This window comes from Taudactylus pleione, unplaced genomic scaffold (assembly GCF_031769625.1).
Source record: "Taudactylus pleione unplaced genomic scaffold, aTauple2 ptg000760l, whole genome shotgun sequence".
NCBI classification, from domain to species: domain Eukaryota; kingdom Metazoa; phylum Chordata; class Amphibia; order Anura; family Myobatrachidae; genus Taudactylus; species Taudactylus pleione.
Window position 1 is genome coordinate 11,580,732 of NW_028285162.1, and position 72,089 is coordinate 11,652,820.

Below are 72,089 nucleotides of genomic sequence, written 5' to 3' on the forward strand. Positions count from 1 at the left end.
TAATCTGTGAAATTTTGAGCTGTCTGTGTTTGCTACAAGAGGAGATATCACAAAGTATGCGCTTTTGTTATTTACATTGGTTTCAATGCATTTTGGCGTAAAATGAGCCTTTGCTGTTTTCTCTTAAATGCAACATGGGAGTAAAACCATTTCACATCACATTTGTGGGTCTTGGTCTTCAACACAATCTGTGAAATTTTGAGATGTCTGTGTTTGCTACAAGAGGAGATATCACAAAGTATGCGCTTTTATTGTTTCCATTGGTTTCAATGCATTTTGGCCTAAAATGAGCATTTGCTGTTTTCTCTTAAATGCAACATGGGAGTAAAACCATTTCACATCACATTTGTGGGTGTTGGTCTTCAACACTATCAGTGAAATTTTGAGCTGTCTGTGTTTGCTACAAGAGGAGATATCACAAAGTATGCGCTTTTGTTGTTTCCATTGGTTTCAATGCATTTTGGCCTAAAATGAGCATTTACTGTTTTCTCTTAAACGCAATATGGGAGTAAAACCATTTCACATCACATTTGTGGGTCTTGGTCTTCAACACAATCTGTGAAATTTTGAACTGTCTGTGTTTGGTACAAGAGAAGATATCACAAAGTATGCACTTTTGTTGTTTCCATTGCATTCAATGCATTTTGTCATAAAACGAGCATTTGCTGTTTTCTCTTAAATGCAACATGGGAGAAAAATATTTCACATCACATTTCTGGGTCTTGGTCTTCAACACAATCTGTGAAATTTTGAGCTGTCTGTGTTAGCTACAAGAGGAGATATCACAAAGTATGCACTTTTGTTGTTTCCATTGGTTTCAATGCATTTTGGCCTATAACGAGCATTTGCTGTTTTCTCTTAAACGCAACACGGGAGAAAAACCATTTCACATCACATTTGTGGGTCTTGATCTTCAACACAATCTGTGGAATTTTGAGCTGTCTGTGTTTGCTACAAGAGGAGATATCACAAAGTATGTGTTTTTCTTATTTACATTGGTTTCTATGCATTTTGGCCTAAAATGAGCCTTTGCTGTTTTCTCTTAAACGCAACGTGGGAGAAATACCATTTCAAATCACATTTGTGGGTCTTGGTCTTCAACACAATCTGTGAAATTTTGAGCTGTCTGTGTTTGCTACAAGAGGAGATATCACAAAGTATGCGCTTTTGTTGTTTCCATTGGTTTCAATGCATTTTGGCTTTAAACGAGCATTTGCTATTTTCTCTTAAATGCAACATGGGAGAAAAAACATGTCACATCACATTTGTGGGTTTTGGTCTTCAAAACAATCTGTGAAATTTTGAGCTGTCTGTGTTTGCTACAAGAGGAGATATCACAAAGTATGCGCTTTTGTTGTTTCCATTGGTTTCAATGCATTTTGGCCTTAAACTAGCATTTGCTGTTTTCTCTTAAAATGCAACATGGGAGTAAAACCATTTCACATCACATTTGTGGGTCTTGGTCTTCAACACAATCTGTGAAATTTTGAGCTGTCTGTGTTTGCTACAAGAGGAGATATCACAAAGTATGCGCTTTTGTTGTTTCAATTGGTTTCAATGCATTGTGGCCTAAAACAAGCATTTACTGTTTTCTCTTAAACGCAATATGGGAGAAAAACCATTTCACATCACATTTGTGGGTCTTGGTCTTCAACACAATCTGTGAAATTTTGAGCTGTCTGTGTTTGTTAGAAGAGGAGATATCACAAAGTATGCACTTTTGTTGTTTCCATTGGTTTCAATGCATTTTGTCCTAAAACGAGCATTTGCTGTTGTCTCTTAAATGCAACATGGGAGAAAAATATTTCACATCACATTTGTGGGTCTTGGTCTTCAACATAATCTGTAAAATTTTGAGCTGTCTGTGTTTGCTACAAGAGGAGATATCACAAAGTATGCGCTTTTGTTGTTTCCATTGGTTTCAATGCATTTTGGCCTAAAATGAGCATTTGCTGTTTTCTCTAAAACGCAACATGGGAGAAAAACCATTTCACATCACATTTGTGGGTGTTGGTCTTCAACACAATCTGTGAAATTTTGAGCTGTCTGTGTTTGCTACAAGAGGAGATATCACAAAGTATGCGCTTTTGTTGTTTCCATTGGTTTCAATGCATTTTGGCCTAAAACGAGCATTTGCTGTTTTCTCTTAAACGCAATATGGGAGAAAAACCATTTCACATCACATTTGTGGGTCTTGGTCTACAACACAATCTGTGAAATTTTGAGCTGTCTGTGTTTGCTACAAGAGGAGATATCACAAAGTATGCGCTTTTGTTGTTTCCATTGGTTTCAATGCATTTTGGCCTAAAACAAGCATTTGCTGTTTTCTCTTAAACGCAACTCGGGAGAAAAACCATTTCACATCACATTTGTGGGTCTTTGTCTTCAGCACAATCTGTGGAATTTTGAGCTGTCTGTGTTTGCTACAAGAGGAGATATCACAAAGTATGTGTTTTTCTTATTTACATTGGTTTCAATGCATTTTGGCGTAAAATGAGCCTTTGCTGTTTTCTCTTAAACGCAACATGGGAGTAAAACCATTTCACATCACATTTGTGGGTCTTGGTCTTCAACACAATCTGTGAAATTTTGAGATGTCTGTGTTTGCTACAAGAGGAGATATCACAAAGTATGCGCTTTTGTTGTTTCCATTGGTTTCAATGCATTTTGGCCTAAAATGAGCATTTGCTGTTTTCTCTTACATGCAACATGGGAGTAAACCATTTCACATCACATTTGTGGGTGTTGGTCTTCAACACTATCAGTGAAATTTTGAGCTGTCTGTGTTTGCTACAAGAGGAGATATCACAAAGTATGCGCTTTTGTTGTTTCCATTGGTTTCAATGCATTTTGACCTAAAATGAGCATTTACTGTTTTCTCTTATACGCAATATGGGAGAAAAACCATTTCACATCACATTTGTGGGTCTTGGTCTTCAACACAATCTGTGAAATTTTGAGCTGTCTGTGTTTGTTACAAGAGGAGATATCACAAAGTATGCACTTTTGTTGTTTCCATTGCATTCAATGCATTTTGTCATAAAACGAGCATTTGCTGTTTTCTCTTAAATGCAACATGGGAGAAAAATATTTCACATCACATTTCTGGGTCTTGGTCTTCAACACAATCTGTGAAATTTTGAGCTGTCTGTGTTTGCTACAAGAGGAGATATCACAAAGTATGCACTTTTGTTGTTTCCACTGGTGTCAATGCATTTTGGCCTAAAACGAGCATTTGCTGTTTTCTCTTAAAACAACACGGGAGAAAAACCGTTTCACGTCACATTTGTGGGTCTTGATCTTCAACACTATCTGTGAAATTTTGAGCTGTCTGTGTTTGCTACAAGAGGAGATATCACAAAGTATGCACTTTTGTTGTTTCCATTGGTTTCAATGCATTTTGGCCTATAACGAGCATTTGCTGTTTTCTCTTAAACGCAACGTGGGAGAAAAACCATTTCACATCACATTTGTGGGTCTTGGTCTTCAACACAATCAGTGAATTTTTGAGCTGTCTGTGTTTGCTACAAGAGGAGATATCACAAAGAATGCACTTTTGTTGTTTCCATTGGTTTCAATGCATTTTGGCCTAAAATGAGCATTTGCTGTTTTCTCTTAAACGCAACACGGGAGAAAAACCATTTCACATCACATTTGTGGGTCTTGATCTTCAACACAATCTGTGGAATTTTGAGCTGTCTGTGTTTGCTACAAGAGGAGATATCACAAAGTATGTGTTTTTCTTATTTACATTGGTTTCTATGCATTTTGGCCTAAAATGAGCCTTTGCTGTTTTCTCTTAAACGCAACGTGGGAGAAAAACCATTTCAAATCACATTTGTGGGTCTTGGTCTTCAACACAATCTGTGAAATTTTGAGCTGTCTGTGTTTGCTACAAGAGGAGATATCACAAAGTATGCGCTTTTGTTGTTTCCATTGGTTTCAATGCATTTTGGCCTAAAACGAGCATTTGCTGTTTTCTCTTAAACGCAATATGGGAGAAAAACCATTTCACATCACATTTGTGGGTGTTGGTCTACAACACAATCTGTGAAATTTTGAGCTGTCTGTGTTTGCTACAAGAGGAGATATCACAAAGTATGCGCTTTTGTTGTTTCTATTGGTTTCAATGCATTTTGGCCTAAAATGAGCATTTGCTGTTTTCTCTTAAACGCAACATGGGAGAAAAACCATTTCACATCACATTTGTGGGTCTTGGTCTTCAACATAATCTGTGAAATTTTGAGCTGTCTGTGTTTGCTACAAGAGGAGATATCACAAAGTATGCGCTTTTGTTGTTTCCATTGGTTTCAATGCATTTTGGCCTAAATTGAGCATTTGCTGTTTTCTCTAAAACGCAACATGGGAGAAAAACCATTTCACATCACATTTGTGGGTGTTGGTCTTCAACACAATCTGTGAAATTTTGAGCTGTCTGTGTTTGCTACAAGAGGAGATATCACAAAGTATGCGCTTTTGTTGTTTCCATTGGTTTCAATGCATTTTGGCCTAAAATGAGCATTTGCTGTTTTCTATTAAACGCAACATGGGAGAAAAACCATTTCACATCACATTTGTGGGTCTTTGTCTTCAACATAATCTGTGAAATTTTGAGCTGTCTGTGTTTGCTACAAGAGGAGATATCACAAATTATGCGCTTTTGTTGTTTCCATTGGTTTCAATGCATTTTGGCCTAAAATGAGCATTTGCTGTTTTCTCTAAAACGCAACATGGGAGAAAAACCTTTTCACATCACATTTGTGGGTGTTGGTCTTCAACACAATCTGTGAAATTTTGAGCTGTCTGTGTTTGCTACAAGAGGAGATATCACAAACTATGCGCTTTTGTTGTTTCCATTGGTTTCAATGCATTTTGGCCTAAAACAAGCATTTGCTGTTTTCTCTTAAACGCAACTCGGGAGAAAAACCATTTCACATCACATTTGTGGGTCTTGGTCTTCAACACAATCTGTTGAATTTTGAGCTGTCTGTGTTTGCTACAAGAGGAGATATCACAAAGTATGTGTTTTTCTTATTTACATTGGTTTCAATGCATTTTGGCGTAAAATGAGCCTTTGCTGTTTTCTCTTAAACGCAACATGGGAGTAAAACCATTTCACATCACATTTGTGGGTCTTGGTCTTCAACACAATCTGTGAAATTTTGAGATGTCGGTGTTTGCTACAAGAGGAGATATCACAAAGTATGCACTTTTGTTGTTTCCATTGGATTCAATGCATTTTGGCCTAAAACGAGCATTTGCTGTTTTCTCTTAAATGCCACGTGGGAGAAAAACCATTTCACATCACATTTGTGGGTCTTGGTCTTCAACACAATCTGTGGAATTTTGAGCTGTCTGTGTTTGCTACAAGAGGAGATATCACAAAGTATGCGCTTTTGTTGTTTCCATTGGTTTCAATGCATTTTGGCCTTAAACGAGCATTTGCTGTTTTCTCTTAAACGCAACATGGGAGAAAAACCATTTCACATCACATTTGTGGGTCTTGGTCTTCAACACAATCTGTGAAATTTTGAGCTGTCTGTGTTTGCTACAAGAGGAGATATCACAAAGTATGCGCTTTTGTTGTTTCCATTGGTTTCAATGCATTTTGGCCTAAAATGAGCATTTGCTGTTTTCTCTTAAACGCAACATGGGAGAAAAATCATTTCACATCACATTTGTGGGTCTTGGTCTTCAACATAATCTGTGAAATTTTGAGCTGTCTGTGTTTGCTACAAGAGGAGATATCACAAAGTATGCGCTTTTGTTATTTACATTGGTTTCAATGCATTTTGGCGTAAAATGAGCCTTTGCTGTTTTCTCTTAAACGCAACATGGGAGTAAAACCATTTCACATCACATTTGTGGGTCTTGGTCTTCAACACAATCTGTGAAATTTTGAGATGTCTGTGTTTGCTACAAGAGGAGATATCACAAAGTATGCGCTTTTGTTGTTTCCATTGGTTTCAATGCATTTTGGCCTAAAATGAGCATTTACTGTTTTCTCTTAAACGCAATATGGGAGTAAAACCATTTCACATCACATTTGTGGGTCTTGGTCTTCAACACAATCTGTGAAATTTTGAACTGTCTGTGTTTGGTACAAGAGAAGATATCACAAAGTATGCACTTTTGTTGTTTCCATTGCATTCAATGCATTTTGTCATAAAACGAGCATTTGCTGTTTTCTCTTAAATGCAACATGGGAGAAAAATATTTCACATCACATTTCTGGGTCTTGGTCTTCAACACAATCTGTGAAATTTTGAGCTGTCTGTGTTTGCTACAAGAGGAGATATCACAAAGTATGCACTTTTGTTGTTTCCATTGGTTTCAATGCATTTTGGCCTATAACGAGCATTTGCTGTTTTCTCTTAAACGCAACACGGGAGAAAAACCATTTCACATCACATTTGTGGGTCTTGATCTTCAACACAATCTGTGGAATTTTGAGCTGTCTGTGTTTGCTACAAGAGGAGATATCACAAAGTATGTGTTTTTCTTATTTACATTGGTTTCTATGCATTTTGGCCTAAAATGAGCCTTTGCTGTTTTCTCTTAAACGCAACGTGGGAGAAATACCATTTCAAATCACATTTGTGGGTCTTGGTCTTCAACACAATCTGTGAAATTTTGAGCTGTCTGTGTTTGCTACAAGAGGAGATATCACAAAGTATGCGCTTTTGTTGTTTCCATTGGTTTCAATGCATTTTGGCTTTAAACGAGCATTTGCTATTTTCTCTTAAATGCAACATGGGAGAAAAAACATGTCACGTCACATTTGTGGGTTTTGGTCTTCAAAACAATCTGTGAAATTTTGAGCTGTCTGTGTTTGCTACAAGAGGAGATATCACAAAGTATGCGCTTTTGTTGTTTCCATTGGTTTCAATGCATTTTGGCCTTAAACTAGCATTTGCTGTTTTCTCTTAAAATGCAACATGGGAGTAAAACCATTTCACATCACATTTGTGGGTCTTGGTCTTCAACACAATCTGTGAAATTTTGAGCTGTCTGTGTTTGCTACAAGAGGAGATATCACAAAGTATGCGCTTTTGTTGTTTCAATTGGTTTCAATGCATTGTGGCCTAAAACAAGCATTTACTGTTTTCTCTTAAACGCAATATGGGAGAAAAACCATTTCACATCACATTTGTGGGTCTTGGTCTTCAACACAATCTGTGAAATTTTGAGCTGTCTGTGTTTGCTACAAGAGGAGATATCACAAAGTATGCGCTTTTGTTGTTTCCATTGGTTTCAATGCATTTTGGCCTAAAATGAGCATTTGCTGTTTTCTCTTAAATGCAACATGGGAGAAAAACCATTTCACATCACATTTGTGGGTCTTGGTCTTCAACATAATCTGTGAAATTTTGAGCTGTCTGTGTTTGCTACAAGAGGAGATATCACAAAGTATGCGCTTTTGTTGTTTCCATTGGTTTCAATGCATTTTGGCCTAAAATGAGCATTTGCTGTTTTCTCTAAAACGCAACATGGGAGAAAAACCATTTCACATCACATTTGTGGGTGTTGGTCTTCAACACAATCTGTGAAATTTTGAGCTGTCTGTGTTTGCTACAAGAGGAGATATCACAAAGTATGCGCTTTTGTTGTTTCCATTGGTTTCAATGCATTTTGGCCTAAAACGAGCATTTGCTGTTTTCTCTTAAACGCAATATGGGAGAAAAACCATTTCACATCACATTTGTGGGTCTTGGTCTATAACACAATCTGTGAAATTTTAAGCTGTCTGTGTTTGCTACAAGAGGAGATATCACAAAGTATGCGCTTTTGTTGTTTCCATTGGTTTCAATGCATTTTGGCCTAAAACAAGCATTTGCTGTTTTCTCTTAAACGCAACTCGGGAGAAAAACCATTTCACATCACATTTGTGGGTCTTTGTCTTCAGCACAATCTGTGGAATTTTGAGCTGTCTGTGTTTGCTACAAGAGGAGATATCACAAAGTATGTGTTTTTCTTATTTACATTGGTTTCAATGCATTTTGGCGTAAAATGAGCCTTTGCTGTTTTCTCTTAAACGCAACATGGGAGTAAAACCATTTCACATCACATTTGTGGGTCTTGGTCTTCAACACAATCTGTGAAATTTTGAGATGTCTGTGTTTGCTACAAGAGGAGATATCACAAAGTATGCGCTTTTGTTGTTTCCATTGGTTTCAATGCATTTTGGCCTAAAATGAGCATTTGCTGTTTTCTCTTAAATGCAACATGGGAGTAAACCATTTCACATCACATTTGTGGGTGTTGGTCTTCAACACTATCAGTGAAATTTTGAGCTGTCTGTGTTTGCTACAAGAGGAGATATCACAAAGTATGCGCTTTTGTTGTTTCCATTGGTTTCAATGCATTTTGACCTAAAATGAGCATTTACTGTTTTCTCTTAAACGCAATATGGGAGTAAAACCATTTCACATCACATTTGTGGGTCTTGGTCTTCAACACAATCTGTGAAATTTTGAACTGTCTGTGTTTGGTACAAGAGAAGATATCACAAAGTATGCACTTTTGTTGTTTCCATTGCATTCAATGCATTTTGTCATAAAACGAGCATTTGCTGTTTTCTCTTAAATGCAACATGGGAGAAAAATATTTCACATCACATTTCTGGGTCTTGGTCTTCAACACAATCTGTGAAATTTTGAGCTGTCTGTGTTTGCTACAAGAGGAGATATCACAAAGTATGCACTTTTGTTGTTTCCATTGGTTTCAATGCATTTTGGCCTATAACGAGCATTTGCTGTTTTCTCTTAAACGCAACACGGGAGAAAAACCATTTCACATCACATTTGTGGGTCTTGATCTTCAACACAATCTGTGGAATTTTGAGCTGTCTGTGTTTGCTACAAGAGGAGATATCACAAAGTATGTGTTTTTCTTATTTACATTGGTTTCTATGCATTTTGGCCTAAAATGAGCCTTTGCTGTTTTCTCTTAAACGCAACGTGGGAGAAATACCATTTCAAATCACATTTGTGGGTCTTGGTCTTCAACACAATCTGTGAAATTTTGAGCTGTCTGTGTTTGCTACAAGAGGAGATATCACAAAGTATGCGCTTTTGTTGTTTCCATTGGTTTCAATGCATTTTGGCTTTAAACGAGCATTTGCTATTTTCTCTTAAATGCAACATGGGAGAAAAAACATGTCACGTCACATTTGTGGGTTTTGGTCTTCAAAACAATCTGTGAAATTTTGAGCTGTCTGTGTTTGCTACAAGAGGAGATATCACAAAGTATGCGCTTTTGTTGTTTCCATTGGTTTCAATGCATTTTGGCCTTAAACTAGCATTTGCTGTTTTCTCTTAAAATGCAACATGGGAGTAAAACCATTTCACATCACATTTGTGGGTCTTGGTCTTCAACACAATCTGTGAAATTTTGAGCTGTCTGTGTTTGCTACAAGAGGAGATATCACAAAGTATGCGCTTTTGTTGTTTCAATTGGTTTCAATGCATTGTGGCCTAAAACAAGCATTTACTGTTTTCTCTTAAACGCAATATGGGAGAAAAACCATTTCACATCACATTTGTGGGTCTTGGTCTTCAACACAATACGTGAAATTTTGAGCTGTCTGTGTTTGTTAGAAGAGGAGATATCACAAAGTATGCACTTTTGTTGTTTCCATTGGTTTCAATGCATTTTGTCCTAAAACGAGCATTTGCTGTTGTCTCTTAAATGCAACATGGGAGAAAAATATTTCACATCACATTTGTGGGTCTTGGTCTTCAACACAATCTGTGAAATTTTGAGCTGTCTGTGTTTGCTACAAGAGGAGATATCACAAAGTATGCGCTTTTGTTGTTTCCATTGGTTTCAATGCATTTTGGCCTAAAATGAGCATTTGCTGTTTTCTCTTAAATGCAACATGGGAGAAAAACCATTTCACATCACATTTGTGGGTCTTGGTCTTCAACATAATCTGTGAAATTTTGAGCTGTCTGTGTTTGCTACAAGAGGAGATATCACAAAGTATGCGCTTTTGTTGTTTCCATTGGTTTCAATGCATTTTGGCCTAAAATGAGCATTTGCTGTTTTCTCTAAAACGCAACATGGGAGAAAAACCATTTCACATCACATTTGTGGGTGTTGGTCTTCAACACAATCTGTGAAATTTTGAGCTGTCTGTGTTTGCTACAAGAGGAGATATCACAAAGTATGCGCTTTTGTTGTTTCCATTGGTTTCAATGCATTTTGGCCTAAAACGAGCATTTGCTGTTTTCTCTTAAACGCAATATGGGAGAAAAACCATTTCACATCACATTTGTGGGTCTTGGTCTACAACACAATCTGTGAAATTTTGAGCTGTCTGTGTTTGCTACAAGAGGAGATATCACAAAGTATGCGCTTTTGTTGTTTCCATTGGTTTCAATGCATTTTGGCCTAAAACAAGCATTTGCTGTTTTCTCTTAAACGCAACTCGGGAGAAAAACCATTTCACATCACATTTGTGGGTCTTTGTCTTCAGCACAATCTGTGGAATTTTGAGCTGTCTGTGTTTGCTACAAGAGGAGATATCACAAAGTATGTGTTTTTCTTATTTACATTGGTTTCAATGCATTTTGGCGTAAAATGAGCCTTTGCTGTTTTCTCTTAAACGCAACATGGGAGTAAAACCATTTCACATCACATTTGTGGGTCTTGGTCTTCAACACAATCTGTGAAATTTTGAGATGTCTGTGTTTGCTACAAGAGGAGATATCACAAAGTATGCGCTTTTGTTGTTTCCATTGGTTTCAATGCATTTTGGCCTAAAATGAGCATTTGCTGTTTTCTCTTAAATGCAACATGGGAGTAAACCATTTCACATCACATTTGTGGGTGTTGGTCTTCAACACTATCAGTGAAATTTTGAGCTGTCTGTGTTTGCTACAAGAGGAGATATCACAAAGTATGCGCTTTTGTTGTTTCCATTGGTTTCAATGCATTTTGACCTAAAATGAGCATTTACTGTTTTCTCTTATACGCAATATGGGAGAAAAACCATTTCACATCACATTTGTGGGTCTTGGTCTTCAACACAATCTGTGAAATTTTGAGCTGTCTGTGTTTGTTACAAGAGGAGATATCACAAAGTATGCACTTTTGTTGTTTCCATTGCATTCAATGCATTTTGTCATAAAACGAGCATTTGCTGTTTTCTCTTAAATGCAACATGGGAGAAAAATATTTCACATCACATTTCTGGGTCTTGGTCTTCAACACAATCTGTTGAATTTTGAGCTGTCTGTGTTTGCTACAAGAGGAGATATCACAAAGTATGCACTTTTGTTGTTTCCACTGGTGTCAATGCATTTTGGCCTAAAACGAGCATTTGCTGTTTTCTCTTAAAACAACACGGGAGAAAAACCGTTTCACATCACATTTGTGGGTCTTGATCTTCAACACTATCTGTGAAATTTTGAGCTGTCTGTGTTTGCTACAAGAGGAGATATCACAAAGTATGCACTTTTGTTGTTTCCATTGGTTTCAATGCATTTTGGCCTATAACGAGCATTTGCTGTTTTCTCTTAAACGCAACGTGGGAGAAAAACCATTTCACATCACATTTGTGGGTCTTGGTCTTCAACACAATCAGTGAATTTTTGAGCTGTCTGTGTTTGCTACAAGAGGAGATATCACAAAGAATGCACTTTTGTTGTTTCCATTGGTTTCAATGCATTTTGGCCTAAAATGAGCATTTGCTGTTTTCTCTTAAACGCAACACGGGAGAAAAACCATTTCACATCACATTTGTGGGTCTTGATCTTCAACACAATCTGTGGAATTTTGAGCTGTCTGTGTTTGCTACAAGAGGAGATATCACAAAGTATGTGTTTTTCTTATTTACATTGGTTTCTATGCATTTTGGCCTAAAATGAGCCTTTGCTGTTTTCTCTTAAACGCAACGTGGGAGTAAAACCATTTCAAATCACATTTGTGGGTCTTGGTCTTCAACACAATCTGTGAAATTTTGAGCTGTCTGTGTTTGCTACAAGAGGAGATATCACAAAGTATGCGCTTTTGTTGTTTCCATTGGTTTCAATGCATTTTGGCCTAAAACGAGCATTTGCTGTTTTCTCTTAAACGCAATATGGGAGAAAAACCATTTCACATCACATTTGTGGGTGTTGGTCTACAACACAATCTGTGAAATTTTGAGCTGTCTGTGTTTGCTACAAGAGGAGATATCACAAAGTATGCGCTTTTGTTGTTTCTATTGGTTTCAATGCATTTTGGCCTAAAATGAGCATTTGCTGTTTTCTCTTAAACGCAACATGGGAGAAAAACCATTTCACATCACATTTGTGGGTCTTGGTCTTCAACATAATCTGTGAAATTTTGAGCTGTCTGTGTTTGCTACAAGAGGAGATATCACAAAGTATGCGCTTTTGTTGTTTCCATTGGTTTCAATGCATTTTGGCCTAAATTGAGCATTTGCTGTTTTCTCTAAAACGCAACATGGGAGAAAAACCATTTCACATCACATTTGTGGGTGTTGGTCTTCAACACAATCTGTGAAATTTTGAGCTGTCTGTGTTTGCTACAAGAGGAGATATCACAAAGTATGCGCTTTTGTTGTTTCCATTGGTTTCAATGCATTTTGGCCTAAAACGAGCATTTGCTGTTTTCTCTTAAACTCAATATGGGAGAAAAACCATTTCACATCACATTTGTGGGTCTTGGTCTACAACACAATCTGTGAAATTTTGAGCTGTCTGTGTTTGCTACAAGAGGAGATATCACAAAGTATGCGCTTTTGTTGTTTCCTTTGGTTTCAATGCATTTTGGCCTAAAACAAGCATTTGCTGTTTTCTCTTAAACGCAACTCGGGAGAAAAATCATTTCACATCACATTTGTGGGTCTTGGTCTTCAAAACAATCTGTGGAATTTTGAGCTGTCTGTGTTTGCTACAAGAGGAGATATCACAAAGTATGTGTTTTTCTTATTTACATTGGTTTCAATGCATTTTGGCGTAAAATGAGCCTTTGCTGTTTTCTCTTAAACGCAATATGGGAGAAAAACCATTTCACATCACATTTGTGGGTCTTGGTCTTCAACACAATCTGTGAAATTTTGAGATGTCTGTGTTTGCTACAAGAGGAGATATCACAAAGTATGCGCTTTTGTTGTTTCCATTGGTTTCAATGCATTTTGGCCTAAAATGAGCATTTGCTGTTTTCTCTTAAATGCAACATGGGAGTAAAACCATTTCACATCACATTTGTGGGTGTTGGTCTTCAACACTATCAGTGAAATTTTGAGCTGTCTGTGTTTGCTACAAGAGGAGATATCACAAAGTATGCGCTTTTGTTGTTTCCATTGGTTTCAATGCATTTTGGCCTTAAACGAGCATTTGCTGTTTTCTCTTAAAATGCAACAAGGGAGTAAAACCATTTCACATCACATTTGTGGGTCTTGGTCGTCAACACAATCTGTGAAATTTTGAGCTGTCTGTGTTTGCTACAAGAGGAGATATCTCAAAGTATGCACTTTTGTTGTTTCCGTTGGTTCAATGCATTTTGGCCTAAAATGAGCATTTGCTGTTTTTTCTCTTAAATGCAAAGTGGGAGAAAAACCATTTCACATCACATTTGTGGGTCTTGGTCTTCAACACAATCTGTGGAATTTTGAGCTGTCTGTGTTTGCTACAAGAGGAGATATCACAACGAATGCACTTTTGTTGTTTCCATTGGTTTCAATGCATTTTGGCCTAAAACGAGCATTTGCTGTTTTCTCTTAAATGCAGCTTGGGAGAAAAACCATTTCACATCACATTTGTGGGTCTTGGTCTTCAACACAATCTGTGGAATTTGAGCTGTCTGTGTTTGCTACAAGAGGAGATATCACAAAGTATGCGCTTTTGTTGTTTCCATTGGTTTCAATGCATTTTGGCCTTAAACGAGCATTTGCCGTTTTCTCTTAAACGCAACATGGGAGAAAAAACATTTCACATCACATTTCTGGGTCTTGGTCTTCAACACAATCTGTGAAATTTTGAGCTGTCTGTGTTTGCTACAAGAGGAGATATCGCAAAGTATGCACTTTTGTTGTTTCCATTGGTGTCAATGCATTTTGGCCTAAAACAAGCATTTGCTGTTTTCTCTTAAAACAACACGGGAGAAAAACCGTTTCACATCACATTTGTGGGTCTTGGTCTTCAACACAATCTGTGAAATTTTGAGCTGTCTGTGTTTGCTACAAGAGGAGATATCACAAAGTATGCGCTTTTGTTGTTTCCATTGGTTTCAATGCATTTTGGCTTTAAACGAGCATTTACTATTTTCTCTTAAATGCAACATGGGAGAATAAACATGTCACATCACATTTGTGGGTTTTGGTCTTCAAAACAATCTGTGAAATTTTGAGCTGTCTGTGTTTGCTACAAGAGGAGATATCACAAAGTATGCACTTTTGTTGTTTCCATTGGTTTCAATGCATTTTGGCCTAAAACGAGCATTTGCTGTTGTCTCTTAAATGCAACATGGGAGAAAAATATTTCACATCACATTTCTGGCTCTTGGTCTTCAACACAATCTGTGAAATTTTGAGCTGTCTGTGTTTGCTACAAGAGGAGATATCACAAAGTATGCGCTTTTGTTGTTTCCATTGGTTTCAATGCATTTTGGCCTTAAACGAGCATTTGCTGTTTTCTCTTAAATGCAACATGGGAGAAAAATATTTCACATCACATTTCTGGGTCTTGGTCTTCAACACAATCTGTGAAATTTTGAGCTGTCTGTGTTTGCTACAAGAGGAGATATCACAAAGTATGCACTTTTGTTGTTTCCATTGGTTTCAATGCATTTTGGCCTAAAACGAGCATTTGCTGTTTTCTCTTAAACGCAACACGGGAGAAAAACCGTTTCACATCACATTTGTTGGTCTTGATCTTCAACACAATCTGTGGAATTTTGAGCTGTCTGTGTTTGCTACAAGAGGAGATATCACAAAGTATGTGCTTTTGTTGTTTCCATTGGTTTCAATGCATTTTGGCCTTAATCGAGCATTTGCTGTTTTCTCTTAAATCGCAACAAAGGAGTAAAACCATTTGACATCACATTTGTGGGTCTTGGTCGTCAACACAATCTGTGAAATTTTGAGCTGTCTGTGTTTGCTACAAGAGGAGATATCACAAAGTATGCACTTTTGTTGTTTCCATTGGTTTCAATGCATTTTTGCCTTAAACGAGCATTTGCTGTTTTCTCTTAAAATGCAACATGGGAGTAAAACCATTTCACATCACATTTGTGGGTCCTGGTCTTCAACACAATCTGTGAAATTTTGAGCTGTCTGTGCTTGCTACAAGAGGAGATATCACAAAGTATGCACTTTTGTTGTTTCCATTGGTTTCAATGCATTTTGGCCTAAAACGAGCATTTGCTGTTGTCTCTTAAATGCAACATGGGAGAAAAATATTTCACATCACATTTCTGGCTCTTGGTCTTCAACACAATCTGTGAAATTTTGAGCTGTCTGTGTTTGCTACAAGAGGAGATATCACAAAGTATGCGCTTTTGTTGTTTCCATTGGTTTCAATGCATTTTGGCCTTAAACGAGCATTTGCTGTTTTCTCTTAAATGCAACATGGGAGAAAAATATTTCACATCACATTTCTGGGTCTTGGTCTTCAACACAATCTGTGAAATTTTGAGCTGTCTGTGTTTGCTACAAGAGGAGATATCACAAAGTATGCACTTTTGTTGTTTCCATTGGTTTCAATGCATTTTGGCCTAAAACGAGCATTTGCTGTTTTCTCTTAAACGCAACACGGGAGAAAAACCGTTTCACATCACATTTGTTGGTCTTGATCTTCAACACAATCTGTGGAATTTTGAGCTGTCTGTGTTTGCTACAAGAGGAGATATCACAAAGTATGTGCTTTTGTTGTTTCCATTGGTTTCAATGCATTTTGGCCTTAATCGAGCATTTGCTGTTTTCTCTTAAATCGCAACAAAGGAGTAAAACCATTTGACATCACATTTGTGGGTCTTGGTCGTCAACACAATCTGTGAAATTTTGAGCTGTCTGTGTTTGCTACAAGAGGAGATATCACAAAGTATGCACTTTTGTTGTTTCCATTGGTTTCAATGCATTTTTGCCTTAAACAAGCATTTGCTGTTTTCTCTTAAAATGCAACATGGGAGTAAAACCATTTCACATCACATTTGTGGGTCCTGGTCTTCAACACAATCTGTGAAATTTTGAGCTGTCTGTGCTTGCTACAAGAGGAGATATCACAAAGTATGCGCTTTTGTTGTTTCAATTGGTTTCAATGCATTTTGGCCTAAAACAAGCATTTACTGTTTTCTCTTAAACGCAATATGGTAGAAAAACCATTTCACATCACATTTGTGGGTCTTGGTCTTCAACACAATCTGTGAAATTTTGAGCTGTCTGTGTTTGTTAGAAGAGGAGATATCACAAAGTATGCACTTTTGTTGTTTCCATTGGTTTCAATGCATTTTGGCCTAAAACGAGCATTTGCTGTTGTCTCTTAAATGCAACATGGGAGAAAAATATTTCACATCACATTTCTGGCTCTTGGTCTTCAACACAATCTGTGAAATTTTGAGCTGTCTGTGTTTGCTACAAGAGGAGATATCACAAAGTATGCGCTTTTGTTGTTTCCATTGGTTTCAATGCATTTTGGCCTTAAACGAGCATTTGCTGTTTTCTCTTAAATGCAACATGGGAGAAAAATATTTCACATCACATTTCTGGGTCTTGGTCTTCAACACAATCTGTGAAATTTTGAGCTGTCTGTGTTTGCTACAAGAGGAGATATCACAAAGTATGCACTTTTGTTGTTTCCATTGGTTTCAATGCATTTTGGCCTAAAACGAGCATTTGCTGTTTTCTCTTAAACGCAACACGGGAGAAAAACCGTTTCACATCACATTTGTTGGTCTTGATCTTCAACACAATCTGTGGAATTTTGAGCTGTCTGTGTTTGCTACAAGAGGAGATATCACAAAGTATGCACTTTTGTTGTTTCCATTGGTTTCAATGCATTTTTTCCTTAAACGAGCATTTGCTGTTTTCTCTTAAAATGCAACATGGGAGTAAAACCATTTCACATCACATTTGTGGGTCCTGGTCTTCAACACAATCTGTGAAATTTTGAGCTGTCTGTGCTTGCTACAAGAGGAGATATCACAAAGTATGCGCTTTTGTTGTTTCCATTGGTTTCAATGCATTTTGGCCTAAAACGAGCATTTGCTGTTGTCTCTTAAATGCAACATGGGAGAAAAATATTTCACATCACATTTCTGGCTCTTGGTCTTCAACACAATCTGTGAAATTTTGAGCTGTCTGTGTTTGCTACAAGAGGAGATATCACAAAGTATGCGCTTTTGTTGTTTCCATTGGTTTCAATGCATTTTGGCCTTAAACGAGCATTTGCTGTTTTCTCTTAAATGCAACATGGGAGAAAAATATTTCACATCACATTTCTGGGTCTTGGTCTTCAACACAATCTGTGAAATTTTGAGCTGTCTGTGTTTGCTACAAGAGGAGATATCACAAAGTATGCACTTTTGTTGTTTCCATTGGTTTCAATGCATTTTGGCCTAAAACGAGCATTTGCTGTTTTCTCTTAAACGCAACACGGGAGAAAAACCGTTTCACATCACATTTGTTGGTCTTGATCTTCAACACAATCTGTGGAATTTTGAGCTGTCTGTGTTTGCTACAAGAGGAGATATCACAAAGTATGTGCTTTTGTTGTTTCCATTGGTTTCAATGCATTTTGGCCTTAATCGAGCATTTGCTGTTTTCTCTTAAATCGCAACAAAGGAGTAAAACCATTTGACATCACATTTGTGGGTCTTGGTCGTCAACACAATCTGTGAAATTTTGAGCTGTCTGTGTTTGCTACAAGAGGAGATATCACAAAGTATGCACTTTTGTTGTTTCCATTGGTTTCAATGCATTTTTGCCTTAAACGAGCATTTGCTGTTTTCTCTTAAAATGCAACATGGGAGTAAAACCATTTCACATCACATTTGTGGGTCCTGGTCTTCAACACAATCTGTGAAATTTTGAGCTGTCTGTGCTTGCTACAAGAGGAGATATCACAAAGTATGCGCTTTTGTTGTTTCAATTGGTTTCAATGCATTTTGGCCTAAAACAAGCATTTACTGTTTTCTCTTAAACACAATATGGTAGAAAAACCATTTCACATCACATTTGTGGGTCTTGGTCTTCAACACAATCTGTGAAATTTTGAGCTGTCTGTGTTTGTTAGAAGAGGAGATATCACAAAGTATGCACTTTTGTTGTTTCCATTGGTTTCAATGCATTTTGGCCTAAAACGAGCATTTGCTGTTGTCTCTTAAATGCAACATGGGAGAAAAATATTTCACATCACATTTCTGGCTCTTGGTCTTCAACACAATCTGTGAAATTTTGAGCTGTCTGTGTTTGCTACAAGAGGAGATATCACAAAGTATGCGCTTTTGTTGTTTCCATTGGTTTCAATGCATTTTGGCCTTAAACGAGCATTTGCTGTTTTCTCTTAAATGCAACATGGGAGAAAAATATTTCACATCACATTTCTGGGTCTTGGTCTTCAACACAATCTGTGAAATTTTGAGCTGTCTGTGTTTGCTACAAGAGGAGATATCACAAAGTATGCACTTTTGTTGTTTCCATTGGTTTCAATGCATTTTGGCCTAAAACGAGCATTTGCTGTTTTCTCTTAAACGCAACACGGGAGAAAAACCGTTTCACATCACATTTGTTGGTCTTGATCTCCAACACAATCTGTGGAATTTTGAGCTGTCTGTGTTTGCTACAAGAGGAGATATCACAAAGTATGTGCTTTTGTTGTTTCCATTGGTTTCAATGCATTTTGGCCTTAATCGAGCATTTGCTGTTTTCTCTTAAATCGCAACAAAGGAGTAAAACCATTTGACATCACATTTGTGGGTCTTGGTCGTCAACACAATCTGTGAAATTTTGAGCTGTTTGTGTTTGCTACAAGAGGAGATATCACAAAGTATGCGCTTTTGTTGTTTCCATTGGTTTCAATGCGTTTTGGCTAAAATGAGCATTTACTGTTTTCTCTTAAACGCAATATGGGAGAAAAACCATTTCACATCACATTTGTGGGTCTTGGTCTTCAACACAATCTGTGAAATTTTGAGCTGTCTGTGTTTGGTACAAGAGGAGATATCACAAAGTATCCACTTTTGTTGTTTCCATTGCATTCAATGCATTTTGTCATAAAACGAGCATTTGCTGTTTTCTCTTAAATGCAACATGGGAGAAAAATATTTCACATCACATTTCTGGGTCTTGGTCTTCAACACAATCTGTGAAATTTTGAGCTGTCTGTGTTTGCTACAAGAGGAGATATCGCAAAGTATGCACTTTTGTTGTTTCCATTGGTGTCAATGCATTTTGGCCTAAAACAAGCATTTGCTGTTTTCTCTTAAAACAACACGGGAGAAAAACCATTTCACATCACATTTGTGGGTCTTGATCTTCAACACTATCTGTGATATTTTGAGCTGTCTGTGTTTGCTACAAGAGGAGATATCACAAAGTATGCACTTTTGTTGTTTCCATTGGTTTCAATGCATTTTGGCCTAAAATGAGCATTTGCTGTTTTCTCTTAAACGCCACGTGGGAGAAAAACCATTTCACATCACATTTGTGGGTCTTGGTCTTCAACACAATCTGTGGAATTTTGAGCTGTCTGTGTTTGCTACAAGAGGAGATATCACAAAGTATGCGCTTTTGTTGTTTCCATTGGTTTCAATGCATTTTGGCCTTAAACGAGCATTTGCTGTTTTCTCTTAAACGCAACATGGGAGAAAAACCATTTCACATCACATTTGTGGGTCTTGGTCTTCAACACAATCTGTGAAATTTTGAGCTGTCTGTGTTTGCTACAAGAGGAGATATCACAAAGTATGCGCTTTTGTTGTTTCCATTGGTTTCAATGCATTTTGGCCTAAAATGAGCATTTGCTGTTTTCTATTAAACGCAACATGGGAGAAAAACCATTTCACATCACATTTGTGGGTCTTTGTCTTCAACATAATCTGTGAAATTTTGAGCTGTCTGTGTTTGCTACAAGAGGAGATATCACAAATTATGCGCTTTTGTTGTTTCCATTGGTTTCAATGCATTTTGGCCTAAAATGAGCATTTGCTGTTTTCTCTAAAACGCAACATGGGAGAAAAACCTTTTCACATCACATTTGTGGGTGTTGGTCTTCAACACAATCTGTGAAATTTTGAGCTGTCTGTGTTTGCTACAAGAGGAGATATCACAAAGTATGCGCTTTTGTTGTTTCCATTGGTTTCAATGCATTTTGGCCTAAAACAAGCATTTGCTGTTTTCTCTTAAACGCAACTCGGGAGAAAAACCATTTCACATCACATTTGTGGGTCTTGGTCTTCAACACAATCTGTTGAATTTTGAGCTGTCTGTGTTTGCTACAAGAGGAGATATCACAAAGTATGTGTTTTTCTTATTTACATTGGTTTCAATGCATTTTGGCGTAAAATGAGCCTTTGCTGTTTTCTCTTAAACGCAACATGGGAGTAAAACCATTTCACATCACATTTGTGGGTCTTGGTCTTCAACACAATCTGTGAAATTTTGAGATGTCTGTGTTTGCTACAAGAGGAGATATCACAAAGTATGCACTTTTGTTGTTTCCATTGGTTTCAATGCATTTTGGCCTAAAATGAGCATTTGCTGTTTTCTCTTAAATGCCAAGTGGGAGAAAAACCATTTCACATCACATTTGTGGGTCTTGGTCTTCAACACAATCTGTGGAATTTTGAGCTGTCTGTGTTTGCTACAAGAGGAGATATCACAAAGTATGCGCTTTTGTTGTTTCCATTGGTTTCAATGCATTTTGGCCTTAAACGAGCATTTGCTGTTTTCTCTTAAACGCAACATGGGAGAAAAACCATTTCACATCACATTTGTGGGTGTTGGTCTTCAACACAATCTGTGAAATTTTGAGCTGTCTGTGTTTGCTACAAGAGGAGATATTACAAAGTATGCGCTTTTGTTGTTTCCATTGGTTTCAATGCATTTTGGCCTAAAATGAGCATTTGCTGTTTTCTCTTAAACGCAACATGGGAGAAAAATCATTTCACATCACATTTGTGGGTCTTGGTCTTCAACATAATCTGTGAAATTTTGAGCTGTCTGTGTTTGCTACAAGAGGAGATATCACAAAGTATGCGCTTTTGTTGTTTCCATTGGTTTCAATGCATTTTGGCCTAAAATGAGCATTTGCTGTTTTCTCTAAAACGCAACATGGGAGAAAAACCATTTCACATCACATTTGTGGGTGTTGGTCTTCAACACAATCTGTGAAATTTTGAGCTGTCTGTGTTTGCTACAAGAGGAGATATCACAAAGTATGCGCTTTTGTTGTTTCCATTGGTTTCAATGCATTTTGGCCTAAAACAAGCATTTGCTGTTTTCTCTTAAACGCAACTCGGGAGAAAAACCATTTCACATCACATTTGTGGGTCTTGGTCTTCAACACAATCTGTGGAATTTTGAGCTGTCTGTGTTTGCTACAAGAGGAGATATCACAAAGTATGTGTTTTTCTTATTTACATTGGTTTCAATGCATTTTGGCGTAAAATGAGCCTTTGCTGTTTTCTCTTAAACGCAACATGGGAGTAAAAACATTTCACATCACATTTGTGGGTCTTGGTCTTCAACACAATCTGTGAAATTTTGAGTTGTCTGTGTTTGCTACAAGAGGAGATATCACAAAGTATGCGCTTTTGTTGTTTCCATTGGTTTCAATGCATTTTGGCCTAAAATGAGCATTTACTGTTTTCTCTTAAACGCAATATGGGAGTAAAACCATTTCACATCACATTTGTGGGTCTTGGTCTTCAACACAATCTGTGAAATTTTGAGCTGTCTGTGTTTGGTACAAGAGGAGATATCACAAAGTATGCACTTTTGTTGTTTCCATTGCATTCAATGCATTTTGTCATAAAACGAGCATTTGCTGTTTTCTCTTAAATGCAACATGGGAGTAAAACCATTTCACATCACATTTGTGGGTCCTGGTCTTCAACACAATCTGTGAAATTTTGAGCTGTCTGTGCTTGCTACAAGAGGAGATATCACAAAGTATGCGCTTTTGTTGTTTCAATTGGTTTCAATGCATTTTGGCCTAAAACAAGCATTTACTGTTTTCTCTTAAACGCAATATGGTAGAAAAACCATTTCACATCACATTTGTGGGTCTTGGTCTTCAACACAATCTGTGAAATTTTGAGCTGTCTGTGTTTGTTAGAAGAGGAGATATCACAAAGTATGCACTTTTGTTGTTTCCATTGGTTTCAATGCATTTTGGCCTAAAACGAGCATTTGCTGTTGTCTCTTAAATGCAACATGGGAGAAAAATATTTCACATCACATTTCTGGCTCTTGGTCTTCAACACAATCTGTGAAATTTTGAGCTGTCTGTGTTTGCTACAAGAGGAGATATCACAAAGTATGCGCTTTTGTTGTTTCCATTGGTTTCAATGCATTTTGGCCTTAAACGAGCATTTGCTGTTTTCTCTTAAATGCAACATGGGAGAAAAATATTTCACATCACATTTCTGGGTCTTGGTCTTCAACACAATCTGTGAAATTTTGAGCTGTCTGTGTTTGCTACAAGAGGAGATATCACAAAGTATGCACTTTTGTTGTTTCCATTGGTTTCAATGCATTTTGGCCTAAAACGAGCATTTGCTGTTTTCTCTTAAACGCAACACGGGAGAAAAACCGTTTCACATCACATTTGTTGGTCTTGATCTTCAACACAATCTGTGGAATTTTGAGCTGTCTGTGTTTGCTACAAGAGGAGATATCACAAAGTATGTGCTTTTGTTGTTTCCATTGGTTTCAATGCATTTTGGCCTTAATCGAGCATTTGCTGTTTTCTCTTAAATCGCAACAAAGGAGTAAAACCATTTGACATCACATTTGTGGGTCTTGGTCGTCAACACAATCTGTGAAATTTTGAGCTGTTTGTGTTTGCTACAAGAGGAGATATCACAAAGTATGCGCTTTTGTTGTTTCCATTGGTTTCAATGCGTTTTGGCTAAAATGAGCATTTACTGTTTTCTCTTAAACGCAATATGGGAGAAAAACCATTTCACATCACATTTGTGGGTCTTGGTCTTCAACACAATCTGTGAAATTTTGAGCTGTCTGTGTTTGGTACAAGAGGAGATATCACAAAGTATCCACTTTTGTTGTTTCCATTGCATTCAATGCATTTTGTCATAAAACGAGCATTTGCTGTTTTCTCTTAAATGCAACATGGGAGAAAAATATTTCACATCACATTTCTGGGTCTTGGTCTTCAACACAATCTGTGAAATTTTGAGCTGTCTGTGTTTGCTACAAGAGGAGATATCGCAAAGTATGCACTTTTGTTGTTTCCATTGGTGTCAATGCATTTTGGCCTAAAACAAGCATTTGCTGTTTTCTCTTAAAACAACACGGGAGAAAAACCATTTCACATCACATTTGTGGGTCTTGATCTTCAACACTATCTGTGATATTTTGAGCTGTCTGTGTTTGCTACAAGAGGAGATATCACAAAGTATGCACTTTTGTTGTTTCCATTGGTTTCAATGCATTTTGGCCTAAAATGAGCATTTGCTGTTTTCTCTTAAACGCCACGTGGGAGAAAAACCATTTCACATCACATTTGTGGGTCTTGGTCTTCAACACAATCTGTGGAATTTTGAGCTGTCTGTGTTTGCTACAAGAGGAGATATCACAAAGTATGCGCTTTTGTTGTTTCCATTGGTTTCAATGCATTTTGGCCTTAAACGAGCATTTGCTGTTTTCTCTTAAACGCAACATGGGAGAAAAACCATTTCACATCACATTTGTGGGTCTTGGTCTTCAACACAATCTGTGAAATTTTGAGCTGTCTGTGTTTGCTACAAGAGGAGATATCACAAAGTATGCGCTTTTGTTGTTTCCATTGGTTTCAATGCATTTTGGCCTAAAATGAGCATTTGCTGTTTTCTATTAAACGCAACATGGGAGAAAAACCATTTCACATCACATTTGTGGGTCTTTGTCTTCAACATAATCTGTGAAATTTTGAGCTGTCTGTGTTTGCTACAAGAGGAGATATCACAAATTATGCGCTTTTGTTGTTTCCATTGGTTTCAATGCATTTTGGCCTAAAATGAGCATTTGCTGTTTTCTCTAAAACGCAACATGGGAGAAAAACCTTTTCACATCACATTTGTGGGTGTTGGTCTTCAACACAATCTGTGAAATTTTGAGCTGTCTGTGTTTGCTACAAGAGGAGATATCACAAAGTATGCGCTTTTGTTGTTTCCATTGGTTTCAATGCATTTTGGCCTAAAACAAGCATTTGCTGTTTTCTCTTAAACGCAACTCGGGAGAAAAACCATTTCACATCACATTTGTGGGTCTTGGTCTTCAACACAATCTGTTGAATTTTGAGCTGTCTGTGTTTGCTACAAGAGGAGATATCACAAAGTATGTGTTTTTCTTATTTACATTGGTTTCAATGCATTTTGGCGTAAAATGAGCCTTTGCTGTTTTCTCTTAAACGCAACATGGGAGTAAAACCATTTCACATCACATTTGTGGGTCTTGGTCTTCAACACAATCTGTGAAATTTTGAGATGTCTGTGTTTGCTACAAGAGGAGATATCACAAAGTATGCACTTTTGTTGTTTCCATTGGTTTCAATGCATTTTGGCCTAAAATGAGCATTTGCTGTTTTCTCTTAAATGCCAAGTGGGAGAAAAACCATTTCACATCACATTTGTGGTTCTTGGACTTCAACACAATCTGTGGAATTTTGAGCTGTCTGTGTTTGCTACAAGAGGAGATATCACAAAGTATGCGCTTTTGTTGTTTCCATTGGTTTCAATGCATTTTGGCCTTAAACGAGCATTTGCTGTTTTCTCTTAAACGCAACATGGGAGAAAAACCATTTCACATCACATTTGTGGGTGTTGGTCTTCAACACAATCTGTGAAATTTTGAGCTGTCTGTGTTTGCTACAAGAGGAGATATTACAAAGTATGCGCTTTTGTTGTTTCCATTGGTTTCAATGCATTTTGGCCTAAAATGAGCATTTGCTGTTTTCTCTTAAACGCAACATGGGAGAAAAATCATTTCACATCACATTTGTGGGTCTTGGTCTTCAACATAATCTGTGAAATTTTGAGCTGTCTGTGTTTGCTACAAGAGGAGATATCACAAAGTATGCGCTTTTGTTGTTTCCATTGGTTTCAATGCATTTTGGCCTAAAATGAGCATTTGCTGTTTTCTCTAAAACGCAACATGGGAGAAAAACCATTTCACATCACATTTGTGGGTGTTGGTCTTCAACACAATCTGTGAAATTTTGAGCTGTCTGTGTTTGCTACAAGAGGAGATATCACAAAGTATGCGCTTTTGTTGTTTCCATTGGTTTCAATGCATTTTGGCCTAAAACAAGCATTTGCTGTTTTCTCTTAAACGCAACTCGGGAGAAAAACCATTTCACATCACATTTGTGGGTCTTGGTCTTCAACACAATCTGTGGAATTTTGAGCTGTCTGTGTTTGCTACAAGAGGAGATATCACAAAGTATGTGTTTTTCTTATTTACATTGGTTTCAATGCATTTTGGCGTAAAATGAGCCTTTGCTGTTTTCTCTTAAACGCAACATGGGAGTAAAAACATTTCACATCACATTTGTGGGTCTTGGTCTTCAACACAATCTGTGAAATTTTGAGTTGTCTGTGTTTGCTACAAGAGGAGATATCACAAAGTATGCGCTTTTGTTGTTTCAATTGGTTTCAATGCATTTTGGCCTAAAATGAGCATTTACTGTTTTCTCTTAAACGCAATATGGGAGTAAAACCATTTCACATCACATTTGTGGGTCTTGGTCTTCAACACAATCTGTGAAATTTTGAGCTGTCTGTGTTTGGTACAAGAGGAGATATCACAAAGTATGCACTTTTGTTGTTTCCATTGCATTCAATGCATTTTGTCATAAAACGAGCATTTGCTGTTTTCTCTTAAATGCAACATGGGAGAAAAATATTTCACATCACATTTCTGGGTCTTGGTCTTCAACACAATCTGTGAAATTTTGAGCTGTCTGTGTTTGCTACAAGAGGAGATATCACAAAGTATGCACTTTTGTTGTTTCCATTGGTTTCAATGCATTTTGGCCTATAACGAGCATTTGCTGTTTTCTCTTAAACGCAACGTGGGAGAAAAACCATTTCACATCACATTTGTGGGTCTTGGTCTTCAACACAATCAGTGAATTTTTGAGCTGTCTGTGTTTGCTACAAGAGGAGATATCACAAAGAATGCACTTTTGTTGTTTCCATTGGTTTCAATGCATGTTGGCCTAAAATGAGCATTTGCTGTTTTCTCTTAAACGCAACACGGGAGAAAAACCATTTCACATCACATTTGTGGGTCTTGATCTTCAACACAATCTGTGGAATTTTGAGCTGTCTGTGTTTGCTACAAGAGGAGATATCACAAAGTATGTGTTTTTCTTATTTACATTGGTTTCTATGCATTTTGGCCTAAAATGAGCATTTGCTGTTTTCTCTTAAACGCAACGTGGGAGAAAAACCATTTCAAATCACATTTGTGGGTCTTGTTCTTCAACACAATCTGTGAAATTTTGAGCTGTCTGTGTTTGCTACAAGAGGAGATATCACAAAGTATGCGCTTTTGTTGTTTCCATTGGTTTCAATGCATTTTGGCTTTAAACGAGCATTTGCTATTTTCTCTTAAATGCAACATGGGAGAAAAAACATGTCACGTCACATTTGTGGGTTTTGGTCTTCAAAACAATCTGTGAAATTTTGAGCTGTCTGTGTTTGCTACAAGAGGAGATATCACAAAGTATGCGCTTTTGTTGTTTCCATTGGTTTCAATGCATTTTGGCCTTAAACTAGCATTTGCTGTTTTCTCTTAAAATGCAACATGGGAGTAAAACCATTTCACATCACATTTGTGGGTCTTGGTCTTCAACACAATCTGTGAAATTTTGAGCTGTCTGTGTTTGCTACAAGAGGAGATATCACAAAGTATGCGCTTTTGTTGTTTCAATTGGTTTCAATGCATTGTGGCCTAAAACAAGCATTTACTGTTTTATCTTAAACGCAATATGGGAGAAAAACCATTTCACATCACATTTGTGGGTCTTGGTCTTCAACACAATCTGTGAAATTTTGAGCTGTCTGTGTTTGTTAGAAGAGGAGATATCACAAAGTATGCACTTTTGTTGTTTCCATTGGTTTCAATGCATTTTGTCCTAAAACGAGCATTTGCTGTTGTCTCTTAAATGCAACATGGGAGAAAAATATTTCACATCACATTTGTGGGTCTTGGTCTTCAACACAATCTGTGAAATTTTGAGCTGTCTGTGTTTGCTACAAGAGGAGATATCACAAAGTATGCGCTTTTGTTGTTTCCATTGGTTTCAATGCATTTTGGCCTAAAATGAGCATTTGCTGTTTTCTCTTAAACGCAACATGGGAGAAAAACCATTTCACATCACATTTGTGGGTCTTGGTCTTCAACATAATCTGTGAAATTTTGAGCTGTCTGTGTTTGCTACAAGAGCAGTTATCACAAAGTATGCGCTTTTGTTGTTTCCATTGGTTTCAATGCATTTTGGCCTAAAATGAGCATTTGCTGTTTTCTCTAAAACGCAACATGGGAGAAAAACCATTTCACATCACATTTGTGGGTGTTGGTCTTCAACACAATCTGTGAAATTTTGAGCTGTCTGTGTTTGCTACAAGAGGAGATATCACAAAGTATGCGCTTTTGTTGTTTCCATTGGTTTCAATGCATTTTGGCCTAAAACGAGCATTTGCTGTTTTCTCTTAAACGCAATATGGGAGAAAAACCATTTCACATCACATTTGTGGGTCTTGGTCTACATCACAATCTGTGAAATTTTGAGCTGTCTGTGTTTGCTACAAGAGGAGATATCACAAAGTATGCGCTTTTGTTGTTTCCATTGGTTTCAATGCATTTTGGCCTAAAACAAGCATTTGCTGTTTTCTCTTAAACGCAACTCGGGAGAAAAACCATTTCACATCACATTTGTGGGTCTTTGTCTTCAGCACAATCTGTGGAATTTTGAGCTGTCTGTGTTTGCTACAAGAGGAGATATCACAAAGTATGTGTTTTTCTTATTTACATTGGTTTCAATGCATTTTGGCGTAAAATGAGCCTTTGCTGTTTTCTCTTAAACGCAACATGGGAGTAAAACCATTTCACATCACATTTGTGGGTCTTGGTCTTCAACACAATCTGTGAAATTTTGAGATGTCTGTGTTTGCTACAAGAGGAGATATCACAAAGTATGCACTTTTGTTGTTTCTATTGGTTTCAATGCATTTTGGCCTATAACGAGCATTTGCTGTTTTCTCTTAAACGCAACGTGGGAGAAAAACCATTTCACATCACATTTGTGGGTCTTGGTCTTCAACACAATCAGTGAATTTTTGAGCTGTCTGTGTTTGCTACAAGAGGAGATATCACAAAGAATGCACTTTTGTTGTTTCCATTGGTTTCAATGCATTTTGGCCTAAAATGAGCATTTGCCGTTTTCTCTTAAACGCAACACGGGAGAAAAACCATTTCACATCACATTTGTGGGTCTTGATCTTCAACACAATCTGTGGAATTTTGAGCTGTCTGTGTTTGCTACAAGAGGAGATATCACAAAGTATGTGTTTTTCTTATTTACATTGGTTTCTATGCATTTTGGCCTAAAATGAGCCTTTGCTGTTTTCTCTTAAACGCAACGTGGGAGAAAAACCATTTCAAATCACATTTGTGGGTCTTGGTCTTCAACACAATCTGTGAAATTTTGAGCTGTCTGTGTTTGCTACAAGAGGAGATATCACAAAGTATGCGCTTTTGTTGTTTCCATTGGTTTCAATGCATTTTGGCTTTATACGAGCATTTGCTATTTTCTCTTAAATGCAACATGGGAGAAAAAACATGTCACGTCACATTTGTGGGTTTTGGTCTTCAAAACAATCTGTGAAATTTTGAGCTGTCTGTGTTTGCTACAAGAGGAGATATCACAAAGTATGCGCTTTTGTTGTTTCCATTGGTTTCAATGCATTTTGGCCTTAAACTAGCATTTGCTGTTTTCTCTTAAAATGCAACATGGGAGTAAAACCATTTCACATCACATTTGTGGGTCTTGGTCTTCAACACAATCTGTGAAATTTTGAGCTGTCTGTGTTTGCTACAAGAGGAGATATCACAAAGTATGCGCTTTTGTTGTTTCAATTGGTTTCAATGCATTGTGGCCTAAAACAAGCATTTACTGTTTTCTCTTAAACGCAATATGGGAGAAAAACCATTTCACATCACATTTGTGGGTCTTGGTCTTCAACACAATCTGTGAAATTTTGAGCTGTCTGTGTTTGTTAGAAGAGGAGATATCACAAAGTATGCACTTTTGTTGTTTCCATTGGTTTCAATGCATTTTGTCCTAAAACGAGCATTTGCTGTTGTCTCTTAAATGCAACATGGGAGAAAAATATTTCACATCACATTTGTGGGTCTTGGTCTTCAACACAATCTGTGAAATTTTGAGCTATCTGTGTTTGCTACAAGAGGAGATATCACAAAGTATGCGCTTTTGTTGTTTCCATTGGTTTCAATGCATTTTGGCCTAAAATGAGCATTTGCTGTTTTCTCTTAAACGCAACATGGGAGAAAAACCATTTCACATCACATTTGTGGGTCTTGGTCTTCAACATAATCTGTGAAATTTTGAGCTGTCTGTGTTTGCTACAAGAGGAGATATCACAAAGTATGCGCTTTTGTTGTTTCCATTGGTTTCAATGCATTTTGGCCTAAAATGAGCATTTGCTGTTTTCTCTAAAACGCAACATGGGAGAAAAACCATTTCACATCACATTTGTGGGTGTTGGTCTTCAACACAATCTGTGAAATTTTGAGCTGTCTGTGTTTGCTACAAGAGGAGATATCACAAAGTATGCGCTTTTGTTGTTTCCATTGGTTTCAATGCATTTTGGCCTAAAACGAGCATTTGCTGTTTTCTCTTAAACGCAATATGGGAGAAAAACCATTTCACATCACATTTGTGGGTCTTGGTCTACAACACAATCTGTGAAATTTTGAGCTGTCTGTGTTTGCTACAAGAGGAGATATCACAAAGTATGCGCTTTTGTTGTTTCCATTGGTTTCAATGCATTTTGGCCTAAAACAAGCATTTGCTGTTTTCTCTTAAACGCAACTCGGGAGAAAAACCATTTCACATCACATTTGTGGGTCTTTGTCTTCAGCACAATCTGTGGAATTTTGAGCTGTCTGTGTTTGCTACAAGAGGAGATATCACAAAGTATGTGTTTTTCTTATTTACATTGGTTTCAATGCATTTTGGCGTAAAATGAGCCTTTGCTGTTTTCTCTTAAACGCAACATGGGAGTAAAACCATTTCACATCACATTTGTGGGTCTTGGTCTTCAACACAATCTGTGAAATTTTGAGATGTCTGTGTTTGCTACAAGAGGAGATATCACAAAGTATGCGCTTTTGTTGTTTCCATTGGTTTCAATGCATTTTGGCCTAAAATGAGCATTTGCTGTTTTCTCTTAAATGCAACATGGGAGTAAACCATTTCACATCACATTTGTGGGTGTTGGTCTTCAACACTATCAGTGAAATTTTGAGCTGTCTGTGTTTGCTACAAGAGGAGATATCACAAAGTATGCGCTTTTGTTGTTTCCATTGGTTTCAATGCATTTTGACCTAAAATGAGCATTTACTGTTTTCTCTTATACGCAATATGGGAGAAAAACCATTTCACATCACATTTGTGGGTCTTGGTCTTCAACACATTCTGTGAAATTTTGAGCTGTCTGTGTTTGTTACAAGAGGAGATATCACAAAGTATGCACTTTTGTTGTTTCCATTGCATTCAATGCATTTTGTCATAAAACGAGCATTTGCTGTTTTCTCTTAAATGCAACATGGGAGAAAAATATTTCACATCACATTTCTGGGTCTTGGTCTTCAACACAATCTGTGAAATTTTGAGCTGTCTGTGTTTGCTACAAGAGGAAATATCACAAAGTATGCACTTTTGTTGTTTCCACTGGTGTCAATGCATTTTGGCCTAAAACGAGCATTTGCTGTTTTCTCTTAAAACAACACGGGAGAAAAACCATTTCACATCACATTTGTGGGTCTTGATCTTCAACACTATCTGTGAAATTTTGAGCTGTCTGTGTTTGCTACAAGAGGAGATATCACAAAGTATGCACTTTTGTTGTTTCCATTGGTTTCAATGCATTTTGGCCTATAACGAGCATTTGCTGTTTTCTCTTAAACGCAACGTGGGAGAAAAACCATTTCACATCACATTTGTGGGTCTTGGTCTTCAACACAATCAGTGAATTTTTGAGCTGTCTGTGTTTGCTACAAGAGGAGATATCACAAAGAATGCACTTTTGTTGTTTCCATTGGTTTCAATGCATTTTGGCCTAAAATGAGCATTTGCTGTTTTCTCTTAAACGCAACACGGGAGAAAAACCATTTCACATCACATTTGTGGGTCTTGATCTTCAACACAATCTGTGGAATTTTGAGCTGTCTGTGTTTGCTACAAGAGGAGATATCACAAAGTATGTGTTTTTCTTATTTACATTGGTTTCTATGCATTTTGGCCTAAAATGAGCCTTTGCTGTTTTCTCTTAAACGCAACGTGGGAGAAAAACCATTTCAAATCACATTTGTGGGTCTTGGTCTTCAACACAATCTGTGAAATTTTGAGCTGTCTGTGTTTGCTACAAGAGGAGATATCACAAAGTATGCGCTTTTGTTGTTTCCATTGGTTTCAATGCATTTTGGCCTAAAACGAGCATTTGCTGTTTTCTCTTAAACGCAATATGGGAGAAAAACCATTTCACATCACATTTGTGGGTGTTGGTCTACAACACAATCTGTGAAATTTTGAGCTGTCTGTGTTTGCTACAAGAGGAGATATCACAAAGTATGCGCTTTTGTTGTTTCCATTGGTTTCAATGCATTTTGTCCTAAAACGAGCATTTGCTGTTTTCTCTTAAACGCAATATGGGAGAAAAACCATTTCACATCACATTTGTGGGTGTTGGTCTACAACACAATCTGTGAAATTTTGAGCTGTCTGTGTTTGCTACAAGAGGAGATATCACAAAGTATGCGCTTTTGTTGTTTCCATTGGTTTCAATGCATTTTGGAGTAAAATGAGCCTTTGCTGTTTTCTCTTAAACGCAACATGGGAGTAAAACCATTTCACATCACATTTGTAGGTCTTGGTCTTCAACACAATCTGTGAAATTTTGAGATGTCTGTGTTTGCTACAAGAGGAGATATCACAAAGTATGCGCATTTGTTGTTTCCATTGGTTTCAATGCATTTTGGCCTAAAATGAGCATTTGCTGTTTTCAATTAAATGCAACATGGGAGTAAAACCATTTCACATCACATTTGTGGGTGTTGGTCTTCAACACTATCAGTGAAATTTTGAGCTGTCTGTGTTTGCTACAAGAGGAGATATCACAAAGTATGCGCTTTTGTTGTTTCCATTGGTTTCAATGCATTTTGACCTAAAATGAGCATTTACTGTTTTCTCTTAAACGCAATATGGGAGAAAAACCATTTCACATCACATTTGTGGGTCTTGGTCTTCAACACAATCTGTGAAATTTTGAGCTGTCTGTGTTTGTTACAAGAGGAGATATCACAAAGTATGCACTTTTGTTGTTTCCATTGCATTCAATGCATTTTGTCATAAAACGAGCATTTGCTGTTTTCTCTTAAATGCAACATGGGAGAAAAATATTTCACATCACATTTCTGGGTCTTGGTCTTCAACACAATCTGTGAAATTTTGAGCTGTCTGTGTTTGCTACAAGAGGAGATATCACAAAGTATGCACTTTTGTTGTTTCCACTGGTGTCAATGCATTTTGGCCTAAAACGAGCATTTGCTGTTTTCTCTTAAAACAACACGGGAGAAAAAATGTTTCACATCACATTTGTGGGTCTTGATCTTCAACACTATCTGTGAAATTTTGAGCTGTCTGTGTTTGCTACAAGAGGAGATATCACAAAGTATGCACTTTTGTTGTTTCCACTGGTGTCAATGCATTTTGGCCTAAAACGAGCATTTGCTGTTTTCTCTTAAAACAACACGGGAGAAAAACCGTTTCACATCACATTTGTGGGTCTTGATCTTCAACACTGTCTGTGAAATTTTGAGCTGTCTGTGTTTGCTACAAGAGGAGATATCACAAAGTATGCGCTTTTGTTGTTTCCATTGGTTTCAATGCATTTTGGCCTAAAATGAGCATTTGCTGTTTTCTCTTAAACGCAATATGGGAGAAAAACCATTTCACATCACATTTGTGGGTGTTGGTCTACAACACAATCTGTGAAATTTTGAGCTGTCTGTGTTTGCTACAAGAGGAGATATCACAAAGTATGCGCTTTTGTTGTTTCCATTGGTTTCAATGCATTTTGGCCTAAAACGAGCATTTGCTGTTTTCTCTTAAACGCAATATGGGAGAAAAACCATTTCACATCACATTTGTGGGTGTTGGTCTACAACACAATCTGTGAAATTTTGAGCTGTCTGTGTTTGCTACAAGAGGAGATATCACAAAGTATGCGCTTTTGTTGTTTCCATTGGTTTCAATGCATTTTGGAGTAAAATGAGCCTTTGCTGTTTTCTCTTAAACGCAACATGGGAGTAAAACCATTTCACATCACATTTGTAGGTCTTGGTCTTCAACACAATCTGTGAAATTTTGAGATGTCTGTGTTTGCTACAAGAGGAGATATCACAAAGTATGCGCATTTGTTGTTTCCATTGGTTTCAATGCATTTTGGCCTAAAATGAGCATTTGCTGTTTTCAATTAAATGCAACATGGGAGTAAAACCATTTCACATCACATTTGTGGGTGTTGGTCTTCAACACTATCAGTGAAATTTTGAGCTGTCTGTGTTTGCTACAAGAGGAGATATCACAAAGTATGCGCTTTTGTTGTTTCCATTGGTTTCAATGCATTTTGACCTAAAATGAGCATTTACTGTTTTCTCTTAAACGCAATATGGGAGAAAAACCATTTCACATCACATTTGTGGGTCTTGGTCTTCAACACAATCTGTGAAATTTTGAGCTGTCTGTGTTTGTTACAAGAGGAGATATCACAAAGTATGCACTTTTGTTGTTTCCATTGCATTCAATGCATTTTGTCATAAAACGAGCATTTGCTGTTTTCTCTTAAATGCAACATGGGAGAAAAATATTTCACATCACATTTCTGGGTCTTGGTCTTCAACACAATCTGTGAAATTTTGAGCTGTCTGTGTTTGCTACAAGAGGAGATATCACAAAGTATGCACTTTTGTTGTTTACACTGGTGTCAATGCATTTTGGCCTAAAACGAGCATTTGCTGTTTTCTCTTAAAACAACACGGGAGAAAAACCGTTTCACATCACATTTGTGGGTCTTGATCTTCAACACTATCTGTGAAATTTTGAGCTGTCTGTGTTTGCTACAAGAGGAGATATCACAAAGTATGCACTTTTGTTGTTTCCATTGGTTTCAATGCATTTTGGCCTATAACGAGCATTTGCTGTTTTCTCTTAAACGCAACGTGGGAGAAAAACCATTTCACATCACATTTGTGGGTCTTGGTCTTCAACACAATCAGTGAATTTTTGAGCTGTCTGTGTTTGCTACAAGAGGAGATATCACAAAGAATGCACTTTTGTTGTTTCCATTGGTTTCAATGCATTTTGGCCTAAAATGAGCATTTGCTGTTTTCTCTTAAACGCAACACGGGAGAAAAACCATTTCACATCACATTTGTGGGTCTTGATCTACAACACAATCTGTGGAATTTTGAGCTGTCTGCGTTTGCTACAAGAGGAGATATCACAAAGTATGTGTTTTTCTTATTTACATTGGTTTCTATGCATTTTGGCCTAAAATGAGCCTTTGCTGTTTTCTCTTAAACGCAACGTGGGAGAAAAACCATTTCAAATCACATTTGTGGGTCTTGGTCTTCAACACAATCTGTGAAATTTTGAGCTGTCTGTGTTTGCTACAAGAGGAGATATCACAAAGTATGCGCTTTTGTTGTTTCCATTGGTTTCAATGCATTTTGGCTTTAAACGAGCATTTGCTATTTTCTCTTAAATGCAACATGGGAGAAAAAACATGTCACATCACATTTGTGGGTTTTGGTCTTCAAAACAATCTGTGAAATTTTGAGCTGTCTGTGTTTGCTACAAGAGGAGATATCACAAAGTATGCGCTTTTGTTGTTTCCATTGGTTTCAATGCATTTTGGCCTTAAACTAGCATTTGCTGTTTTCTCTTAAAATGCAACATGGGAGTAAAACCATTTCACATCACATTTGTGGGTCTTGGTCTTCAACACAATCTGTGAAATTTTGAGCTGTCTGTGTTTGCTACAAGAGGAGATATCACAAAGTATGCGCTATTGTTGTTTCCATTGGTTTCAATGCATTTTGGCCTTAATCGAGCATTTGCTGTTTTCTCTTAAAACTCAACAAGGGAGTAAAACCATTTGACATCACATTTGTGGGTCTTGGTCGTCAACACAATCTGTGAAATTTTGAGCTGTTTGTGTTTGCTACAAGAGGAGATATCACAAAGTATGCGCTTTTGTTGTTTCCATTGGTTTCAATGCATTTTGGCCTAAAATTAGCATTTACTGTTTTCTCTTAAATGCAATATGGGAGAAAAACCATTTCACATCACATTTGTGGGTCTTGGTCTTCAACACAATCTGTGAAATTTTGAGCTGTCTGTGTTTGCTACAAGAGGAGATATCACAAAGTATGCACTTTTGTTGTTTCCATTGCATTCAATGCATTTTGTCATAAAATGAGCATTTGCTGTTTTCTCTTAAATGCAACATGGGAGAAAAATATTTCTCATCACATTTCTGGGTCTTGGTCTTCAACACAATCTGTGAAATTTTGAGCTGTCTGTGTTTGCTACAAGAGCAGATATCGCAAAGTATGCACTTTTGTTGTTTCCATTGGTGTCAATGCATTTTGGCCTAAAACAAGCATTTGCTGTTTTCTCTTAAAACAACACGGGAGAAAAACCGTTTCACATCACATTTGTGGGTCTTGATCTTCAACACAATCTGTGAAATTTTGAGCTGTCTGTGTTTGCTACAAGAGGAGATATCACAAAGTATGCACTTTTGTTGTTTCCATTGGTTTCAATGCATTTTGGCCTAAAACGAGCATTTGCTGTTTTCTCTTAAACGCAATATGGGAGAAAAACCATTTCACATCACATTTGTGGGTGTTGGTCTACAACACAATCTGTGAAATTTTGAGCTGTCTGTGTTTGCTACAAGAGGAGATATCACAAAGTATGCGCTTTTGTTGTTTCCATTGGTTTCAATGCATTTTGGAGTAAAATGAGCCTTTGCTGTTTTCTCTTAAACGCAACTTGGGAGTAAAACCATTTCACATCATATTTGTGGGTCTTGGTCTTCAACACAATCTGTGAAATTTTGAGATGTCTGTGTTTGCTACAAGAGGAGATATCACAAAGTATGCGCATTTGTTGTTTCCATTGGTTTCAATGCATTTTGGCCTAAAATGAGCATTTGCTGTTTTCTCTTAAACGCAACTTGGGAGTAAAACCATTTCACATCACATTTGTGGGTCTTGGTCTTCAACACAATCTGTGAAATTTTGAGATGTCTGTGTTTGCTACAAGAGGAGATATCACAAAGTATGCGCATTTGTTGTTTCCATTGGTTTCAATGCATTTTGGCCTAAAATGAGCATTTGCTGTTTTCTCTTAAATGCAACATGGGAGTAAAATCATTTCACATCACATTTGTGGGTGTTGGTCTTCAACACTATCAGTGAAATTTTGAGCTGTCTGTGTTTGCTACAAGAGGAGATATCACAAAGTATGCGCTTTTGTTGTTTCCATTGGTTTCAATGCATTTTGACCTAAAATGAGCATTTACTGTTTTCTCTTAAACGCAATATGGGAGAAAAACCATTTCACATCACATTTGTGGGTCTTGGTCTTCAACACAATCTGTGAAATTTTGAGCTGTCTGTGTTTGTTACAAGAGGAGATATCACAAAGTATGCACTTTTGTTGTTTCCATTGCATTCAATGCATTTTGTCATAAAACGAGCATTTGCTGTTTTCTCTTAAATACAACATGGGAGAAAAATATTTCACATCACATTTCTGGGTCTTGGTCTTCAACACAATCTGTGAAATTTTGAGCTGTCTGTGTTTGCTACAAGAGGAGATATCACAAAGTATGCACTTTTGTTGTTTCCACTGGTGTCAATGCATTTTGGCCTAAAACGAGCATTTGCTGTTTTCTCTTAAAACAACACGGGAGAAAAACCGTTTCACATCACATTTGTGGGTCTTGATCTTCAACACTATCTGTGAAATTTTGAGCTGTCTGTGTTTGCTACAAGAGGAGATATCACAAAGTATGCACTTTTGTTGTTTCCATTGGTTTCAATGCATTTTGGCATATAACGAGCATTTGCTGTTTTCTCTTAAACGCAACGTGGGAGAAAAACCATTTCACATCACATTTGTGGGTCTTGGTCTTCAACACAATCAGTGAATTTTTGAGCTGTCTGTGTTTGCTACAAGAGGAGATATCACAAAGAATGCACTTTTGTTGTTTCCATTGGTTTCAATGCATTTTGGCCTAAAATGAGCATTTGCTGTTTTCTCTTAAACGCAACACGGGAGAAAAACCATTTCACATCACATTTGTGGGTCTTGATCTTCAACACAATCTGTGGAATTTTGAGCTGTCTGTGTTTGCTACAAGAGGAGATATCACAAAGTATGTGTTTTTCTTATTTACATTGGTTTCTATGCATTTTGGCCTAAAATGAGCCTTTGCTGTTTTCTCTTAAACGCAACGTGGGAGAAAAACCATTTCAAATCACATTTGTGGGTATTGGTCTTCAACACAATCTGTGAAATTTTGAGCTGTCTGTGTTTGCTACAAGAGGAGATATCACAAAGTATGCGCTTTTGTTGTTTCCATTGGTTTCAATGCATTTTGGCTTTAAACGAGCATTTGCTATTTTCTCTTAAATGCAACATGGGAGAAAAAACATGTCACATCACATTTGTGGGTTTTGGTCTTCAACACAATCTGTGAAATTTTGAGCTGTCTGTGTTTGCTACAAGAGGAGATATCACAAAGTATGCGCTTTTGTTGTTTCCATTGGTTTCAATGCATTTTGGCCTTAAACTAGCATTTGCTGTTTTCTCTTAAAAATGCAACATGGGAGTAAAACCATTTCACATCACATTTGTGGGTCTTGGTCTTCAACACAATCTGTGAAATTTTGAGCTGTCTGTGTTTGCTACAAGAGGAGATATCACAAAGTATGCGCTTTTGTTGTTTCCATTGGTTTCAATGCATTTTGGCCTTAATCGAGCATTTGCTGTTTTCTCTTAAAACTCAACAAGGGAGTAAAACCATTTGACATCACATTTGTGGGTCTTGGTCGTCAACACAATCTGTGAAATTTTGAGCTGTTTGTGTTTGCTACAAGAGGAGATATCACAAAGTATGCGCTTTTGTTGTTTCCATTGGTTTCAATGCATTTTGGCCTAAAATGAGCATTTACTGTTTTCTCTTAAATGCAATATGGGAGAAAAACCATTTCACATCACATTTGTGGGTCTTGGTCTTCAACACAATCTGTGAAATTTTGAGCTGTCTGTGTTTGCTACAAGAGGAGATATCACAAAGTATGCACTTTTGTTGTTTCCATTGCATTCAATGCATTTTGTCATAAAACGAGCATTTGCTGTTTTCTCTTAAATGCAACATGGGAGAAAAATATTTCTCATCACATTTCTGGGTCTTGGTCTTCAACACAATCTGTGAAATTTTGAGCTGTCTGTGTTTGCTACAAGAGCAGATATCGCAAAGTATGCACTTTTGTTGTTTCCATTGGTGTCAATGCATTTTGGCCTAAAACAAGCATTTGCTGTTTTCTCTTAAAACAACACGGGAGAAAAACCGTTTCACATCACATTTGTGGGTCTTGATCTTCAACACAATCTGTGAAATTTTGAGCTGTCTGTGTTTGCTACAAGAGGAGATATCACAAAGTATGCACTTTTGTTGTTTCCATTGGTTTCAATGCATTTTGGCCTATAACGAGAATTTGCTGTTTTCTCTTAAACGCAACGTGGGAGAAAAACCATTTCACATCACATTTGTGGGTCTTGGTCTTCAACACAATCAGTGAATTTTTGAGCTGTCTGTGTTTGCTACAAGAGGAGATATCACAAAGAATGCACTTTTGTTGTTTCCATTGGTTTCAATGCATTTTGGCCTAAAATGAGCATTTGCTGTTTTCTCTTAAACGCAACACGGGAGAAAAACCATTTCACATCACATTTGTGGGTCTTGATCTTCAACACAATCTGTGGAATTTTGAGCTGTCTGTGTTTGCTACAAGAGGAGATATCACAAAGTATGTGTTTTTCTTATTTACATTGGTTTCTATGCATTTTGGCCTAAAATGAGCCTTTGCTGTTTTCTCTTAAACGCAACGTGGGAGAAAAACCATTTCAAATCACATTTGTGGGTCTTGGTCTTCAACACAATCTGTGAAATTTTGAGCTGTCTGTGTTTGCTACAAGAGGAGATATCACAAAGTATGCGCTTTTGTTGTTTCCATTGGTTTCAATGCATTTTGGCCTAAAATGAGCATTTGCTGTTTTCTCTTAAATGCAACATGGGAGTAAAACCATTTGACATCACATTTGTGGGTCTTGGTCGTCAACACAATCTGTGAAATTTTGAGCTGTTTGTGTTTGCTACAAGAGGAGATATCACAAAGTATGCGCTTTTGTTGTTTCCATTGGTTTCAATGCATTTTGGCCTAAAATGAGCATTTACTGTTTTCTCTTAAATGCAATATGGGAGAAAAACCATTTCACATCACATTTGTGGGTCTTGGTCTTCAACACAATCTGTGAAATTTTGAGCTGTCTGTGTTTGCTACAAGAGGAGATATCACAAAGTATGCACTTTTGTTGTTTCCATTGCATTCAATGCATTTTGTCATAAAACGAGCATTTGCTGTTTTCTCTTAAATGCAACATGGGAGAAAAATATTTCACATCACATTTCTGGGTCTTGGTCTTCAACACAATCTGTGAAATTTTGAGCTGTCTGTGTTTGCTACAAGAGCAGATATCGCAAAGTATGCACTTTTGTTGTTTCCATTGGTGTCAATGCATTTTGGCCTAAAACAAGCATTTGCTGTTTTCTCTTAAAACAACACGGGAGAAAAACCGTTTCACATCACATTTGTGGGTCTTGGTCTTCAACACAATCTGTGAAATTTTGAGCTGTCTGTGTTTGCTACAAGAGGAGATATCACAAAGTATGCGCTTTTGTTGTTTCCATTGGTTTCAATGCATTTTGGCCTAAAACGAGCATTTGCTGTTTTCTCTTAAACGCAATATGGGAGAAAAACCATTTCACATCACATTTGTGGGTCTTGGTCTACAACACAATCTGTGAAATTTTGAGCTGTCTGTGTTTGCTACAAGAGGAGATATCACAAAGTATGCGCTTTTGTTGTTTCCATTGGTTTCAATGCATTTTGGAGTAAAATGAGCCTTTGCTGTTTTCTCTTAAACGCAACATGGGAGTAAAACCATTTCACATCACATTTGTGGGTCTTGGTCTTCAACACAATCTGTGAAATTTTGAGATGTCTGTGTTTGCTACAAGAGGAGATATCACAAAGTATGCGCATTTGTTGTTTCCATTGGTTTCAATGCATTTTGGCCTAAAATGAGCATTTGCTGTTTTCTCTTAAATGCAACATGGGAGTAAAACCATTTCACATCACATTTGTGGGTGTTGGTCTTCAACACTATCAGTGAAATTTTGAGCTGTCTGTGTTTGCTACAAGAGGAGATATCACAAAGTATGCGCTTTTGTTGTTTCCATTGGTTTCAATGCATTTTGACCTAAAATGAGCATTTACTGTTTTCTCTTAAATGCAATATGGGAGAAAAACCATTTCACATCACATTTGTGGGTCTTGGTCTTCAACACAATCTGTGAAATTTTGAGCTGTCTGTGTTTGTTACAAGAGGAGATATCACAAAGTATGCACTTTTGTTGTTTCCATTGCATTCAATGCATTTTGTCATAAAACGAGCATTTGCTGTTTTCTCTTAAATGCAACATGGGAGAAAAATATTTCACATCACATTTCTGGGTCTTGGTCTTCAACACAATCTGTGAAATTTTGAGCTGTCTGTGTTTGCTACAAGAGGAGATATCACAAAGTATGCACTTTTGTTGTTTCCACTGGTGTCAATGCATTTTGGCCTAAAACGAGCATTTGCTGTTTTCTCTTAAAACAACACGGGAGAAAAACCGTTTCACATCACATTTGTGGGTCTTGATCTTCAACACTATCTGTGAAATTTTGAGCTGTCTGTGTTTGCTACAAGAGGAGATATCACAAAGTATGCACTTTTGTTGTTTCCATTGGTTTCAATGCATTTTGGCCTATAACGAGAATTTGCTGTTTTCTCTTAAACGCAACGTGGGAGAAAAACCATTTCACATCACATTTGTGGGTCTTGGTCTTCAACACAATCAGTGAATTTTTGAGCTGTCTGTGTTTGCTACAAGAGGAGATATCACAAAGAATGCACTTTTGTTGTTTCCATTGGTTTCAATGCATTTTGGCCTAAAATGAGCATTTGCTGTTTTCTCTTAAACGCAACACGGGAGAAAAACCATTTCACATCACATTTGTGGGTCTTGATCTTCAACACAATCTGTGGAATTTTGAGCTGTCTGTGTTTGCTACAAGAGGAGATATCACAAAGTATATGTTTTTCTTATTTACATTGGTTTCTATGCATTTTGGTCTAAAATGAGCCTTTGCTGTTTTCTCTTAAACGCAATGTGGGAGAAAAACCATTTCAAATCACATTTGTGGGTCTTGGTCTTCAACACAATCTGTGAAATTTTGAGCTGTCTGTGTTTGCTACAAGAGGAGATATCACAAAGTATGCGCTTTTGTTGTTTCCATTGGTTTCAATACATTTTGGCTTTAAACGAGCATTTGCTATTTTCTCTTAAATGCAACATGGGAGAAAAAACATGTCACATCACATTTGTAGGTTTTGGTCTTCAAAACAATCTGTGAAATTTTGAGCTGTCTGTGTTTGCTACAAGAGGAGATATCACAAAGTATGCGCTTTTGTTGTTTCCATTGGTTTCAATGCATTTTGGCCTTAAACTAGCATTTGCTGTTTTCTCTTAAAATGCAACATGGGAGTAAAACCATTTCACATCACATTTGTGGGTCTTGGTCTTCAACACTATCTGTGAAATTTTGAGCTGTCTGTGTTTGCTACAAGAGGAGATATCACAAAGTATGCACTTTTGTTGTTTCCATTGGTTTCAATGCATTTTGGCATATAACGAGCATTTGCTGTTTTCTCTTAAACGCAACGTGGGAGAAAAACCATTTCACATCACATTTGTGGGTCTTGGTCTTCAACACAATCAGTGAATTTTTGAGCTGTCTGTGTTTGCTACAAGAGGAGATATCACAAAGAATGCACTTTTGTTGTTTCCATTGGTTTCAATGCATTTTGGCCTAAAATGAGCATTTGCTGTTTTCTCTTAAACGCAACACGGGAGAAAAACCATTTCACATCACATTTGTGGGTCTTGATCTTCAACACAATCTGTGGAATTTTGAGCTGTCTGTGTTTGCTACAAGAGGAGATATCACAAAGTATGTGTTTTTCTTATTTACATTGGTTTCTATGCATTTTGGCCTAAAATGAGCCTTTGCTGTTTTCTCTTAAACGCAACGTGGGAGAAAAACCATTTCAAATCACATTTGTGGGTATTGGTCTTCAACACAATCTGTGAAATTTTGAGCTGTCTGTGTTTGCTACAAGAGGAGATATCACAAAGTATGCGCTTTTGTTGTTTCCATTGGTTTCAATGCATTTTGGCTTTAAACGAGCATTTGCTATTTTCTCTTAAATGCAACATGGGAGAAAAAACATGTCACATCACATTTGTGGGTTTTGGTCTTCAAAACAATCTGTGAAATTTTGAGCTGTCTGTGTTTGCTACAAGAGGAGATATCACAAAGTATGCGCTTTTGTTGTTTCCATTGGTTTCAATGCATTTTGGCCTTAATCGAGCATTTGCTGTTTTCTCTTAAAACTCAACAAGGGAGTAAAACCATTTGACATCACATTTGTGGGTCTTGGTCGTCAACACAATCTGTGAAATTATGAGCTGTTTGTGTTTGCTACAAGAGGAGATATCACAAAGTATGCGCTTTTGTTGTTTCCATTGGTTTCAATGCATTTTGGCCTAAAATGAGCATTTACTGTTTTCTCTTAAATGCAATATGGGAGAAAAACCATTTCACATCACATTTGTGGGTCTTGGTCTTCAACACAATCTGTGAAATTTTGAGCTGTCTGTGTTTGCTACAAGAGGAGATATCACAAAGTATGCACTTTTGTTGTTTCCATTGCATTCAATGCATTTTGTCATAAAACGAGCATTTGCTGTTTTCTCTTAAATGCAACATGGGAGAAAAATATTTCTCATCACATTTCTGGGTCTTGGTCTTCAACACAATCTGTGAAATTTTGAGCTGTCTGTGTTTGCTACAAGAGCAGATATTGCAAAGTATGCACTTTTGTTGTTTCCATTGGTGTCAATGCATTTTGGCCTAAAACAAGCATTTGCTGTTTTCTCTTAAAACAACACGGGAGAAAAACCGTTTCACATCACATTTGTGGGTCTTGATCTTCAACACAATCTGTGAAATTTTGAGCTGTCTGTGTTTGCTACAAGAGGAGATATCACAAAGTATGCACTTTTGTTGTTTCCACTGGTGTCAATGCATTTTGGCCTAAAACGAGCATTTGCTGTTTTCTCTTAAAACAACACGGGAGAAAAAATGTTTCACATCACATTTGTGGGTCTTGATCTTCAACACTATCTGTGAAATTTTGAGCTGTCTGTGTTTGCTACAAGAGGAGATATCACAAAGTATGCACTTTTGTTGTTTCCACTGGTGTCAATGCATTTTGGCCTAAAACGAGCATTTGCTGTTTTCTCTTAAAACAACACGGGAGAAAAACCGTTTCACATCACATTTGTGGGTCTTGATCTTCAACACTGTCTGTGAAATTTTGAGCTGTCTGTGTTTGCTACAAGAGGAGATATCACAAAGTATGCGCTTTTGTTGTTTCCATTGGTTTCAATGCATTTTGGCCTAAAATGAGCATTTGCTGTTTTCTCTTAAACGCAATATGGGAGAAAAACCATTTCACATCACATTTGTGGGTGTTGGTCTACAACACAATCTGTGAAATTTTGAGCTGTCTGTGTTTGCTACAAGAGGAGATATCACAAAGTATGCGCTTTTGTTGTTTCCATTGGTTTCAATGCATTTTGGCCTAAAACGAGCATTTGCTGTTTTCTCTTAAACGCAATATGGGAGAAAAACCATTTCACATCACATTTGTGGGTGTTGGTCTACAACACAATCTGTGAAATTTTGAGCTGTCTGTGTTTGCTACAAGAGGAGATATCACAAAGTATGCGCTTTTGTTGTTTCCATTGGTTTCAATGCATTTTGGAGTAAAATGAGCCTTTGCTGTTTTCTCTTAAACGCAACATGGGAGTAAAACCATTTCACATCACATTTGTAGGTCTTGGTCTTCAACACAATCTGTGAAATTTTGAGATGTCTGTGTTTGCTACAAGAGGAGATATCACAAAGTATGCGCATTTGTTGTTTCCATTGGTTTCAATGCATTTTGGCCTAAAATGAGCATTTGCTGTTTTCAATTAAATGCAACATGGGAGTAAAACCATTTCACATCACATTTGTGGGTGTTGGTCTTCAACACTATCAGTGAAATTTTGAGCTGTCTGTGTTTGCTACAAGAGGAGATATCACAAAGTATGCGCTTTTGTTGTTTCCATTGGTTTCAATGCATTTTGACCTAAAATGAGCATTTACTGTTTTCTCTTAAACGCAATATGGGAGAAAAACCATTTCACATCACATTTGTGGGTCTTGGTCTTCAACACAATCTGTGAAATTTTGAGCTGTCTGTGTTTGTTACAAGAGGAGATATCACAAAGTATGCACTTTTGTTGTTTCCATTGCATTCAATGCATTTTGTCATAAAACGAGCATTTGCTGTTTTCTCTTAAATGCAACATGGGAGAAAAATATTTCACATCACATTTCTGGGTCTTGGTCTTCAACACAATCTGTGAAATTTTGAGCTGTCTGTGTTTGCTACAAGAGGAGATATCACAAAGTATGCACTTTTGTTGTTTACACTGGTGTCAATGCATTTTGGCCTAAAACGAGCATTTGCTGTTTTCTCTTAAAACAACACGGGAGAAAAACCGTTTCACATCACATTTGTGGGTCTTGATCTTCAACACTATCTGTGAAATTTTGAGCTGTCTGTGTTTGCTACAAGAGGAGATATCACAAAGTATGCACTTTTGTTGTTTCCATTGGTTTCAATGCATTTTGGCCTATAACGAGCATTTGCTGTTTTCTCTTAAACGCAACGTGGGAGAAAAACCATTTCACATCACATTTGTGGGTCTTGGTCTTCAACACAATCAGTGAATTTTTGAGCTGTCTGTGTTTGCTACAAGAGGAGATATCACAAAGAATGCACTTTTGTTGTTTCCATTGGTTTCAATGCATTTTGGCCTAAAATGAGCATTTGCTGTTTTCTCTTAAACGCAACACGGGAGAAAAACCATTTCACATCACATTTGTGGGTCTTGATCTACAACACAATCTGTGGAATTTTGAGCTGTCTGCGTTTGCTACAAGAGGAGATATCACAAAGTATGTGTTTTTCTTATTTACATTGGTTTCTATGCATTTTGGCCTAAAATGAGCCTTTGCTGTTTTCTCTTAAACGCAACGTGGGAGAAAAACCATTTCAAATCACATTTGTGGGTCTTGGTCTTCAACACAATCTGTGAAATTTTGAGCTGTCTGTGTTTGCTACAAGAGGAGATATCACAAAGTATGCGCTTTTGTTGTTTCCATTGGTTTCAATGCATTTTGGCTTTAAACGAGCATTTGCTATTTTCTCTTAAATGCAACATGGGAGAAAAAACATGTCACATCACATTTGTGGGTTTTGGTCTTCAAAACAATCTGTGAAATTTTGAGCTGTCTGTGTTTGCTACAAGAGGAGATATCACAAAGTATGCGCTTTTGTTGTTTCCATTGGTTTCAATGCATTTTGGCCTTAAACTAGCATTTGCTGTTTTCTCTTAAAATGCAACATGGGAGTAAAACCATTTCACATCACATTTGTGGGTCTTGGTCTTCAACACAATCTGTGAAATTTTGAGCTGTCTGTGTTTGCTACAAGAGGAGATATCACAAAGTATGCGCTATTGTTGTTTCCATTGGTTTCAATGCATTTTGGCCTTAATCGAGCATTTGCTGTTTTCTCTTAAAACTCAACAAGGGAGTAAAACCATTTGACATCACATTTGTGGGTCTTGGTCGTCAACACAATCTGTGAAATTTTGAGCTGTTTGTGTTTGCTACAAGAGGAGATATCACAAAGTATGCGCTTTTGTTGTTTCCATTGGTTTCAATGCATTTTGGCCTAAAATTAGCATTTACTGTTTTCTCTTAAATGCAATATGGGAGAAAAACCATTTCACATCACATTTGTGGGTCTTGGTCTTCAACACAATCTGTGAAATTTTGAGCTGTCTGTGTTTGCTACAAGAGGAGATATCACAAAGTATGCACTTTTGTTGTTTCCATTGCATTCAATGCATTTTGTCATAAAATGAGCATTTGCTGTTTTCTCTTAAATGCAACATGGGAGAAAAATATTTCTCATCACATTTCTGGGTCTTGGTCTTCAACACAATCTGTGAAATTTTGAGCTGTCTGTGTTTGCTACAAGAGCAGATATCGCAAAGTATGCACTTTTGTTGTTTCCATTGGTGTCAATGCATTTTGGCCTAAAACAAGCATTTGCTGTTTTCTCTTAAAACAACACGGGAGAAAAACCGTTTCACATCACATTTGTGGGTCTTGATCTTCAACACAATCTGTGAAATTTTGAGCTGTCTGTGTTTGCTACAAGAGGAGATATCACAAAGTATGCACTTTTGTTGTTTCCATTGGTTTCAATGCATTTTGGCCTAAAACGAGCATTTGCTGTTTTCTCTTAAACGCAATATGGGAGAAAAACCATTTCACATCACATTTGTGGGTGTTGGTCTACAACACAATCTGTGAAATTTTGAGCTGTCTGTGTTTGCTACAAGAGGAGATATCACAAAGTATGCGCTTTTGTTGTTTCCATTGGTTTCAATGCATTTTGGAGTAAAATGAGCCTTTGCTGTTTTCTCTTAAACGCAACTTGGGAGTAAAACCATTTCACATCACATTTGTGGGTCTTGGTCTTCAACACAATCTGTGAAATTTTGAGATGTCTGTGTTTGCTACAAGAGGAGATATCACAAAGTATGCGCATTTGTTGTTTCCATTGGTTTCAATGCATTTTGGCCTAAAATGAGCATTTGCTGTTTTCTCTTAAACGCAACTTGGGAGTAAAACCATTTCACATCACATTTGTGGGTCTTGGTCTTCAACACAATCTGTGAAATTTTGAGATGTCTGTGTTTGCTACAAGAGGAGATATCACAAAGTATGCGCATTTGTTGTTTCCATTGGTTTCAATGCATTTTGGCCTAAAATGAGCATTTGCTGTTTTCTCTTAAATGCAACATGGGAGTAAAATCATTTCACATCACATTTGTGGGTGTTGGTCTTCAACACTATCAGTGAAATTTTGAGCTGTCTGTGTTTGCTACAAGAGGAGATATCACAAAGTATGCGCTTTTGTTGTTTCCATTGGTTTCAATGCATTTTGACCTAAAATGAGCATTTACTGTTTTCTCTTAAACGCAATATGGGAGAAAAACCATTTCACATCACATTTGTGGGTCTTGGTCTTCAACACAATCTGTGAAATTTTGAGCTGTCTGTGTTTGTTACAAGAGGAGATATCACAAAGTATGCACTTTTGTTGTTTCCATTGCATTCAATGCATTTTGTCATAAAACGAGCATTTGCTGTTTTCTCTTAAATACAACATGGGAGAAAAATATTTCACATCACATTTCTGGGTCTTGGTCTTCAACACAATCTGTGAAATTTTGAGCTGTCTGTGTTTGCTACAAGAGGAGATATCACAAAGTATGCACTTTTGTTGTTTCCACTGGTGTCAATGCATTTTGGCCTAAAACGAGCATTTGCTGTTTTCTCTTAAAACAACACGGGAGAAAAACCGTTTCACATCACATTTGTGGGTCTTGATCTTCAACACTATCTGTGAAATTTTGAGCTGTCTGTGTTTGCTACAAGAGGAGATATCACAAAGTATGCACTTTTGTTGTTTCCATTGGTTTCAATGCATTTTGGCATATAACGAGCATTTGCTGTTTTCTCTTAAACGCAACGTGGGAGAAAAACCATTTCACATCACATTTGTGGGTCTTGGTCTTCAACACAATCAGTGAATTTTTGAGCTGTCTGTGTTTGCTACAAGAGGAGATATCACAAAGAATGCACTTTTGTTGTTTCCATTGGTTTCAATGCATTTTGGCCTAAAATGAGCATTTGCTGTTTTCTCTTAAACGCAACACGGGAGAAAAACCATTTCACATCACATTTGTGGGTCTTGATCTTCAACACAATCTGTGGAATTTTGAGCTGTCTGTGTTTGCTACAAGAGGAGATATCACAAAGTATGTGTTTTTCTTATTTACATTGGTTTCTATGCATTTTGGCCTAAAATGAGCCTTTGCTGTTTTCTCTTAAACGCAACGTGGGAGAAAAACCATTTCAAATCACATTTGTGGGTATTGGTCTTCAACACAATCTGTGAAATTTTGAGCTGTCTGTGTTTGCTACAAGAGGAGATATCACAAAGTATGCGCTTTTGTTGTTTCCATTGGTTTCAATGCATTTTGGCTTTAAACGAGCATTTGCTATTTTCTCTTAAATGCAACATGGGAGAAAAAACATGTCACATCACATTTGTGGGTTTTGGTCTTCAACACAATCTGTGAAATTTTGAGCTGTCTGTGTTTGCTACAAGAGGAGATATCACAAAGTATGCGCTTTTGTTGTTTCCATTGGTTTCAATGCATTTTGGCCTTAAACTAGCATTTGCTGTTTTCTCTTAAAAATGCAACATGGGAGTAAAACCATTTCACATCACATTTGTGGGTCTTGGTCTTCAACACAATCTGTGAAATTTTGAGCTGTCTGTGTTTGCTACAAGAGGAGATATCACAAAGTATGCGCTTTTGTTGTTTCCATTGGTTTCAATGCATTTTGGCCTTAATCGAGCATTTGCTGTTTTCTCTTAAAACTCAACAAGGGAGTAAAACCATTTGACATCACATTTGTGGGTCTTGGTCGTCAACACAATCTGTGAAATTTTGAGCTGTTTGTGTTTGCTACAAGAGGAGATATCACAAAGTATGCGCTTTTGTTGTTTCCATTGGTTTCAATGCATTTTGGCCTAAAATGAGCATTTACTGTTTTCTCTTAAATGCAATATGGGAGAAAAACCATTTCACATCACATTTGTGGGTCTTGGTCTTCAACACAATCTGTGAAATTTTGAGCTGTCTGTGTTTGCTACAAGAGGAGATATCACAAAGTATGCACTTTTGTTGTTTCCATTGCATTCAATGCATTTTGTCATAAAACGAGCATTTGCTGTTTTCTCTTAAATGCAACATGGGAGAAAAATATTTCTCATCACATTTCTGGGTCTTGGTCTTCAACACAATCTGTGAAATTTTGAGCTGTCTGTGTTTGCTACAAGAGCAGATATCGCAAAGTATGCACTTTTGTTGTTTCCATTGGTGTCAATGCATTTTGGCCTAAAACAAGCATTTGCTGTTTTCTCTTAAAACAACACGGGAGAAAAACCGTTTCACATCACATTTGTGGGTCTTGATCTTCAACACAATCTGTGAAATTTTGAGCTGTCTGTGTTTGCTACAAGAGGAGATATCACAAAGTATGCACTTTTGTTGTTTCCATTGGTTTCAATGCATTTTGGCCTATAACGAGAATTTGCTGTTTTCTCTTAAACGCAACGTGGGAGAAAAACCATTTCACATCACATTTGTGGGTCTTGGTCTTCAACACAATCAGTGAATTTTTGAGCTGTCTGTGTTTGCTACAAGAGGAGATATCACAAAGAATGCACTTTTGTTGTTTCCATTGGTTTCAATGCATTTTGGCCTAAAATGAGCATTTGCTGTTTTCTCTTAAACGCAACACGGGAGAAAAACCATTTCACATCACATTTGTGGGTCTTGATCTTCAACACAATCTGTGGAATTTTGAGCTGTCTGTGTTTGCTACAAGAGGAGATATCACAAAGTATGTGTTTTTCTTATTTACATTGGTTTCTATGCATTTTGGCCTAAAATGAGCCTTTGCTGTTTTCTCTTAAACGCAACGTGGGAGAAAAACCATTTCAAATCACATTTGTGGGTCTTGGTCTTCAACACAATCTGTGAAATTTTGAGCTGTCTGTGTTTGCTACAAGAGGAGATATCACAAAGTATGCGCTTTTGTTGTTTCCATTGGTTTCAATGCATTTTGGCCTAAAATGAGCATTTGCTGTTTTCTCTTAAATGCAACATGGGAGTAAAACCATTTGACATCACATTTGTGGGTCTTGGTCGTCAACACAATCTGTGAAATTTTGAGCTGTTTGTGTTTGCTACAAGAGGAGATATCACAAAGTATGCGCTTTTGTTGTTTCCATTGGTTTCAATGCATTTTGGCCTAAAATGAGCATTTACTGTTTTCTCTTAAATGCAATATGGGAGAAAAACCATTTCACATCACATTTGTGGGTCTTGGTCTTCAACACAATCTGTGAAATTTTGAGCTGTCTGTGTTTGCTACAAGAGGAGATATCACAAAGTATGCACTTTTGTTGTTTCCATTGCATTCAATGCATTTTGTCATAAAACGAGCATTTGCTGTTTTCTCTTAAATGCAACATGGGAGAAAAATATTTCACATCACATTTCTGGGTCTTGGTCTTCAACACAATCTGTGAAATTTTGAGCTGTCTGTGTTTGCTACAAGAGCAGATATCGCAAAGTATGCACTTTTGTTGTTTCCATTGGTGTCAATGCATTTTGGCCTAAAACAAGCATTTGCTGTTTTCTCTTAAAACAACACGGGAGAAAAACCGTTTCACATCACATTTGTGGGTCTTGGTCTTCAACACAATCTGTGAAATTTTGAGCTGTCTGTGTTTGCTACAAGAGGAGATATCACAAAGTATGCGCTTTTGTTGTTTCCATTGGTTTCAATGCATTTTGGCCTAAAACGAGCATTTGCTGTTTTCTCTTAAACGCAATATGGGAGAAAAACCATTTCACATCACATTTGTGGGTCTTGGTCTACAACACAATCTGTGAAATTTTGAGCTGTCTGTGTTTGCTACAAGAGGAGATATCACAAAGTATGCGCTTTTGTTGTTTCCATTGGTTTCAATGCATTTTGGAGTAAAATGAGCCTTTGCTGTTTTCTCTTAAACGCAACATGGGAGTAAAACCATTTCACATCACATTTGTGGGTCTTGGTCTTCAACACAATCTGTGAAATTTTGAGATGTCTGTGTTTGCTACAAGAGGAGATATCACAAAGTATGCGCATTTGTTGTTTCCATTGGTTTCAATGCATTTTGGCCTAAAATGAGCATTTGCTGTTTTCTCTTAAATGCAACATGGGAGTAAAACCATTTCACATCACATTTGTGGGTGTTGGTCTTCAACACTATCAGTGAAATTTTGAGCTGTCTGTGTTTGCTACAAGAGGAGATATCACAAAGTATGCGCTTTTGTTGTTTCCATTGGTTTCAATGCATTTTGACCTAAAATGAGCATTTACTGTTTTCTCTTAAATGCAATATGGGAGAAAAACCATTTCACATCACATTTGTGGGTCTTGGTCTTCAACACAATCTGTGAAATTTTGAGCTGTCTGTGTTTGTTACAAGAGGAGATATCACAAAGTATGCACTTTTGTTGTTTCCATTGCATTCAATGCATTTTGTCATAAAACGAGCATTTGCTGTTTTCTCTTAAATGCAACATGGGAGAAAAATATTTCACATCACATTTCTGGGTCTTGGTCTTCAACACAATCTGTGAAATTTTGAGCTGTCTGTGTTTGCTACAAGAGGAGATATCACAAAGTATGCACTTTTGTTGTTTCCACTGGTGTCAATGCATTTTGGCCTAAAACGAGCATTTGCTGTTTTCTCTTAAAACAACACGGGAGAAAAACCGTTTCACATCACATTTGTGGGTCTTGATCTTCAACACTATCTGTGAAATTTTGAGCTGTCTGTGTTTGCTACAAGAGGAGATATCACAAAGTATGCACTTTTGTTGTTTCCATTGGTTTCAATGCATTTTGGCCTATAACGAGAATTTGCTGTTTTCTCTTAAACGCAACGTGGGAGAAAAACCATTTCACATCACATTTGTGGGTCTTGGTCTTCAACACAATCAGTGAATTTTTGAGCTGTCTGTGTTTGCTACAAGAGGAGATATCACAAAGAATGCACTTTTGTTGTTTCCATTGGTTTCAATGCATTTTGGCCTAAAATGAGCATTTGCTGTTTTCTCTTAAACGCAACACGGGAGAAAAACCATTTCACATCACATTTGTGGGTCTTGATCTTCAACACAATCTGTGGAATTTTGAGCTGTCTGTGTTTGCTACAAGAGGAGATATCACAAAGTATATGTTTTTCTTATTTACATTGGTTTCTATGCATTTTGGTCTAAAATGAGCCTTTGCTGTTTTCTCTTAAACGCAATGTGGGAGAAAAACCATTTCAAATCACATTTGTGGGTCTTGGTCTTCAACACAATCTGTGAAATTTTGAGCTGTCTGTGTTTGCTACAAGAGGAGATATCACAAAGTATGCGCTTTTGTTGTTTCCATTGGTTTCAATACATTTTGGCTTTAAACGAGCATTTGCTATTTTCTCTTAAATGCAACATGGGAGAAAAAACATGTCACATCACATTTGTAGGTTTTGGTCTTCAAAACAATCTGTGAAATTTTGAGCTGTCTGTGTTTGCTACAAGAGGAGATATCACAAAGTATGCGCTTTTGTTGTTTCCATTGGTTTCAATGCATTTTGGCCTTAAACTAGCATTTGCTGTTTTCTCTTAAAATGCAACATGGGAGTAAAACCATTTCACATCACATTTGTGGGTCTTGGTCTTCAACACTATCTGTGAAATTTTGAGCTGTCTGTGTTTGCTACAAGAGGAGATATCACAAAGTATGCACTTTTGTTGTTTCCATTGGTTTCAATGCATTTTGGCATATAACGAGCATTTGCTGTTTTCTCTTAAACGCAACGTGGGAGAAAAACCATTTCACATCACATTTGTGGGTCTTGGTCTTCAACACAATCAGTGAATTTTTGAGCTGTCTGTGTTTGCTACAAGAGGAGATATCACAAAGAATGCACTTTTGTTGTTTCCATTGGTTTCAATGCATTTTGGCCTAAAATGAGCATTTGCTGTTTTCTCTTAAACGCAACACGGGAGAAAAACCATTTCACATCACATTTGTGGGTCTTGATCTTCAACACAATCTGTGGAATTTTGAGCTGTCTGTGTTTGCTACAAGAGGAGATATCACAAAGTATGTGTTTTTCTTATTTACATTGGTTTCTATGCATTTTGGCCTAAAATGAGCCTTTGCTGTTTTCTCTTAAACGCAACGTGGGAGAAAAACCATTTCAAATCACATTTGTGGGTATTGGTCTTCAACACAATCTGTGAAATTTTGAGCTGTCTGTGTTTGCTACAAGAGGAGATATCACAAAGTATGCGCTTTTGTTGTTTCCATTGGTTTCAATGCATTTTGGCTTTAAACGAGCATTTGCTATTTTCTCTTAAATGCAACATGGGAGAAAAAACATGTCACATCACATTTGTGGGTTTTGGTCTTCAAAACAATCTGTGAAATTTTGAGCTGTCTGTGTTTGCTACAAGAGGAGATATCACAAAGTATGCGCTTTTGTTGTTTCCATTGGTTTCAATGCATTTTGGCCTTAATCGAGCATTTGCTGTTTTCTCTTAAAACTCAACAAGGGAGTAAAACCATTTGACATCACATTTGTGGGTCTTGGTCGTCAACACAATCTGTGAAATTATGAGCTGTTTGTGTTTGCTACAAGAGGAGATATCACAAAGTATGCGCTTTTGTTGTTTCCATTGGTTTCAATGCATTTTGGCCTAAAATGAGCATTTACTGTTTTCTCTTAAATGCAATATGGGAGAAAAACCATTTCACATCACATTTGTGGGTCTTGGTCTTCAACACAATCTGTGAAATTTTGAGCTGTCTGTGTTTGCTACAAGAGGAGATATCACAAAGTATGCACTTTTGTTGTTTCCATTGCATTCAATGCATTTTGTCATAAAACGAGCATTTGCTGTTTTCTCTTAAATGCAACATGGGAGAAAAATATTTCTCATCACATTTCTGGGTCTTGGTCTTCAACACAATCTGTGAAATTTTGAGCTGTCTGTGTTTGCTACAAGAGCAGATATTGCAAAGTATGCACTTTTGTTGTTTCCATTGGTGTCAATGCATTTTGGCCTAAAACAAGCATTTGCTGTTTTCTCTTAAAACAACACGGGAGAAAAACCGTTTCACATCACATTTGTGGGTCTTGATCTTCAACACAATCTGTGAAATTTTGAGCTGTCTGTGTTTGCTACAAGAGGAGATATCACAAAGTATGCACTTTTGTTGTTTCCATTGGTTTCAATGCATTTTGGCCTATAACGAGCATTTGCTGTTTTCTCTTAAACGCAACGTGGGAGAAAAACCATTTCACATCACATTTGTGGGTCTTGGTCTTCAACACAATCAGTGAATTTTTGAGCTGTCTGTGTTTGCTACAAGAGGAGATATCACAAAGAATGCACTTTAGTTGTTTCCATTGGTTTCAATGCATTTTGGCCTAAAATGAGCATTTGCTGTTTTCTCTTAAACGCAACACGGGAGAAAAACCATTTCACATCACATTTGTGGGTCTTGATCTTCAACACAATCTGTGGAATTTTGAGCTGTCTGTGTTTGCTACAAGAGGAGATATCACAAAGTATGTGTTTTTCTTATTTACATTGGTTTCTATGCATTTTGGCCTAAAATGAGCCTTTGCTGTTTTCTCTTAAACGCAACGTGGGAGAAAAACCATTTCAAATCACATTTGTGGGTCTTGGTCTTCAACACAATCTGTGAAATTTTGAGCTGTCTGTGTTTGCTACAAGAGGAGATATCACAAAGTATGCGCTTTTGTTGTTTCCATTGGTTTCAATGCATTTTGGCCTAAAATGAGCATTTGCTGTTTTCTCTTAAATGCAACATGGGAGTAAAACCATTTGACATCACATTTGTGGGTCTTGGTCGTCAACACAATCTGTGAAATTTTGAGCTGTTTGTGTTTCCTACAAGAGGAGATATCACAAAGTATGCGCTTTTGTTGTTTCCATTGGTTTCAATGCATTTTGGCCTAAAATGAGCATTTACTGTTTTCTCTTAAATGCAATATGGGAGAAAAACCATTTCACATCACATTTGTGGGTCTTGGTCTTCAACACAATCTGTGAAATTTTGAGCTGTCTGTGTTTGCTACAAGAGGAGATATCACAAAGTATGCACTTTTGTTGTTTCCATTGCATTCAATGCATTTTGTCATAAAACGAGCATTTGCTGTTTTCTCTTAAATGCAACATGGGAGAAAAATATTTCACATCACATTTCTGGGTCTTGGTCTTCAACACAATCTGTGAAATTTTGAGCTGTCTGTGTTTGCTACAAGAGCAGATATCGCAAAGTATGCACTTTTGTTGTTTCCATTGGTGTCAATGCATTTTGGCCTAAAACAAGCATTTGCTGTTTTCTCTTAAAACAACACGGGAGAAAAACCGTTTCACATCACATTTGTGGGTCTTGGTCTTCAACACAATCTGTGAAATTTTGAGCTGTCTGTGTTTGCTACAAGAGGAGATATCACAAAGTATGCGCTTTTGTTGTTTCCATTGGTTTCAATGCATTTTGGCCTAAAACGAGCATTTGCTGTTTTCTCTTAAACGTAATATGGGAGAAAAACCATTTCACATCACATTTGTGGGTCTTGGTCTACAACACAATCTGTGAAATTTTGAGCTGTCTGTGTTTGCTACAAGAGGAGATATCACAAAGTATGCGCTTTTGTTGTTTCCATTGGTTTCAATGCATTTTGGCCTAAAATGAGCCTTTGCTATTTTCTCTTAAACGCAACATGGGAGTAAAACCATTTCACATCACATTTGTGGGTCTTGGTCTTCAACACAATCTGTGAAATTTTGAGATGTCTGTGTTTGCTACAAGAGGAGATATCACAAAGTATGCGCATTTGTTGTTTCCATTGGTTTCAATGCATTTTGGCCTAAAATGAGCATTTGCTGTTTTCTCTTAAATGCAACATGGGAGTAAAACCATTTCACATCACATTTGTGGGTGTTGGTCTTCAACACTATCAGTGAAATTTTGAGCTGTCTGTGTTTGCTACAAGAGGAGATATCACAAAGAATGCACTTTTGTTGTTTCCATTGGTTTCAATACATTTTGGCCTAAAATGAGCATTTGCTGTTTTCTCTTAAACGCAACACGGGAGAAAAACCATTTCACATCACATTTGTGGGTCTTGATCTTCAACACAATCTGTGGAATTTTGAGCTGTCTGTGTTTGCTACAAGAGGAGATATCACAAAGTATATGTTTTTCTTATTTACATTGGTTTCTATGCATTTTGGCCTAAAATGAGCCTTTGCTGTTTTCTCTTAAACGCAATGTGGGAGAAAAACCATTTCAAATCACATTTGTGGGTCTTGGTCTTCAACACAATCTGTGAAATTTTGAGCTGTCTGTGTTTGCTACAAGAGGAGATATCACAAAGTATGCGCTTTTGTTGTTTCCATTGGTTTCAATACATTTTGGCTTTAAACGAGCATTTGCTATTTTCTCTTAAATGCAACATGGGAGAAAAAACATGTCACATCACATTTGTAGGTTTTGGTCTTCAAAACAATCTGTGAAATTTTGAGCTGTCTGTGTTTGCTACAAGAGGAGATATCACAAAGTATGCGCTTTTGTTGTTTCCATTGGTTTCAATGCATTTTGGCCTTAAACTAGCATTTGCTGTTTTCTCTTAAAATGCAACATGGGAGTAAAACCATTTCACATCACATTTGTGGGTCTTGGTCTTCAACACAATCTGTGAAATTTTGAGCTGTCTGTGTTTGCTACAAGAGGAGATATCACAAAGTATGCGCTTTAGTTGTTTCCATTGGTTTCAATGCATTTTGGCCTTAATCGAGCATTTGCTGTTTTCTCTTAAAACTCAACAAGGGAGTAAAACCATTTGACATCACATTTGTGGGTCTTGGTCGTCAACACAATCTGTGAAATTTTGAGCTGTTTGTGTTTGCTACAAGAGGAGATATCACAAAGTATGCGCTTTTGTTGTTTCCATTGGTTTCAATGCATTTTGGCCTAAAATGAGCATTTACTGTTTTCTCTTAAATGCAATATGGGAGAAAAACCATTTCACATCACATTTGTGGGTCTTGGTCTTCAACACAATCTGTGAAATTTTGCGCTGTCTGTGTTTGCTACAAGAGGAGATATCACAAAGTATGCACTTTTGTTGTTTCCATTGCATTCAATGCATTTTGTCATAAAACAAGCATTTGCTGTTTTCTCTTAAATGCAACATGGGAGAAAAATATTTCACATCACATTTCTGGGTCTTGGTCTTCAACACAATCTGTGAAATTTTGAGCTGTCTGTGTTTGCTACAAGAGCAGATATCGCAAAGTATGCACTTTTGTTGTTTCCATTGGTGTCAATGCATTTTGGCCTAAAAAAAGCATTTGCTGTTTTCTCTTAAAACAACATGGGAGAAAAACCGTTTCACATCACATTTGTGGGTCTTGGTCTTCAACACAATCTGTGAAATTTTGAGCTGTCTGTGTTTGCTACAAGAGGAGATATCACAAAGTATGCGCTTTTGTTGTTTCCATTAGTTTCAATGCATTTTGGCCTAAAACGAGCATTTGCTGTTTTCTCTTAAACGCAATATGGGAGAAAAACCATTTCACATCACATTTGTGGGTCTTGGTCTACAACACAATCTGTGAAATTTTGAGCTGTCTGTGTTTGCTACAAGAGGAGATATCACAAAGTATGCACTTTTGTTGTTTCCATTGCATTCAATGCATTTTGTCATAAAACAAGCATTTGCTGTTTTCTCTTAAATGCAACATGGGAGAAAAATATTTCACATCACATTTCTGGGTCTTGGTCTTCAACACAATCTGTGAAATTTTGAGCTGTCTGTGTTTGCTACAAGAGCAGATATCGCAAAGTATGCACTTTTGTTGTTTCCATTGGTGTCAATGCATTTTGGCCTAAAAAAAGCATTTGCTGTTTTCTCTTAAAACAACACGGGAGAAAAACCGTTTCACATCACATTTGTGGGTCTTGGTCTTCAACACAATCTGTGAAATTTTGAGCTGTCTGTGTTTGCTACAAGAGGAGATATCACAAAGTATGCGCTTTTGTTGTTTCCATTAGTTTCAATGCATTTTGGCCTAAAACGAGCATTTGCTGTTTTCTCTTAAACGCAATATGGGAGAAAAACCATTTCACATCACATTTGTGGGTCTTGGTCTACAACACAATCTGTGAAATTTTGAGCTGTCTGTGTTTGCTACAAGAGGAGATATCACAAAGTATGCGCTTTTGTTGTTTCCATTGGTTTCAATGCATTTTGGAGTAAAATGAGCCTTTGCTGTTTTCTCTTAAACGCAACATGGGAGTAAAACCATTTCACATCACATTTGTGGGTCTTGGTCTTCAACACAATCTGTGAAATTTTGAGATGTCTGTGTTTGCTACAAGAGGAGATATCACAAAGTATGCGCATTTGTTGTTTCCATTGGTTTCAATGCATTTTGGCCTTAAATGAGCATTTGCTGTTTTCTCTTAAATGCAACATGGGAGTAAAACCATTTCACATCACATTTGTGGGTGTTGGTCTTCAACACTATCAGTGAAATTTTGAGCTGTCTGTGTTTGCTACAAGAGGAGATATCACAAAGTATGCACTTTTGTTGTTTCCACTGGTGTCAATGCATTTTGGCCTAAAACGAGCATTTGCTGTTTTCTCTTAAAACAACACGGGAGAAAAACCGTTTCACATCACATTTGTGGGTCTTGATCTTCAACACTATCTGTGATATTTTGAGCTGTCTGTGTTTGCTACAAGAGGAGATATCACAAAGTATGCACTTTTGTTGTTTCCATTGGTTTCAATGCATTTTGGCCTATAACGAGAATTTGCTGTTTTCTCTTAAACGCAACGTGGGAGAAAAACCATTTCACATCACATTTGTGGGTCTTGGTCTTCAACACAATCAGTGAATTTTTGAGCTGTCTGTGTTTGCTACAAGAGGAGATATCACAAAGAATGCACTTTTGTTGTTTCCATTGGTTTCAATGCATTTTGGCCTAAAATGAGCATTTGCTGTTTTCTCTTAAACGCAACACGGGAGAAAAACCATTTCACATCACATTTGTGGGTCTTGATCTTCAACACAATCTGTGGAATTTTGAGCTGTCTGTGTTTGCTACAAGAGGAGATATCACAAAGTATATGTTTTTCTTATTTACATTGGTTTCTATGCATTTTGGTCTAAAATGAGCCTTTGCTGTTTTCTCTTAAACGCAATGTGGGAGAAAAACCATTTCAAATCACATTTGTGGGTCTTGGTCTTCAACACAATCTGTGAAATTTTGAGCTGTCTGTGTTTGCTACAAGAGGAGATATCACAAAGTATGCGCTTTTGTTGTTTCCATTGGTTTCAATACATTTTGGCTTTAAACGAGCATTTGCTATTTTCTCTTAAATGCAACATGGGAGAAAAAACATGTCACATCACATTTGTAGGTTTTGGTCTTCAAAACAATCTGTGAAATTTTGAGCTGTCTGTGTTTGCTACAAGAGGAGATATCACAAAGTATGCGCTTTTGTTGTTTCCATTGGTTTCAATGCATTTTGGCCTTAAACTAGCATTTGCTGTTTTCTCTTAAAATGCAACATGGGAGTAAAACCATTTCACATCACATTTGTGGGTCTTGGTCTTCAACACTATCTGTGAAATTTTGAGCTGTCTGTGTTTGCTACAAGAGGAGATATCACAAAGTATGCACTTTTGTTGTTTCCATTGGTTTCAATGCATTTTGGCATATAACGAGCATTTGCTGTTTTCTCTTAAACGCAACGTGGGAGAAAAACCATTTCACATCACATTTGTGGGTCTTGGTCTTCAACACAATCAGTGAATTTTTGAGCTGTCTGTGTTTGCTACAAGAGGAGATATCACAAAGAATGCACTTTTGTTGTTTCCATTGGTTTCAATGCATTTTGGCCTAAAATGAGCATTTGCTGTTTTCTCTTAAACGCAACACGGGAGAAAAACCATTTCACATCACATTTGTGGGTCTTGATCTTCAACACAATCTGTGGAATTTTGAGCTGTCTGTGTTTGCTACAAGAGGAGATATCACAAAGTATGTGTTTTTCTTATTTACATTGGTTTCTATGCATTTTGGCCTAAAATGAGCCTTTGCTGTTTTCTCTTAAACGCAACGTGGGAGAAAAACCATTTCAAATCACATTTGTGGGTATTGGTCTTCAACACAATCTGTGAAATTTTGAGCTGTCTGTGTTTGCTACAAGAGGAGATATCACAAAGTATGCGCTTTTGTTGTTTCCATTGGTTTCAATGCATTTTGGCTTTAAACGAGCATTTGCTATTTTCTCTTAAATGCAACATGGGAGAAAAAACATGTCACATCACATTTGTGGGTTTTGGTCTTCAAAACAATCTGTGAAATTTTGAGCTGTCTGTGTTTGCTACAAGAGGAGATATCACAAAGTATGCGCTTTTGTTGTTTCCATTGGTTTCAATGCATTTTGGCCTTAATCGAGCATTTGCTGTTTTCTCTTAAAACTCAACAAGGGAGTAAAACCATTTGACATCACATTTGTGGGTCTTGGTCGTCAACACAATCTGTGAAATTATGAGCTGTTTGTGTTTGCTACAAGAGGAGATATCACAAAGTATGCGCTTTTGTTGTTTCCATTGGTTTCAATGCATTTTGGCCTAAAATGAGCATTTACTGTTTTCTCTTAAATGCAATATGGGAGAAAAACCATTTCACATCACATTTGTGGGTCTTGGTCTTCAACACAATCTGTGAAATTTTGAGCTGTCTGTGTTTGCTACAAGAGGAGATATCACAAAGTATGCACTTTTGTTGTTTCCATTGCATTCAATGCATTTTGTCATAAAACGAGCATTTGCTGTTTTCTCTTAAATGCAACATGGGAGAAAAATATTTCTCATCACATTTCTGGGTCTTGGTCTTCAACACAATCTGTGAAATTTTGAGCTGTCTGTGTTTGCTACAAGAGCAGATATTGCAAAGTATGCACTTTTGTTGTTTCCATTGGTGTCAATGCATTTTGGCCTAAAACAAGCATTTGCTGTTTTCTCTTAAAACAACACGGGAGAAAAACCGTTTCACATCACATTTGTGGGTCTTGATCTTCAACACAATCTGTGAAATTTTGAGCTGTCTGTGTTTGCTACAAGAGGAGATATCACAAAGTATGCACTTTTGTTGTTTCCATTGGTTTCAATGCATTTTGGCCTATAACGAGCATTTGCTGTTTTCTCTTAAACGCAACGTGGGAGAAAAACCATTTCACATCACATTTGTGGGTCTTGGTCTTCAACACAATCAGTGAATTTTTGAGCTGTCTGTGTTTGCTACAAGAGGAGATATCACAAAGAATGCACTTTAGTTGTTTCCATTGGTTTCAATGCATTTTGGCCTAAAATGAGCATTTGCTGTTTTCTCTTAAACGCAACACGGGAGAAAAACCATTTCACATCACATTTGTGGGTCTTGATCTTCAACACAATCTGTGGAATTTTGAGCTGTCTGTGTTTGCTACAAGAGGAGATATCACAAAGTATGTGTTTTTCTTATTTACATTGGTTTCTATGCATTTTGGCCTAAAATGAGCCTTTGCTGTTTTCTCTTAAACGCAACGTGGGAGAAAAACCATTTCAAATCACATTTGTGGGTCTTGGTCTTCAACACAATCTGTGAAATTTTGAGCTGTCTGTGTTTGCTACAAGAGGAGATATCACAAAGTATGCGCTTTTGTTGTTTCCATTGGTTTCAATGCATTTTGGCCTAAAATGAGCATTTGCTGTTTTCTCTTAAATGCAACATGGGAGTAAAACCATTTGACATCACATTTGTGGGTCTTGGTCGTCAACACAATCTGTGAAATTTTGAGCTGTTTGTGTTTCCTACAAGAGGAGATATCACAAAGTATGCGCTTTTGTTGTTTCCATTGGTTTCAATGCATTTTGGCCTAAAATGAGCATTTACTGTTTTCTCTTAAATGCAATATGGGAGAAAAACCATTTCACATCACATTTGTGGGTCTTGGTCTTCAACACAATCTGTGAAATTTTGAGCTGTCTGTGTTTGCTACAAGAGGAGATATCACAAAGTATGCACTTTTGTTGTTTCCATTGCATTCAATGCATTTTGTCATAAAACGAGCATTTGCTGTTTTCTCTTAAATGCAACATGGGAGAAAAATATTTCACATCACATTTCTGGGTCTTGGTCTTCAACACAATCTGTGAAATTTTGAGCTGTCTGTGTTTGCTACAAGAGCAGATATCGCAAAGTATGCACTTTTGTTGTTTCCATTGGTGTCAATGCATTTTGGCCTAAAACAAGCATTTGCTGTTTTCTCTTAAAACAACACGGGAGAAAAACCGTTTCACATCACATTTGTGGGTCTTGGTCTTCAACACAATCTGTGAAATTTTGAGCTGTCTGTGTTTGCTACAAGAGGAGATATCACAAAGTATGCGCTTTTGTTGTTTCCATTGGTTTCAATGCATTTTGGCCTAAAACGAGCATTTGCTGTTTTCTCTTAAACGCAATATGGGAGAAAAACCATTTCACATCACATTTGTGGGTCTTGGTCTACAACACAATCTGTGAAATTTTGAGCTGTCTGTGTTTGCTACAAGAGGAGATATCACAAAGTATGCGCTTTTGTTGTTTCCATTGGTTTCAATGCATTTTGGCCTAAAATGAGCCTTTGCTATTTTCTCTTAAACGCAACATGGGAGTAAAACCATTTCACATCACATTTGTGGGTCTTGGTCTTCAACACAATCTGTGAAATTTTGAGATGTCTGTGTTTGCTACAAGAGGAGATATCACAAAGTATGCGCATTTGTTGTTTCCATTGGTTTCAATGCATTTTGGCCTAAAATGAGCATTTGCTGTTTTCTCTTAAATGCAACATGGGAGTAAAACCATTTCACATCACATTTGTGGGTGTTGGTCTTCAACACTATCAGTGAAATTTTGAGCTGTCTGTGTTTGCTACAAGAGGAGATATCACAAAGAATGCACTTTTGTTGTTTCCATTGGTTTCAATACATTTTGGCCTAAAATGAGCATTTGCTGTTTTCTCTTAAACGCAACACGGGAGAAAAACCATTTCACATCACATTTGTGGGTCTTGATCTTCAACACAATCTGTGGAATTTTGAGCTGTCTGTGTTTGCTACAAGAGGAGATATCACAAAGTATATGTTTTTCTTATTTACATTGGTTTCTATGCATTTTGGCCTAAAATGAGCCTTTGCTGTTTTCTCTTAAACGCAATGTGGGAGAAAAACCATTTCAAATCACATTTGTGGGTCTTGGTCTTCAACACAATCTGTGAAATTTTGAGCTGTCTGTGTTTGCTACAAGAGGAGATATCACAAAGTATGCGCTTTTGTTGTTTCCATTGGTTTCAATACATTTTGGCTTTAAACGAGCATTTGCTATTTTCTCTTAAATGCAACATGGGAGAAAAAACATGTCACATCACATTTGTAGGTTTTGGTCTTCAAAACAATCTGTGAAATTTTGAGCTGTCTGTGTTTGCTACAAGAGGAGATATCACAAAGTATGCGCTTTTGTTGTTTCCATTGGTTTCAATGCATTTTGGCCTTAAACTAGCATTTGCTGTTTTCTCTTAAAATGCAACATGGGAGTAAAACCATTTCACATCACATTTGTGGGTCTTGGTCTTCAACACAATCTGTGAAATTTTGAGCTGTCTGTGTTTGCTACAAGAGGAGATATCACAAAGTATGCGCTTTAGTTGTTTCCATTGGTTTCAATGCATTTTGGCCTTAATCGAGCATTTGCTGTTTTCTCTTAAAACTCAACAAGGGAGTAAAACCATTTGACATCACATTTGTGGGTCTTGGTCGTCAACACAATCTGTGAAATTTTGAGCTGTTTGTGTTTGCTACAAGAGGAGATATCACAAAGTATGCGCTTTTGTTGTTTCCATTGGTTTCAATGCATTTTGGCCTAAAATGAGCATTTACTGTTTTCTCTTAAATGCAATATGGGAGAAAAACCATTTCACATCACATTTGTGGGTCTTGGTCTTCAACACAATCTGTGAAATTTTGCGCTGTCTGTGTTTGCTACAAGAGGAGATATCACAAAGTATGCACTTTTGTTGTTTCCATTGCATTCAATGCATTTTGTCATAAAACAAGCATTTGCTGTTTTCTCTTAAATGCAACATGGGAGAAAAATATTTCACATCACATTTCTGGGTCTTGGTCTTCAACACAATCTGTGAAATTTTGAGCTGTCTGTGTTTGCTACAAGAGCAGATATCGCAAAGTATGCACTTTTGTTGTTTCCATTGGTGTCAATGCATTTTGGCCTAAAAAAAGCATTTGCTGTTTTCTCTTAAAACAACATGGGAGAAAAACCGTTTCACATCACATTTGTGGGTCTTGGTCTTCAACACAATCTGTGAAATTTTGAGCTGTCTGTGTTTGCTACAAGAGGAGATATCACAAAGTATGCGCTTTTGTTGTTTCCATTAGTTTCAATGCATTTTGGCCTAAAACGAGCATTTGCTGTTTTCTCTTAAACGCAATATGGGAGAAAAACCATTTCACATCACATTTGTGGGTCTTGGTCTACAACACAATCTGTGAAATTTTGAGCTGTCTGTGTTTGCTACAAGAGGAGATATCACAAAGTATGCACTTTTGTTGTTTCCATTGCATTCAATGCATTTTGTCATAAAACAAGCATTTGCTGTTTTCTCTTAAATGCAACATGGGAGAAAAATATTTCACATCACATTTCTGGGTCTTGGTCTTCAACACAATCTGTGAAATTTTGAGCTGTCTGTGTTTGCTACAAGAGCAGATATCGCAAAGTATGCACTTTTGTTGTTTCCATTGGTGTCAATGCATTTTGGCCTAAAAAAAGCATTTGCTGTTTTCTCTTAAAACAACACGGGAGAAAAACCGTTTCACATCACATTTGTGGGTCTTGGTCTTCAACACAATCTGTGAAATTTTGAGCTGTCTGTGTTTGCTACAAGAGGAGATATCACAAAGTATGCGCTTTTGTTGTTTCCATTAGTTTCAATGCATTTTGGCCTAAAACGAGCATTTGCTGTTTTCTCTTAAACGCAATATGGGAGAAAAACCATTTCACATCACATTTGTGGGTCTTGGTCTACAACACAATCTGTGAAATTTTGAGCTGTCTGTGTTTGCTACAAGAGGAGATATCACAAAGTATGCGCTTTTGTTGTTTCCATTGGTTTCAATGCATTTTGGAGTAAAATGAGCCTTTGCTGTTTTCTCTTAAACGCAACATGGGAGTAAAACCATTTCACATCACATTTGTGGGTCTTGGTCTTCAACACAATCTGTGAAATTTTGAGATGTCTGTGTTTGCTACAAGAGGAGATATCACAAAGTATGCGCATTTGTTGTTTCCATTGGTTTCAATGCATTTTGGCCTTAAATGAGCATTTGCTGTTTTCTCTTAAATGCAACATGGGAGTAAAACCATTTCACATCACATTTGTGGGTGTTGGTCTTCAACACTATCAGTGAAATTTTGAGCTGTCTGTGTTTGCTACAAGAGGAGATATCACAAAGTATGCACTTTTGTTGTTTCCACTGGTGTCAATGCATTTTGGCCTAAAACGAGCATTTGCTGTTTTCTCTTAAAACAACACGGGAGAAAAACCGTTTCACATCACATTTGTGGGTCTTGATCTTCAACACTATCTGTGATATTTTGAGCTGTCTGTGTTTGCTACAAGAGGAGATATCACAAAGTATGCACTTTTGTTGTTTCCATTGGTTTCAATGCATTTTGGCCTAAAACGAGCATTTGCTGTTTTCTCTTAAAACTCAACAAGGGAGTAAAACCATTTGACATCACATTTGTGGGTCTTGGTCATCAACACAATCTGTGAAATTTTGAGCTGTTTGTGTTTGCTACAAGAGGAGATATCACAAAGTATGCGCTTTTGTTGTTTCCATTGGTTTCAATGCATTTTGGCCTAAAATGAGCATTTACTGTTTTCTCTTAAATGCAATATGGGAGAAAAACCATTTCACATCACATTTGTGGGTCTTGGTCTTCAACACAATCTGTGAAATTTTGAGCTGTCTGTGTTTGCTACAAGAGGAGATATCACAAAGTATGCACTTTTGTTGTTTCCATTGCATTCAATGCATTTTGTCATAAAACGAGCATTTGCTGTTTTCTCTTAAATGCAACATGGGAGAAAAATATTTCTCATCACATTTCTGGGTCTTGGTCTTCAACACAATCTGTGAAATTTTGAGCTGTCTGTGTTTGCTACAAGAGGAGATATCACAAAGTATGCACTTTTGTTGTTTCCATTGGTTTCAATGCATTTTGGCCTAAAACGAGCATTTGCTGTTTTCTCTTAAACGCAATATGGGAGAAAAACCATTTCACATCACATTTGTGGGTGTTGGTCTACAACACAATCTGTGAAATTTTGAGCTGTCTGTGTTTGCTACAAGAGGAGATATCACAAAGTATGCGCTTTTGTTGTTTCCATTGGTTTCAATGCATTTTGGAGTAAAATGAGCCTTTGCTGTTTTCTCTTAAACGCAACATGGGAGTAAAACCATTTCACATCACATTTGTGGGTGTTGGTCTTCAACACTATCAGTGAAATTTTGAGCTGTCTGTGTTTGCTACAAGAGGAGATATCACAAAGTATGCGCTTTTGTTGTTTCCAGTGGTTTCAATGCATTTTGACCTAAAATGAGCATTTACTGTTTTCTCTTAAATGCAATATGGGAGAAAAACCATTTCACATCACATTTGTGGGTCTTGGTCTTCAACACAATCTGTGAAATTTTGAGCTGTCTGTGTTTGTTACAAGAGGAGATATCACAAAGTATGCACTTTTGTTGTTTCCATTGCATTCAATGCATTTTGTCATAAAACGAGCATTTGCTGTTTTCTCTTAAATGCAACATGGGAGAAAAATATTTCACATCACATTTCTGGGTCTTGGTCTTCAACACAATCTGTGAAATTTTGAGCTGTCTGTGTTTGCTACAAGAGGAGATATCACAAAGTATGCACTTTTGTTGTTTCCACTGGTGTCAATGCATTTTGGCCTAAAACGAGCATTTGCTGTTTTCTCTTAAAACAACACGGGAGAAAAACCGTTTCACATCACATTTGTGGGTCTTGATCTTCAACACTATCTGTGAAATTTTGAGCTGTCTGTGTTTGCTACAAGAGGAGATATCACAAAGTATGCACTTTTGTTGTTTCCATTGGTTTCAATGCATTTTGGCCTATAACGAGCATTTGCTGTTTTCTCTTAAACGCAACGTGGGAGAAAAACCATTTCACATCACATTTGTGGGTCTTGGTCTTCAACACAATCAGTGAATTTTTGAGCTGTCTGTGTTTGCTACAAGAGGAGATATCACAAAGAATGCACTTTTGTTGTTTCCATTGGTTTCAATGCATTTTGGCATAAAATGAGCATTTGCTGTTTTCTCTTAAACGCAACACGGGAGAAAAACCATTTCACATCACATTTGTGGGTGTTGATCTTCAACACAATCTGTGGAATTTTGAGCTGTCTGTGTTTGCTACAAGAGGAGATATCACAAAGTATGTGTTTTTCTTATTTACATTGGTTTCTATGCATTTTGGCCTAAAATGAGCCTTTGCTGTTTTCTCTTAAACGCAACGTGGGAGAAAAACCATTTCAAATCACATTTGTGGGTCTTGGTCTTCAACACAATCTGTGAAATTTTGAGCTGTCTGTGTTTGCTACAAGAGGAGATATCACAAAGTATGCGCTTTTGTTGTATCCATTGGTTTCAATGCATTTTGGCTTTAAACGAGCATTTGCTATTTTCTCTTAAATGCAACATGGGAGAAAAAACATGTCACATCACATTTGTGGGTTTTGGTCTTCAAAACAATCTGTGAAATTTTGAGCTGTCTGTGTTTGCTACAAGAGGAGATATCACAAAGTATGCGCTTTTGTTGTTTCCATTGGTTTCAATGCATTTTGGCCTTAAACTAGCATTTGCTGTTTTCTCTTAAAATGCAACATGGGAGTAAAACCATTTCACATCACATTTGTGGGTCTTGGTCTTCAACACAATCTGTGAAATTTTGAGCTGTCTGTGTTTGCTACAAGAGGAGATATCACAAAGTATGCGCTTTTGTTGTTTCCATTGGTTTCAATGCATTTTGGCCTTAATCGAGCATTTGCTGTTTTCTCTTAAAACTCAACAAGGGAGTAAAACCATTTGACATCACATTTGTGGGTCTTGGTCGTCAACACAATCTGTGAAATTTTGAGCTGTTTGTGTTTGCTACAAGAGGAGATATCACAAAGTATGCGCTTTTGTTGTTTCCATTGGTTTCAATGCATTTTGGCCTAAAATGAGCATTTACTGTTTTCTCTTAAATGCAATATGGGAGAAAAACCATTTCACATCACATTTGTGGGTCTTGGTCTTCAACACAATCTGTGAAATTTTGAGCTGTCTGTGTTTGCTACAAGAGGAGATATCACAAAGTATGCACTTTTGTTGTTTCCATTGCATTCAATGCATTTTGTCATAAAACGAGCATTTGCTGTTTTCTCTTAAATGCAACATGGGAGAAAAATATTTCTCATCACATTTCTGGGTCTTGGTCTTCAACACAATCTGTGAAATTTTGAGCTGTCTGTGTTTGCTACAAGAGCAGATATCGCAAAGTATGCACTTTTGTTGTTTCCATTGGTGTCAATGTATTTTGGCCTAAAACAAGCATTTGCTGTTTTCTCTTAAAACAACACGGGAGAAAAACCGTTTCACATCACATTTGTGGGTCTTGATCTTCAACACAATCTCTTAAATTTTGAGCTGTCTGTGTTTGCTACAAGAGGAGATATCACAAAGTATGCACTTTTGTTGTTTCCATTGGTTTCAATGCATTTTGGCCTATAACAAGCATTTGCTGTTTTCTCTTAAACGCAACGTGGGAGAAAAACCATTTCACATCACATTTGTGGGTCTTGGTCTTCAACACAATCAGTGAATTTTTGAGCTGTCTGTGTTTGCTACAAGAGGAGATATCACAAAGAATGCACTTTTGTTGTTTCCATTGGTTTCAATGCATTTTGGCCTAAAATGAGCATTTGCTGTTTTCTCTTAAACGCAACACGGGAGAAAAACCATTTCACATCACATTTGTGGGTCTTGATCTTCAACACAATCTGTGGAATTTTGAGCTGTCTGTGTTTGCTACAAGAGGAGATATCACAAAGTATGTGTTTTTCTTATTTACATTGGTTTCTATGCATTTTGGCCTAAAATGAGCCTTTGCTGTTTTCTCTTAAATGCAACGTGGGAGAAAAACCATTTCAAATCACATTTGTGGGTCTTGGTCTTCAACACAATCTGTGAAATTTTGAGCTGTCTGTGTTTGCTACAAGAGGAGATATCACAAAGTATGCGCTTTTGTTGTTTCCATTGGTTTCAATGCATTTTGGCCTAAAATGAGCATTTGCTGTTTTCTCTTAAACGCAACATGGGAGAAAAACCATTTCACATCAAATTTGTGGGTCTTGGTCTTCAACATAATCTGTGAAATTTTGAGCTGTTTGTGTTTGCTACAAGAGGAGATATCACAAAGTATGCGCTTTTGTTGTTTCCATTGGTTTCAATGCATTTTGGCCTAAAATGAGCATTTACTGTTTTCTCTTAAATGCAATATGGGAGAAAAACCATTTCACATCACATTTGTGGGTCTTGGTCTTCAACACAATCTGTGAAATTTTGAGCTGTCTGTGTTTGCTACAAGAGGAGATATCACAAAGTATGCACTTTTGTTGTTTCCATTGCATTCAATGCATTTTGTCATAAAACGAGCATTTGCTGTTTTCTCTTAAATGCAACATGGGAGAAAAATATTTCTCATCACATTTCTGGGTCTTGGTCTTCAACACAATCTGTGAAATTTTGAGCTGTCTGTGTTTGCTACAAGAGCAGATATCGCAAAGTATGCACTTTTGTTGTTTCCATTGGTGTCAATGTATTTTGGCCTAAAACAAGCATTTGCTGTTTTCTCTTAAAACAACACGGGAGAAAAACCGTTTCACATCACATTTGTGGGTCTTGATCTTCAACACAATCTGTTAAATTTTGAGCTGTCTGTGTTTGCTACAAGAGGAGATATCACAAAGTATGCACTTTTGTTGTTTCCATTGGTTTCAATGCATTTTGGCCTATAACGAGCATTTGCTGTTTTCTCTTAAACGCAACGTGGGAGAAAAACCATTTCACATCACATTTGTGGGTCTTGGTCTTCAACACAATCAGTGAATTTTTGAGCTGTCTGTGTTTGCTACAAGAGGAGATATCACAAAGAATGCACTTTTGTTGTTTCCATTGGTTTCAATGCATTTTGGCCTAAAATGAGCATTTGCTGTTTTCTCTTAAACGCAACACGGGAGAAAAACCATTTCACATCACATTTGTGGGTCTTGATCTTCAACACAATCTGTGGAATTTTGAGCTGTCTGTGTTTGCTACAAGAGGAGATATCACAAAGTATGTGTTTTTCTTATTTACATTGGTTTCTATGCATTTTGGCCTAAAATGAGCCTTTGCTGTTTTCTCTTAAATGCAACGTGGGAGAAAAACCATTTCAAATCACATTTGTGGGTCTTGGTCTTCAACACAATCTGTGAAATTTTGAGCTGTCTGTGTTTGCTACAAGAGGAGATATCACAAAGTATGCGCTTTTGTTGTTTCCATTGGTTTCAATGCATTTTGGCCTAAAATGAGCATTTGCTGTTTTCTCTTAAACGCAACATGGGAGAAAAACCATTTCACATCAAATTTGTGGGTCTTGGTCTTCAACATAATCTGTGAAATTTTGAGCTGTCTGTGTTTGCTACAAGAGGAGATATCACAAAGTATGCGCTTTTGTTGTTTCCATTGGTTTCAATGCATTTTGGCCTAAAATGAGCATTTGCTGTTTTCTCTAAAACGCAACATGGGAGAAAAACCATTTCACATCACATTTGTGGGTGTTGGTCTTCAACACAATCTGTGAAATTTTGAGCTGTCTGTGTTTGCTACAAGAGGAGATATCACAAAGTATGCGCTTTTGTTGTTTCCATTGGTTTCAATGCATTTTGGCCTAAAACGAGCATTTGCTGTTTTCTCTTAAACGCAATATGGGAGAAAAACCATTTCACATCACATTTGTGGGTCTTGGTCTACAACACAATCTGTGAAATTTT